General features: G+C 38.1%; 2 protein-coding genes and 1 pseudogene across 2 annotated transcripts; 2 read left to right on the forward strand and 1 right to left on the reverse strand.

The window, feature by feature from the left end:
• Positions 1–29,046: 29,046 nt before the first annotated feature.
• On the reverse strand, positions 29,047–30,658 carry LOC130724962 (uncharacterized). The gene is made up of 2 exons (XM_057576228.1): positions 29,513–30,658; positions 29,047–29,121 (listed from the first exon to the last, which is right to left on the reverse strand). The coding sequence occupies exons 1-2, from the start codon at positions 30,656–30,658 to the stop codon at positions 29,047–29,049; spliced, it is 1,221 nt and encodes a 406-aa protein (XP_057432211.1).
• A 12,839-nt stretch (positions 30,659–43,497) lies between these two features.
• On the forward strand, positions 43,498–45,253 carry LOC130726144 (alcohol acyltransferase 9). The gene has a single exon (XM_057577374.1). The coding sequence runs from the start codon at positions 43,767–43,769 to the stop codon at positions 45,075–45,077; it is 1,311 nt and encodes a 436-aa protein (XP_057433357.1). The 5' UTR covers positions 43,498–43,766; the 3' UTR covers positions 45,078–45,253.
• A 5,449-nt stretch (positions 45,254–50,702) lies between these two features.
• Positions 50,703–53,537, forward strand: LOC130724963 (60S ribosomal protein L9-like; annotated as a pseudogene).
• The last annotated feature ends 18,552 nt before the right edge of the window (positions 53,538–72,089 follow it).

The following is a 72,089-nucleotide window of genomic DNA, read 5'->3' on the forward strand; positions in this document are numbered from 1 at the left end:
AGAAGGTAAGGGTTTGAATTTACCTTGTATAATTGTAGAATAACAGAGGTTGAGTTTAACATGAAGGAACCCCCATCTTCTTTGAAAATTCAGAATTGAGAGACTGTGTTGAGTGTTAAAATGTGGTGAGCAAAATTGATTTTTGAGCGAAATTGAGGTTCCGGGGAAAATTGAGTTCTGTTCTGTCACTACAACAAAAAGGCTTTTTACTGGCAATAAATATATCCTTTAGCGGCAATAAAAATGGCCGCAATTGCTTTTACCGGCAAAAGCGACTTCGTCGGTGCATCGGGGGTCGGCAAAGGCTTTGCCGGCGCTTTTATCGTGCGCCGGTAAAGACGTAAAAATGGCCGGGAAAAGCAGTCATCATTTAGCGGCCATAATTTCCGGCATTAACTATTGCCGCCAAATGTGATTGTTTGCATTGGCTTTTTAATACCAATTTTGGCGATTTTAAACCGCCAGAAATTAGTTTCTTAGCTGCCAAAAAATAGAGCTTACAAATCAAATCTACTTGCATAAAACTTACACTAGCGCTAAAGCTCTTACCACTGAATTCATTACCTTGTATAATATAGTTTCAGAACTAAAGTAGCAGAAAACCATGGAAGTATGAACACTAATGACTAAACTACTCTACAAATCAGATTTTAAACCAATTCATCATTTACCAACACCAAACAAGTTAGGAAACATTAATGTCAAACAGCGGCAAAGCATCACAGTTTTACAATTTAAGACACCTTATCATTTTAATTCCACCTCAAATTGCGGAAGGTTTAACTCTTAAATAGGTAGTGTGCATCATGATCATCTAAAAGTCAATCCATGAAGATGTCATACTCACAATTAATATACATCATGATCATGTCATTATAACATATGGAAACTGAATTAACAGCAATCATTTTATGATAACTATGATACCGAAAACATACCTTTACGTCCCTAAGAAGTGAAAAACAACAAGATTATCTAAAAATAAATTTATGACAAACAGGTAAAGGAAAACCCAGGTGAAAACAGCTTCAAAATCTGCTTATAGTTTAAATTTTGAGTTACCTTCAAAAGCTTATAAATTTAAATCTCCAGCACTTTATGTCAAGCACTCAAGCTTTACTTTTGTGAAGATGCTACACAGATACTGCCAAAAAAAAAAAAGAGCAAAAGTCATAAAACCATAACATAAGCTAGCATGAGCACACACTTATAAGTCTCATGTATAAGAATACAATGTGTGAGCATATATTATCCATCATTCAAATTACTTCAACCAAATTGCACGGGTAGATGACACGATATTTATTAACTACAAATTACTTCAACCAAATTGCACGGGTAGATGACACGAATTCAGTGGTAAGAGCTTTAGCGCTAGTGTAAGTTTTATGCAAGTAGATTTGATTTGTAAGCTCTATTTTTTGGCAGCTAAGAAACTAATTTCTGGCGGTTTAAAACCGCCAAAATTGGTATTAAAAAGCCAATGCAAACAATCACATTTGGCGGCAATAGTTAATGCCGGAAATTATGGCCGCTAAATGATGACTGCTTTTCCCGGCCATTTTTACGTCTTTACCAGCGCACGATAAAAGCGCCGGCAAAGCCTTTGCCGATCCCCGATGCACCGGCGAAGTCGCTTTTGCCGGTAAAAGCAATTGCGGCCATTTTTATTGCCGCTAAAGGATATATTTATTGCCAGTAAAAAGCCTTTTTGTTGTAGTGTAAACACAATAATGTTATACTTTATGATATATCTTACACAATCCTGATTTGTGCTGCTATCACATTAATTTTTTTTAAGATTAATATGTTGATAATTCCTTATATCTATGATTTGTGTTATCGTCTTCATATTTACGAAGAATGTGAAACGAGTTCCTCTTGGTCTCAATCGGGCTTAGAAGAGAAGTCTTTATGTCCACTTTACTCATCAATTCTGACTTTTCTATTTCATTCGTTGTTTAATATATTTTTAATAATCAAAGTATTAATTAATGTATCAAATACAATAGACATATTTCCCGTGCAACGCACGGGTAAAAAACACTAGTGTATTTTTATTTTAAAAGAAAACAATGAAGATTTTCTAAGAAAAATAACATCGGGCTAAAATAAAAGAGGAGCCAAAGATTAAACCGTTTATAGTGGTTTCTACAATTCACACACACACACACATATATATGGGAATGCTAACTTACTCCCACTTGATTTTGTGAAGGAGTAAGTTAGCCCCCAACACCTTTTCTTTTGGACAAAATGCGCCCCTCACTTTTTTCTTTTTTAAATAGTTGAGTAATGGTTTTTGTGTAACTTTGTACCCAAACTTTATTTAATGCTTATACTTTTTCTCTCTCCTTATTAACTCCTTCCCTTTCTCTGAGATCTTTTCTTTCTCTAATGGCTTCTCTGATGGCTTCCATGTTCCACTGGAATCACAACGATGAAGTTGCCAGAAGCGTGGCCGAGGCGGTGGTGGGCGACAGGGACGGTACCGATGGCGGGATGGTGAACTGAAGGTGGGTGTATCATGAATTGGGGAAAACGACAGAGAGAAAAATAAGAATTTTGAAACCGAAATTCTAGAAACCAAATTTGTATTTGCAGAAACAAAAATGAGCAGAGGAAGGGGGTACTGTTACTTGTTGCTAATAAATAAAAATGGGTTTGGTTCTTGGAGGTAGAAATTTGAAAACAGGCAATGAGTTGTTGGAGAGAAGTGGCAGCAAAAGTTGAAGATAGAGAAAGGTTGAAGAAGGTGATAAATGAAGAGAGAGAAAAATTGTGTTTAAAATGAAATAAGTTTGATAAGAAAAATTACGTAAATAACCCCACTTTAATTGTTCCTAAGAAAAGAGAGTTGGAGTTTTTTGTCCAAAAGAAAAGGTGTTGGGTGCTAACTTACTCCTTCACAAAATCAAGTGGGAGTAAGTTAGCATTCCCCATATATATGTGTGTGTGTAAACAAATTAAATAAATAAAAATTGAAAAGCTTGGGAAGGGTATGGAAAAGTTGTGGTTGTACGACTTTTTAACATCAGTAGTGTATTTTTCAAATTTATTTACCAATCTAGTGCAAGTTTTGAATTATTTACAGATTTAGTATAAATCGTCATTGACATTGGCGATTTCTTTAAATTTTTTTTATCCCTTATGAAATCGCCATTAACATTGGAGATACCTTTTTTATTTAATGAAATCGCCACTGCAAGTGGCGACACCATTTTTTGTGTGACTCTACTCATTAGTGACAGAAATACGTCTGTCACAAAATCCTAGTATATATAATATGAAAGGTATTAGTGACGGAAAGTGAAGAGAGAAGATATCCGTCGTAAAATATTTAGCGAAGAAATTTATTTTGCGACGAAGTTATTCGTCACAAAATCCTAGTGAATAATAAAAATCAAAATTAGCGACAGATAGTAGAGTAGAAATTATTCCGTCGCAAAAGTATTAGCGACGGAATATTGTTTGTGACTTCTTTACATATTATATACAAGGATTTTGTGACGGACGTTTTTCCGTCACTAACGAACAAAGTCAAAAAAAAAAAATTATGGTATCGCCACAGCAAGTGGCGATTTCATTAAAAAAAGAAAGGAGGTATCTCCAATGTCAATGACGATTTCATAAGAACAAAAAAAAAATATATTAATGAAATCGTTAATGCTAGTAACGATTTATACTAAATCCGTAAATAATTTAAAACTTACACTAAATTGGTAAATAAGTTTGAAAATTACATTAATGATGTAAAAAAGTCAAAGTTGTGACCCCTTCCCTCCACCACTGTTTCTAACCTACCTTTTCTCTCCCCGTTAAATTGAATAGCATGGTTGAAGCAGGTCGATCAAGGCATACAGACAAGTCCCCATGACCCCATATGATCATGCACGAATCACCATGCCAAGACCTTGACCCCCGAAAACTATACTTACATTTTACAAAATTCATGCTATTGTAAAAAAAAATTCATATTATAATTATGCACTGTATTGATTTATTTAATTTTAGTCACGGGAGATATTAAAGTGCATATTTGTAGATCTGGAATCAAGAACGATTATTGGGGATAGTGAAGGTTGCTCTATGTGTATATTTTAACTTTAATAGGATTAGCATTATTAGCCATTAAGACACATCCCCGGCAACCTACTCCAAAATTTTGAGGAGTAGACTAGGATACCTGCTGCTTTAATTATGCCACAAATCCGGGGGACAATATTCCTCACGAACCGAGGACATCATCACCCTATAATTGAAACTACATTTATGCTGTTAGGGTGTGAATAGACTATGAAAAAGATTCGTGTATAGCTTCAGAGTGATTAAATTTGGCTCGGTGATCTACTCAATTAGGACACTCAATCAATGAGTCATTGGTTTGATCACTGAATCACTAGTTCAAATGTTTGACTCGATGTATATTAAAAATTACTCCTTCTATTTTAAAATAACTGTCAACTTTTAAGGTGGCAACGCATCTTAAGAAATGTAATTATTATGGTTAACTTTTTTAAACATTTTGTTTGTTTTCCTATTTTAACCTTTAAAAAGTATTTTTATCTCTCTTCATTAATTCTTCTAATAGGAGAGGAAAACATCATTCATTACTCTCTTGAAATTGCAAGTTGACACTTATTTTGTAACAAAAACTTTTTCTTAAAGTTGACAGTTATTTTGATACGGAGGGAGTATAAAATAGTCTAATATAGCATGATGTTGTAGTGGTTAACATTTCTTCATATTTCCTCAAGGTCTTGTGTTGAAACCCTCTTACAACATATTTTAGATAAATATCACATTTTTATACTACTCTACAAAAATAATTTGAAAGACCCAAATATATTAAATATTAACGGCACAACTCCAAAATGGGCTCCCATGTACGACCTATTATCAGCATATCAATAAAAAAAAAATCAACAAACACAAAATAGGTGACTTGTCGGTTCAACTAAAAACTGGTAGAGTCACAGGTTTTTCATCTAAGCCGTTCCGGTTTGAAAGCATGGTCGATCTGAATTTAACAACATTGCCTTTATATTTCTAACATCTGAGACATCTGCGATTTGTGGCCACGAACTACAGAGTTTTTTTACTCTGCAATTTGTGACGTTAAAAATTACTATAAACTATTTATGTCATGAAAATAACGGTGTACACAAATCAACGCTCAATAAACTATACTCTGTAGATATTTTGTAAATTAATTTGATTTACTACTGAGTAATTTTAAGGTTTATGTCTCACCAGTTATTTATCATAGAAGTTTTTTTTAGATATGATGTGCTTTTTGCCAAAGTGTGTTATTGTATTATTTGGTTGCATAAATGTATCTTACAATAGACAATTATGAGACTAACCATCTCAAAAATCTGAAATTATATTAAGTGGGTAAACCTCTTTAAACAAATCATTCTTCATACACAACACACCGTACACGATCAGAACCTCGTCTAAATGCTTAAAGAGCTTAACTATCTATATACTATTGTACTGATATGGGTGTGCACATAAGTAGGGCGTACCAATTACGTAAGTGTCACATGCTAAGAAATGTATACTAAACAAGTGGGTCGGGCGACCCATGACCCAAATAGGTCCAAACCCAAGTATAAATTAAAGACACTTGCCCACGCGGCAGGGGGATCATATTTTTTTTTTATTAATTTGGCATTCTCTCTCGTGTCTCTCTCTCTCTCTCTGAAGCTTTGAGCCTTAGTTCTATAGCGGAACATTGGCGCCCACCGTGGGGTCTCGGAAAAATTATTCCAAGGCTTCCAGTTTTCACAATGGTTACTCGATCTGGGGCGAATGGCGAGAGAAGTAATGTTATTCCAGACAATACATCTCCCGATGTTTTGCCACGGATCATGGCGGATCTAAATGATCTCTGCACTCAAAATCAGCAGTTACAGACTCAGATTGCTGAACTCAACCAGGTTCGAGATCAGCGAGAGGGCGAACGAAGAATGACAGAGATGGTGGTGGATTTCCAACCATTCACCGAGGAAATTGCGAACACGACTGTTCCAGATAACTTCAAGACTTTAGTTATGGAGTCATACTATGGAGATACTGATCCTAAAGATCATTGGTATACTTCAACACCAAAGTTGTTATCATAGGTGCGTCTGATGCTTTGAAGTGAAAAATGTTACCATCTACTTTCAAGAAATCAGTCATGACTTGGTTTACAACTCAACCACCACGTTCATTTGTCAATTTACTGAGTTACCAACCAGGCTTCTTTCTTAGTTTTCTACAAGTCGGGAACAAAAGGTCACGCCTGCAGCGTTCAATGTGCAGCAAAGAACGAACGAGACTCTGCAAGCGTATATGACACTTTAACCAATTGGTGGTGCATTTGGAGGATAACATGCCAGAAATTTGCATTGCAGCTTTTGAACATGGATTGAGGGCGAGTCATTTGAATAGTGATTTGAGCTGACAACCAAGGTGGAGTTGCGGAGTAGGGTTCAAGAGTTTATCCAGGAAGAATAAAGCGATTTGATCAAGAAAAACCGCCCAAACAAGGCGTTTCCGGGACAGTCTCAACAATTGGATTCAAAGAAGTGACCAGTAACTAACACGCAATCACGTGGAGCATCATCGCATAGTGGGATAAATTTCAGGCAATCATATAACAGTACCTATTATAGAAACCGCCCGCCACCGTACGAGAATCGTGGGCATGGGCACTCGAATACGTGGAACCGAAACCAACAAGACCGCCCACTCCCGTTGACGAGTAATTTAACTGAAGCTTTGCACACGTGCCTCGAGGCAAACATAATTAGTTTCCAAACGGCTCCAAAACGCCCACCAAGCAACGTAGACAAATTGAAATGGTGTGATATCATCGAATTGCGGGCATAATGCTGATGATTGTTTCACTCTGAGGAAAGAAGTTGAGGCTTTAATAAAGGCAGGGTGTATGAAATAGTTGGCTGGGCGAAGAGAATAAGATGAAGCTGAGAAATTAGCCAGGCGAAATGACAAGGGCAAGGAAGTTGATGAAGCAGAGCAAAGGAAAGCCATGAGTACAGAAACAAAGGGGCGAATTCATTCAATATTTGGAGGATTTAGGGGTGGTGGATTAACAAGTTCATCGTGGAAATGATATATTAATTCCATCAACTCTGTGTATGCAAATGATTGGGGAGAATGGGGAAATCATCCTGACATAACCTTTACGCCACGGGACATTGAAATAATTCAACCTCATGAAGACGATCCCATTGTAGTGATGTTAAGGATAGCATATTATGAGATAGAAAAGGTGTTGTTGGATCAAGGAAGTTCAGCTGATTTAATATATGGGGATGCGTTTGAGAAATTAGGGATAACAGAGGCGGATTTTTTGCCTTACGATGGAGCGTTGGTTGGGTTTTCGGGCGAGAGATTCTATGTTCGGGGGTATGTGGAATTAAACACTGTATTTGGTGAGGGTAACTCTGTTGAGTCTTTCGCAATCAAGTTTTTGGTGGTGAAGTGTACATCCCCCTACAATGTGCTTATAGGGCGCCCCTCTTTGAATAAGTAGGGTGCAATTATTTCCACGAGGCATCTGACAGTCAAGTAGCCACTATCTAGATGGGGCGTAGGAACTTTAAAGGTAGGTCAAGTAGTAGCTATGGACGTGTCTAAAGTTTGCTTAGATCCTCGAGATGGTTTCTTTGAAAATAAAATGACGCCCAAGGAAGAGACTTGGAAGGTTACGATAGGGGATCGAAGTTTAAAGGTCGGGATGAATCTGACTTCAAGCCAAGAAAGCAGGTTAGTTCAATTTCTTACAGAGAACATGGATGTATTTGCGTGGAGCGCATAGGATCTTCCAGGAATCGATACGGATTTCATATTTCACAAGTTAGCTTTGAACCCGGGGGCGAAGCCAATTGCCCAATTCAAAAGAAAGATGGGGGAGGATTTATAAGAGAAGTTAAGTATCTTTCATGGAGTGTAAAAGTGGAAACTAACAAATTGATGGAGGTAGGATTTATAAGAGAAGTTAAGTATCTTTCATGGCTTTCTAATGTTGTGATGGTCAAGAAGAGTAACGGAAAGTGGTGAATGTGTACTGATTATACTGATTTATACAAGCACTGTCCCAAGGATTTTTATCCTCTTCCCAACATTGTCAAGCTGGTGGATAGGGTGTCCGGATTTGGTATGTTAAGCCTGATGGATGCTTATTTAGGGTATCGTCAAATCAGAATGTATGCGCACGACGAGGAGAAAACAGAGTGCATGACAAATTAGGCGAATTATTGTTATCAAACTATGTCATTTGATCTAAAAAATGTCGGGGCGACCTACCAAAGACTGATGGACAGGTTTTTGAGAGCCAAGTTGGGCTAATCATGGAGATTTATGTGGATGATATGGTGGTGAAATCCAAGGAGATGATAGCTCATTGTTAAGATCTGGAGGAAGCTTTCGAGGAAATCAGAAAACACAGAGCATTTGAATCCTGAAAAATGTTCATTTGGTATTCAAAGTTGCAAGTTCTTGGGCTTTATGATTACAAGATGAGGAATTGAAGTCAACCCAAACAAGTTAAAGCAATTCTGGAAATGGAAAGCCCAACTTCAGTTAAAGAGGTGCAAAAGTTGACGGGAAGAATTGCAGCGTTGTCGAGGTTTTTACCGTTTTCTGGAAGCAAGGCGACACCATTTTTCCAATGCCTCAGAAAGAATAAAGCTTTCAAATAGACTGAAGACTGTGAAGAAGATTTCCAACGATTATAGGAGCATCTGTCTAAGCCTCCTATATTGTCTAAACCGATACCAGTTGTAACACCCCGATTTCGGTGGCGTCACTTTAGTAACCAAAGATAAAATAAAGCGGAAAAGCATGTATTTTTTTTTTCGTTTTCTTTTTAGATAAAAAGACTTGTCGAATTTAAAGACTCAACCCAATCGCGATTAACAGCGACTAACATACAATAAAAGCACAACCCTCGCTGCAACCAAAATCATCGTCACGAGTGTCCTCGAGTGACGGAAAGTAACACCTAGTAACTAAAAGTATTGCCCAACGGCAAACAAGTGCGACCCATAGATAGAGTCATAAGTTTTATGAATACAGTCCTCCAAAAAGTAAGTTAGCCCATAACGGCTCCTAAAAGACCTCCTACGTCCGACAAACTCCCTGCGATCCTCATGGAAGAGAACCACAGAAAAAGCTAATAGTCGGGGACCTACCCTGCCCCAATATAAGAAATGAAAATCAGAGCTATGACATCGAAAACAGATATACTACACCCCTAACATCGACCCTCATCCGATCCTGCATGAAGTCCGGGTCCACGTTGAAGGCTCAGTAGTAGTCATTTCGCTCCGGGTCATCCCCGAACGACGAAGCATCACGGAACGATCCGTCAACGACATCTGACAAAAAGGGCATACATAGCCCCCCAAACACAGGTAGGACGCGCAAGGGTCAACTTACGGAATATAGTATAGAGAATACAAGACAATAGGTAAAATATAAGGGGTATATATATATATGTTGTATATATATACATATAAGTTCTGCATTGTCTACCCTAAGGTATATACATGGCATGTTATCTAATCTCTAGTAGCAACACAATATTCAATATCTCAACAATTCAACAAATAACATAACGATGTTCACCAATATCAAATCATCAAAAACTCATAACGATGTTTATCAACATCAAATCATCAAGATCTCACCAAATATAGTTAGAGTGCATGTTATGTCAATGCAACGTCAATTCAAAAGGTTCCGGAAGAAGTAGGCTGGGCACGATCGAGTCGGTCCTAACACTGGCATTGTGTCGACTATAACCCTCGAGTGTCACTTACAACCTTGACATAGCCAGATCAGTCCTAACCCTGTGGGTCGACTTTTCCCTCCGCTATACCTGACAATCAACAGGTCGATCCTAACCATACGGTCGATCATATCCCCCATCGAATGCCCGAGTTACCCGAAGGCATGAACTGTACCCGAAGGTATAAACTGTACCCGAAGGTATACTGTACCCGAAGGTATATACTGTACCCGAAGGTATAAACTGTATACTGTACCCGAAGGCATATACTGTACCCGAAGGCATATACTGTACCCGAAGGTATATAAGGTCGTCATTGACCAAAAACTTGCTTAATCAGCAAAAGTGTTAGAGTTTATTGGCTCTACTGTACCCTAAGGTAAATGTCGATTCGGCGACAAAAGACAATTAATTATGAAAGGAGTGCAATCACTTTTGATGACTTAAGGGTCATCTGACTCATCAAATTTCAATGGTCAAAAACTGCTCAGCGAGCGAAAGAGTAACAATGTACTTGAAAACTTATAGTCCCCTGTCCTATCCTTTAGATAGTCAAATAAATAAACTGCTCATCGAGCGAAAGAGTATAAGCATACTCAGAAACTTTTGAGCTTCCCTAAAACTTCGATTCGGCGACACTTCTCATTTTCCAAAACTAATATCCAAATCCTAGAAGTTCATCTGAGATCCTTAACATTTAATTTAAAGAGTTTGAATGTTGTTTAAAGCATTATGGAATTTCTCATGAAAATATTTTCTTTCCAAAACTATAAGTTCAAAAGATCCCGATATCCCCAAAATCCCATGAGAAGGTCTTGAAACCACAAAAGAAGACAAGAGCATGAACCTCAGTTCGTCCTGTCGAAATAAACCTTTAGGAGTTCGCCACCAACGGGGCATAACTAACTGTTATTCCTCACATTTGGTTAGTCCACGAATAACCGATATAAGTTGCACAATATGGTCATCATTTTCCAATAATAATTGCATGTTCCATTATAAGATTAACCATTTAATCACTTAGCAAGTATGGCATGTGAATCAAGTAATTGTGGTAAAACATAACCCTGTCCTATCCACTAGGAAGCAGTAAGACAGAAACCAGTAAACGGCCGAAGCCTCTCAGAAAAAGGAGACACACGCCTCATATTAGTTTCACACGGCCAAAGCCTCAAAACATTTTCTCCAGTCAAAGCGATAAAGAAACATAAATAAACAAGTCGAAGTTACCGACGCCTAAAGCATTAGCTAGCAGTGTAAGTTGCCCTTACCTCTAGTTCTTCCAGAATCACAGTGTAAGTCACACTCCCAAGCTTGCTCAGTCGAGTCTAAGGTTTCCACAAACGAACCTTAGAGCAAACAAAGCAAAATCAATCAAAATAAGTCGATACACTCAAAACAATACTAACTAACGTTAGACAAAGCTCAAGGAGCTTCAGAGTACAACATTTAGGCACGTATGAAAGGGCTTTCCCCGAATGGATGAGTTTTGACTCGATTCAAGTTTTGTACAAAAACACTTTTTTCGCTAAAACGTGCATAACTCGAGCTACAGAACTCGGAATGACACGAAACCGGCGCCAAAATTTCAACAATTGGAAGAGCTACGCAATGGCTCAGGTCATAGAGACCCAAAAATTATTTTTGGACACGGTACCCAAGCAAATAGGTTTCGGCCACTATGGAAAATAGGGTTTTCGAACTTTTTCTTCGATCTAAATCAATTCCTAGGTATTCTTAGGCGATATCTAGGCCAGGGAAACTCTCAGAAAAATTATCGGGTCGAAAACTGTCGCAGGGGTATTTTGGTCAATATTTTTAGCTCGGAAACTCAAAATCAGAATGTCGAAAAACAAATTAGATGGGGTCGATCCTAACGACATTTATAACAACTAATCCTACTAAAGCTAAGCTCAGTCGAGAGTTTTTGATCCAAAAAGCGGAACCTCAGCATAAAAATGGGTTTTTGAGCAGAATTGAAACTCAGCGGCAATTCGGCAAGATTCAACAGAAAACAACCGGATATTCATGCTCTAGAGCACGTAGGCAATAAGTTTAGACACTGAAATCAAGTTATTTGGACAGTTTTACAAAAAGCTCAAAACTTGGAGCACAGAAAGACATAGCAAAAAGCGACGAAATTGACGATCAGAAGTAAGGAATAGCATCAGTACCTCGATGTCTACGCGTAGCAACGAACGGAACGACGATCGGTCAAGAATTTGCAAAATCACTTTTCTCCTCCTCCTCCTTTTGAAGCCTCGGCCGTGTGTGTGTTTTGTGTTTTTTTTTTGTTTTTTTTTTCAAACTATATATAGGAAATGGAAAATGCGGAAAAATGAAAATTTCGCGATTCCGATTTTTCCTACTGATTCCAACGTATTTTAGACACGATATTCTTCCCGCTGAATCTTCTAATTCTTCAAAGAAATATCAGTATGATTTTTGGTTTTCGAGGCTTATTTTTAATGTTTACCGGCTTAAAATGCACTTTATGCACTTTATGGTTTTGACCTCGGATGCAGAAACTTCCTTCTGAAGAAAGATTTGGAACGTCGATTAGAGTGGGCGTACGCGGATAAAATCTTTATTTGAAGTTCCGAATAGAAAAAGTCTTCATCGTCCGTTGATTTTAGGGTTTCTGAACTATCAGGGTTTCGGTTTCGGCGAACTTCCGAGTATTGGAATTTGTCGTTCGTACATTCCAGAGTTTCGTATCGAAACGCTCGTTTTGGAAAGGAATAAGAGAAAGTCTTATATTCCCCTAGAAGATTTTTGGAATTTATTCCTATAGTGTTCCAAGGGTGGAACTTAGTTTTCTTTCCTAAGGTTCTTGTCCTAGGTTTAATGTCAATATTAGTCGTGCTATAACTTTTATCGACTTTGATACCATCCTAAGCCTTTTCCTGAACTTTCTCCTTCAGAAATTTATTCCATTCAATAAACACTTGTTCAGGTTTTCCTTCACGTTACATCAAATTAATCGTGAAAAGGAATTTTATTCGATTTATTCCAAACCTAAAAACTTGGGTCTCACACCAGTTTTGCAAAAACCTGATTTAGCAGGGTGCATGGTCTCTTGGGCCGTGGAGATATATGAGTTTGGAATCATGTTTGAAAAGAAGGGGCAAGTTAAGACACAAGTTTTAATTGATTTTGTGAATGAAATGTCGCCTGAGGAGGGGGCAGTCAAAGATTGAATTGGGTTTTAGCTGTGGATGGATCATCAAATGTGAAAGGCAGCAACGCTGGAGTAATTCTAAAAGGACCGAGCGAAGTACTTATTGAGCAATCTTTGAAGTTTGATTTTAAAGCAGGCAATAATCAAGCAGAATATGAGGCTATAATTGCAAGTTTGCGATTGGCTATTGAGATGGGTGTTCAATATCTTCTGATCAAAATTGATTCTCAATTGGTTTCCAATCAGATTCGAGGGGAATATCAGGCAAAGGACGCCCAACTTTCCAAATATTTAGAAAAAGGCGAAGGATTTGATAAAGCAATTGATTAAGGTGTGAGTTGATTATGTGCCAAGAGAAGAACATACCAGGGTGGATATACTCTCAAAATCTGCAAGCACCAAGAAGCCAGGAAACAACAAATCAGCGATTTAGGAAACATTGAAAAGCCCAAGCATTGGAAATGACGTTGTTATGGTTTTGGGCGGAGCATGTCAAAATTGGATTGACCGTGTGGGGATTTGTTTGGAAGTAGATGGGGCAGATTTAGCAACATTTACCAAGGATCAATTGCGTGAGGCAAGGCACTCTACAATAATGGGAAATCAATTGGTACATAAGGGGTGAAGGGACTCCACTGCTCAAGTGTGTATATATGGAGGAAGCACGAAAAATTATGTTTGAAGTGCATGAAGTAGTTTCTTTGGCGGCAAAAGATATGAGAGTAGGGTTTTATTGGCCAACGCTAAGGAAGGATTGTATGGAGTATGCAGAGAAGTGCTAAATTTATTATGATCTGCATAGGGCGCCTCCGGAAGTGCTAAGCTCGATGAGTTCATCATTGCCTTTCGCAATGTGGGGCATGGATATTGTGGGACCATTCACACCAGCGGGCTCGCAGATAAGATTTGTATTGATGGCGATGGATTATTTCACGAAGTGGATTGAGGCAGAGTCCATGGAAAGGATAAAAACTGAGAAGGTCAAGAAGTTTTATTGGAGGAAATTGATATGCAGGTTTCGTGTTCCAGCTACCATTGTCTCGGATAATGGCAACCAATTTACAAGCAGGGCAGTGAAAGATTTTTGTGCAAATATAGGAATAGAAATGAGATTCGGCTCTGTTGAGCATCCTCAGTCATATGGTCAGGTGGAAGTTGCTAGCAAGGTCATTTTGAATGCCATTCGAAGGCGTTTAGGCGAGGCCAAAGGACTTTGGGCTGATGAATTAGTAACTATATTGTGGGCTTATAATACAACTCCTCAATCAACTACATGTGAAACCCCATTTAAGCTTACTTATGGTGTTGATGCAATGATTCTAGTGTAAATACAAGACATGACATTCAGGGTAGCCATGTAGGATGAAAGTCAAAATGATGAGAACAGAAAGGTGGACTTGAATTTATCTCGAGAGGTGCAAGCAGAAGTTCGTTTGAGGTAAGATGTGGTGAAGAAAAGATCAGAAAGGCCATACAATTCAAGGGACCTGATGATTCTAAACTTTCACCAAACTAGGAAGGCCCGTTCAGGATTCTTCGTGATTTGGGATAAGGGGTGTATCATCTGGAAGAACTGTCAGGTTGAAGAATTCTAAGAGCTTAGAACGCCCAATACCTGCATTACTTTTACATTTGATCTGCTGGATAAGCTCTCAGTGTTTTATCAGTTTGTTTGCAATATTGTTGAAGACTATGTGTGTTTTATTTCACGTTTAAAGACTATGTTTTCTGTTGTAAGACTTAGCATAATGCACTATTTTCTCCACCCGGGTGGGGGAGTTTTTAACGATGCATTGTGCACTACTTAATGAATAAACATGTATTCACTCCTTTCTCTAACCCAGGCGGAAGAGTTTTAACGAGTGATAAACTTTAAAAATATTGCTTAAGCAAGCATGTTTTTACTTAATTTTCCAACTTAGGTCTATCAATTGGGCGATGATAGACGATTAAGATAAAAGTAAGTCTCTTAAAGCTAGAGCATTTGACCACGAATTCATAAGCTCAAACTTGATTGGATTAAGCTTATCCAAATCAAGAACAAACCACCCAGCGAGCGAAGTCTTTTATACCAAGAAATTAACTTCTGGTTCAATTTTGATTGAGTTCAAATTTTAAAGCCTTATGAATTCAAAGAATAGTTGATAGAAAATGAAAAGTTCTTTGCAAAGGAATTAGTATGCTATGTGTGGATTAATTTACAAGCGCAAAGGTTGAAGTAAGTATGTTAATATTATTCATTTTCTTTGAAATTCCTAATTCCTTAATACCGATTAGGTTTTATAACTTTAAGTAGTTATATTCAGTTTAATCGTAGACTACAACCTTATGTGATTTCAATGTTAAGACATAAAAAATAGAGACTTAGACAATTCCGATGTTAAGGCATGGAAAATAGAGACAATATAAGGACATACACATAACTTCATATTAAGTTCGGAAATGTTGAGAAATGACATGTAGGGCGGAAGAAATACATAAAAAGGGTGGGAAAAAATGAAAACTTAGGAAATTATCTAGGAAACATTCGCAATAGCTAGCCTAGTGGTTTTCCCTTTTCACCTTCTTCTTCTTCTTCTTCTTCTTCTTCTTCTTCTTCTTCTTCTTCTTCATTGTCTTGGTCAGGGTCTACAAGTTGTCCATCAATGAACCTCATGTAGGGTCCACTTCCTTCCAATTTTATCTTCAAGCTTGGGTTAAGGAAGGCGATTTGTTCTTTGGCTTTTTCAAAGCCAGCTTCCAGCTGGGCAAGGATAGACATTTTCAACTTAGAATTCTCAGAGGCGAGTGAAGAGTTTCTTGTTTGCAAATTTGTAATCTCAGAGGCTAAGTTACCAGCCTCTTCCTTCAACTTGAGCAGTTGCTCAGCTTTTTCCTTCAAACTTTGTTCACCTTCTTCAGTTTTCTTCTTCAAATTTTCAACTTCAGAGGCTAGATCAGCGACCTTCTTTTCGTTCTCCTTGTTGGACTTCTTCACCAGCTTCATGGTGGCCTTCAATTTAGCATTCTCCTTTTCTTTATCTTCAAGAAGTTTTGAGGCGGAAATGCCATCAAAACCATTCATCTCCAGTTCAATCATCTTGGAGATTGCCGAAATTTCTAGACCTTTGGTCAGTAGGGCTTGACATGCTTCTGGCAGACCTATCTTCTTGATATTTTCTCGATACGCCCCAAAGACAAGGTTGGTTTCCACTAGGGCGTTGAAGTTGATCCTAGAGTCCCAAAGAGAAGTTAGTTCTTCGGAAGTCAGCTCCTGGAATTCCTTCAGAGTATTCTTCCAAGTGGTTGGGGGAGCGCTTGAGGAAACTTGCTTGTTTCCCATGTCAGAGGAAGTCTTCACCATGAATTTTTCCATAGAATATTGGGTTGAACCTTTGGGGGTTTCAACAACTTTGTTCTTTCTATTCCTCTTTGCGGGTGGATCAGTCTCAGTGCCAGAATGATCCGCCTCAGGCTCTTGCAAAGTTTTTGCTGGAGTCATCTTCTTCATCATAGCCTTTTGCTCTTGGCGGAAGCATGCCATATCATCATCCAAAAGGCGAGACATTTGAGCTACATTAAAACAAACAAGTTAGAAAATAATAATGATAAGCCCAACAATATGAAAGTATAGCTTTTACCTATATAAGCACCCAATTTTCTCTCTGCATAGGCTATAAAAAACTTAGCACGATCCAAGTCAGGAATAGTAGACATAAATTTTCACTCTACAGCCTTTAAGTCAGTTAAGGCATCATCAGGTATTTTAAAGATGCACTCAGGCTTGTTAGTCTAGTAAAAGAGGAACTTCGGGCTTCCATCTTCGAAGTAGAAAACATCCTTGCATTTTTCAGTCTCCTTGAATTTGAAAATTTTTCCTTTCCAGTGTTTATAGTTTGTTCAGTAGAGGGTAAATAAGCCACGCCCATGAGTCGTGGCCAGGGAAATGTAATCGCCCTTTACCCATTTCCCAGTGCTAGTCTCGAAAAAGTAGAAAAATTTGTTACACGTGGGAACTATCCCTAGGCTTACACATATAAGTTCGAACGCTTTAAAGTATGCCTAACTGTTAGCTTGAAGTTAGGTTGGGGCGACATTTAAAAGACGAAGAAAAGAGTAGGTAAAATCAGAAAAGGGAAGTTTGTACTCTAGATCAGCAAACAAGGTTTCGAAAAAATAGGCAAAGTTTTTCCCTTTTTCATCAGCCCTACCAAAAAAACATGGTTCATCCTTGGCGCATGGAATGATGTTTAAATAGACATCATTTCCATCGTAGCGGAAGTTGTTACAAGTAAAGGCAGTGATTTCCTAACTGGCTTATAGGTTAAAAAAACGTTATAAGAAGATTTGAGATCTTTCTTAGTTTATTGTAATACATTGTCTTAACATACATAGCGGTGAGTACAAATCCAAAGGGTGTGTGTAGAAGACTTACTCTATTTTTTGCATGTTCAAAATTCTGGGTTTATATCGTCAAGATCTATGAAGTGTCCATCTATGCCAGATCCTATCCACATGTTGCTAAGAAGATGAAGCATAGTGTACAGAAGAAATATAAAATAGGAAAGAACACTTACAGGATAGGAAAGAATGCAAGCTCTGAAAAACTAGGGAAGATGATCCAAAATGCGCTCAAACTTCAGAAGAATGTGTGAAAGGAAAATGGTAAAGAGAAACTGACAATGGGAGCGCATATATATAGGAAGAGAGTGAAAAGGTGTGATGTTTGAAAACGAAAAGGGTTTAAGACGCGTGTGTACACGCGTGCATTCTCAGCCATACAATGTTTCTGGAGGGAAACTCTTCATTTCACAGAAACGTTTCATTTCAAACGGTGAGTTGAAACGAAACGTTTGGGGGAAAATGTGCGTTGATTGGGTTTTGAATTCTTAACTATGTTTGGTGCATTGATTGGGTTTTAATTCCATTGGTTTTAATTCCGTTGCTTTTCATTCAATAGTCGGGATTCTTTTGTATTTATTAGTTCAAGTTTCAAAAAACGTTATGCATCATTACTTTTGGATATTACAAGAGCAGGTTATTCTAAGCATGTTTTTCTTTTCGGGAATGAGAAATCAATCATGATGATGAGTTAACGCTGGGATTGATGGAAAGAGATGATCTAATTTGATCCGCACACGCTACCCAAGGATTTAGAAAGCAGTCACAGAAGTCAAAACGAAAGAGACAACCCATTCAACCTTTTTATTACTATTTAGTGTGTTTCTTTTGTATTTGATTTTTGGAGCCTGCGCACCCGTTATTATTTTAATAAAGTGTCGGGTGAGTCTATCACTTGTGGGCTTAAAGCTTTTAAGACTTGGTGTCTTGTGGCTTGTGTACTGATATCGGCGTGCGCATAAGTAGGGCGTAACAATTACGTAAGTGTAACATGCTAAGCAAGGTATACTAAACAAGTGGGTCGGGCGACCCGTTACCCAAACAGGTTAAAACTCAAGTTTAAATAAAAGACACTTGCCCACGCGGCAGGGGGATCACATTTTTTTTTACCAATCTGGCATTCTCTCTCTCGTTTCTCTCTCTCTCTGAAGCTTTGAGCTTTAGTTCTATACTAGAACCAGTGTTAAGAAAACCGGACCGGCCGGTCGGATCAGTTCAACCGGGAATCAGACTGTTGACTGGTTCGGTCAGGGTAATTGATATATGTAATGTATTATTTATATTATAACGGTCGGATCCCGGTTCGACCTTCGAACCATGAACCTGTGCCTCGACCGGTTTGATGGCCGGTCTGATTTTCTAAACATTGACAAGAACAACTATACTGAACCTTGTTTGTAAAACATATCATAAAATGGTAGCTTATTTAATTGCCTGTTTCATAATAAGACTTTAACATATAATAAAAAATATATTTGTAAAGATGCTAGAAGACTTATTCACTAATAAGTTAAATTATACTAAAATAAATAACAATAAATAGACTTTTTTTTAACTATAAACAGACTAGTAACATTTTAATCGGACATTTGGTGATGAAAATCAACTAATTGTTTTATATACTAAGACAGGAAGACCTATTAAAAATCATACTTTATATTAAGGTATTTAAATATGTTAAAAATCTTTTATTTGAAACTTATATCCTAAAATCACTATATTTTTTTTAATGACACATGGAAAGTGAAAAAAAAATTACACTACTCCAACACAACAACACTGATTAGAAGTATGAAGAGGGCTAAGCTCTACAACAGGTAGGGACTAGATCTGGTGGGCAAACTGCAAGCACAAGCCCAACAAAACAAGTTTTTCAGCACATATGTTAGACTCTTGTAGAATATGGTGGAAAAAAACACGCCACAGACGAGTAGAAATATCAACAATCTCAATCAATAAAACTATCAAATGAGACGTCAACGGAGGAGCATCCAATGTCCTAATTTCATCTAGCGAGTCACTCTCGCAAATAACATGTCGAAAACCCAACTCCCATACTAAGAAAAGGTCGTGTTTGATGGCCAAAATCTCCGCCGAAAGAGCGCATGATCCTGCAGAGAAACCTGAGAAACCACCTTACCAGTTTATAGAAGCGTTACAGATTAGGCCAACATAGTCAATCTACTGCATGTGGAAAATAAAGCTTCCATAAGCGCTACCTGAGTAGAAATCGGACAAACCCCAAAAAAAGGTTTTTGGAACAAAATGATGGTGTGACAGAAGACAAGGTCAAAAAATCATCACAAACCTCCACCATAAGCGCTACCTGTTGCAACACATACTCCACCAACTACATCTTGTCACCAAAAGCAACATTGTTACACCAACGCAAAAACCACCATAGAATGATTCCAAACATATGATGGTTCCTATGATGAATGAGAAAACTAGCTCAAGCTCGCGGGTTGGAGTCGAAGAACACAACATCTAAAGGCACCTTGACCTCGTACAAGTTTTCCGCGCGTGGATATAGTCACGCAAATAGTACGTAAATGATTCAGCTTGGTTCGAGAAAGGATGGAAACTATCTAAGGGTGTTATATCCATATTATGCCTTATATCATTTGTATAGAGGAAATCATTGAGAAGATACCAGAGAGGAAGCTTCATTTTCTCTAGGATTTTAAGATGTCACAAAGGCATAAAGGTATGGTTGGTGGTGAATCTACCCCTCTCAGGGAGAATCCAACCATAAGGAGAATGAAAAGCATACACATCAGTCGTGTTTCCCCTCCAAAGCCACTCATCCTCTCGTCAGTATCCAAAGGATCAGGAAGAAGGAGGAGTTGTTGTAACATTATATCAAGAAGAGGAGACACAAGATTATCCAAAAATCAATTTCCAAGATCCCTAATATCTATGACATGCAAATCAGAATTAGGAGCATGAACATAATCAACCTAGGTTCCAAGAGGTTCAAATCTTGACCAATTAGTGAACCAAAAGAAGAAGGTTGGTATGGTGATGCAACAATCTCAACATTAAAAATAGTGTAGAAGAGTAAAAATATTAGAAACAAACCTTAATGAAGGACTTCCTATGAAATTGAGTATATGTTTTCCTCATTTTCTTGCTAGGATTGGAAATTCTGTTTTATCCGACATTAATTTGGAACCACGCGCATCCAAAGCACCTTTTACTAGATATAAGAATAGGGTTCACAAATCTATGGAATGAAAAAGTTCAATTTTCTTAATGAAAAAATAAAGGTTTAAATATGCTGGAGGTCCCTAAAATTGTATGGCGTATGAAAATAAGTCCCTGAATTTTTTTTTCCGATTTGGGATCCCTAAAAAAAGTTTTATTCTAAATAAGTCCCTACCCATGTTATGTGCTTATTTGGCTGGAATTTTGCACAATCATCGATTTCACGTGGCTTTTTTATTTTTCTTTTATTACACATGTATTAATCAATTATAATTAACAAATTAATCTTAAAATTATTCCCCAAATCTATTAATCCCTAATCTACAACTCAACAACAAAATCAGAATGAAACATAACCAAAACATGAATTACAACAAAAAAAATCGAACATTCATTCATCATATCTGAATAACAATGGTTTTATCATAATCCTTATACTTGTTCTTGGATTTTCTAAACTTACGGATTCGGAAATTGAAGTCGTACCCAATTCCTTAACCGTAGCCAAATCCAACACCCAACTCACAACCCATTCCAACACCAAAAACGAAGTTCAGGTGGTTGAAGGGCTACCCTCCGAACCCGAAACCACTGCCACCGACCAAACCAAAGCCTAGTCCCGCACTGCACCCAATTCCAACTCCGAAGCCAGGACGAGAAAGAGCTGAGGTTTGAGGTTTTGGGGATTAAGGATTAATAGATCCCAGATCTGAAGTTTCTCTTTAAGCTGCTTATGAATCTCACTCTGAGAAGGAAAAAGACCGAGAAAGAGAGACTAGGAACGAGGAACGAGGATGGTGACAAAAGGGAGATCGATCGGGTCTGGTGGTTGGGTTTTGGTTGTGGCTGGGTTTTGGAAGAGAAAATAGAAGAGTTGGAGGTGGTTTGCATGGAGGGAGTGGCAGAGAGCACGGCTTGGCCATGGCTGGTGTTGGTGCTGATGATGGTGGTTGTGGGTTTTGGCTTGAGGGTGCTGGTGGTGGCTTGAGTGTTTAGATTCCAGAAAATTTTAATGGTTTTTTCCTGCAAGAAGATGAGGAATGAAGAAGATGAGGGATTGTAAATTAATGTTGGTTAGGTTAGTGTTAAGTTAGATTAATTTGAATAAGAAAGAGGCACCTATGCATTAAAAGTAAGAAAGAAATTTACGTGGAAATGATGATTGTGTAAAATGAGCCACATAAGCACATAAGACGGGTAGGGACTTATTTAGATTAATTTTTTTTTCCATGGATCCCAAATCGGAAAAAAAAATTCAGGGACTTATTTTCACACTCCATACAATTTTAGGGACCGCCAGAGTATTTAAGCAAAAAATAAATGTAGATTGAACACTTAAACAACTGTGTTCTTTTCACAAGAAGTGATTGATAAATCCATGACAAGTTTACCTAAATTAATTTCACCTATTTAATCACTAAAAAGATGAGGAAACAAAGGTTTAGGTGAAAAAGAGAGATGTTATTCCAATGATTAAATTGAAATAAAAAAATGTTCTTCAAGTTCCAATTCATGCTAGGGCTTCCTCTTCTTCAATCTCCAGAGAAAAAAGGCTTCAAAAATCCAAACGCTTTAGATTGATAAAAAAAAAGCTTTCTCTCTTTATAAAACGTGACTAGCACGATCGTGCCGTTTTCTAGTGTAAAGCACGATCGCACCATTTCCTGAAAGATTATTTTTTCTCCCTTTTAATTTTTTTTCTTTTCTGAAATTAAAATAAAAATTCACATAAAAACAACCTAAAATTCTAACTAAATTTAGAATTAAAAAATTATCTATTAAAGTTATAGAAAAAACTACTAACATCTAGCAAACCAAATAAAAACTAATAAAATCCTAAAAATTAAAATTAAATAAAAACACTCCAAAAACTAATTAAAACTCAGAAAATAAATAAAAAATGAACTAACCAACCAACAAAAATACCCTTATATATGTAAGACCCAGATTTCGGAACTGGATTAAATAATTATTTTTCCGACTCACGCGTAGGATCGGTGTAAACGTGACAGGAGTTTGCTGTTTGGGAAAGTTTAATGAAGAAGAAAGTTCAGGAATTGCTTGAGGATAGTACCATAGTCGTTTTAGGAGTTAGTGCGAGTCGTCTGCACACCCGCCTTATGGCGAGAGTGTTCAGAATAGGTTAATTCCGATCTTAAAGCACTGTTTAAGCGAAATTATAAATCCTTGGAAAAATAAGAAGTTCTCTTTATTTTTCCCTCAACCAGCGTTTCATTTCGGAACTCTGGACTGTACGCACGATAGGTTTCACTTCTCGGAAGTCCGACGACGCTAAATTCTATTCTCTAAAAACTCCAAATTCAAACGCTGAATGGAGACTTTTTCTATTTGGATCTTCTAACGAAGTTTCCATCCGCGCTGCCAGTTTTCTTTCGACGTTTCCAATCTTTCTTCAGAACGAAGTTTTGTCATTTGACTTTCACTGCAAAAAGTAGTTTTTCGGGGCATTTTAGCTCACATCGCTTTTGGATCATTTTCTTCAAATTCCAGAGACTTGTTTTGAGTTCTGGAATTCTGTCGCCAGAATCTCGCTTAGAATTCACAGATGAACGTACTGCAAAAATCGGAATCGCGAAATATTCATTTTCCCGCGATTTCACTCTCCTATAAATAGAAGAAAAAAACACAAAAAAAACCCACCATTCCCCATTGAGGCCGCGAGCAAGGAGGAGAAGAAGGAGAGGGAGAACTTCGCCGTTTCTTGACCGATCTTCGTGCTGTTCATTGCTACTTCACGACATCGAGGTACTCTTTCATATTCTTACCTCTGATCATCTTTTATATCGCGTTTCTTTATCTCTTTCTAAGCTTCTAGTTTCGAGCTTTTCGTAAAATTGTTCGATTTTCCCGATTTTTATTTTGAACTACCTTCTATAATTGCCCAACAAGCTAAATCACTCGCCGATGCGCGCCGATTTCGATCGAGTCGCCAAAGATCTGAAAAACTGTATAAAACCCATTTTACGCACATATTGAAACTTTATCTTCGAAAAGCCACAATCCGACTTAGTGCCCTTAGGATTAGTTGCTATAAATTTCGTTGTGAACGACCCCATCAAATTTGTTTTTCAAAGTTTCGACTTTGAGTTTTTGAACCTTAATTTTGGACCAAAGTGTCCCTAACTAGTCGTAATTCGAACCGTTTGTTCTAAATTTTTTCCGACAATTTCTTTGCCCTAGTTTTACCCTAAAAATACCTAGGAATTAAATTAGATCGAAGAAAAAGCGCCGAAACCCCTTTTTCCAAGGAGTGGCCGAGAGCATGATTAGGGGGGGGGGATTTTCGTTTTCGCGATAATTCGTCCTCTCGTGCTCGATTGTTGTACTCCGAAGTTTCAAACGCTTTGTCTACCGTTAGTTAACTTTGTTATGATCGAATTATTCGAGTTTGGATTGATTTTTGCTTTGTTTACTTCAAGGTTCAGTTGAGGGAACTTGGGGTGGTACCGAGCTAGATTGTGAGGAAAACCTACACCGCGAGGCTGGAACAACTCGAGGTTAGGGCGACTTACTTACTAGCTATTTTTATTGTAGGCGTCGATAACTTCGACTTGAATATTGTCTATCGCATTGAATTGGAAAATGTTTTCTGGAGGCTTCGGCTGAGTAAACTTATATGAGACGTGTGTCTCCGTTTTCTAAGAGGCTTCGGCCGTTTACTGGTTTCCGTCTTATGGTTTCCGCACTGAATTATTGTTATATTGATATTGTTATTGAACTGTGTGCTTTGTCGCGACTCGGAGTGTGGAATCATGGAACGTCCTACTTGTATTATTTCGGGTTGAATGAACAACCCTAGGCGAGTCCAAACCCGAGGTTTGAGATTAAGCCTATTGGAACACTTAGACTTTCCCCGGGGGGGTTACATTTGGGGGGATTTTGGCAAACTTGAAATGATTAGAATTTGGAACTAAAGACCTTAGGGAACTTAGTTTTCAAGAATTAAACTCATAACTTGACTAATCCAACTTGAAATATTTTTATTAATGAATAAAACCATAGGGAACTTAAGTTGGGAAATGATTGCGAAAGACGGGGAAATGTCGACAAGTCTTGGAGCTGCCGGAATTTGATGGTCGCCACGAGGATGAACCATAGTGACCAGAGATATGTCACTGAGTACGATGCGTACTCCGGCTACTTACAGCCTAGTCGTAGAGTCGACTTTGACCTTCGGGTATTATTGAATTAAGAGTCGTAGCTAAACACTACATGGTGATGACGATACCATGTTTGGCTAACCATATTGCGTCATGCATACATTTGGGGCTTGAGACGATCGGAGGATCGAGCTTCGGTGAAGTTGAGACGGCTTCGGTCGGCTTCACGAAGGTTGAGATAGTCGAACGATTGGCCTTCATCGAAGAACACCAAGAGTGTATCTTCGGCATAGCGGGAAAAAATGGTTCAACCTAGAGGGGTTAGAATTGATCCGACTATGCATGGGTTTGTAAGTGACACCCGAGCGGAAATGGTTACACACTAGGCCAGTGGTGACTGACTTGATGGTGCCCATCCCAAACAAACTATCCGGATCATTTTGAATTGCATTTCACGCATACATGCACCCTAATTGGAATCGCGTGCTGTTTGCATTATTGAATTATTGTTAGAGCCGATAACATGCTAGGAATATATATATATATATATATATATATATCTATACCCCCATCACATGTTGTTTGTATATTTACTCTATTCCGTGAGTTGACCTTAGCGCTTTGGCTTTGGTTGTATGTTTGTGTTTGGGCGGTCGGCCTGCTGCTAGGCGTCCGACAGCCAGTTCGAGATGATTCATCTCTCGGGGAGGACCAGGAGCGTAACGACTACTACTAAACCATTCAGCGAGGACCTGGACGGAATGCATAATCAGATGAGGGTCGATGGTAGGAGTGTAGGGTATGGGTGTATAGAGTCTTTCAAGGTTATGTGTTATTGTTATAGCTCTAACTAGTCGAGTCTATATTTAGGGCAGGGTAGGTCCCCGATGAAGGTGCGAAAAACACTAGAAAGGGGGGTTTGAATAGAGTTTTTGAATAAAGGATATACTTTTGAACTTTTTCCAAACTCAAAGATAAGAACTAGGTGCTGAGGGATAAGAAGTGAAGCACGCAAGTATTTTATCCTGGTTCACTTGAGATAAAAGCTCAAGCTAATCCAGTCCACCCGTGAAGGTGATTTCTTCCTTCTTCTGATGAAGGCAATTCACTAAAATCAATGAGTGTTACAACTGCACTTTGCTACCTGCTAAGTGACTAACAATACACTGATTTTCTCACTAGTATCCTCTTAAGAAGCTGATCTACCGATCCTCTTAAGACTAGCTAAACACTGAATCAACCTTGATTCAGTCCTCTCAAGATCCGACCAACCTTGGTCTCTTAAGGAACTTTACAATGTAATGTAAAAGGTTTCGGGTTTACAAGAAATGCTTCTAAAAAGCTAATAGTAAACTCAGATGTTTAAGAACAGTGAAGAAATAATGCTAAGAGATTGGTTCGAATAAGTTGAATGATTTTAGCAAAGTTTCTTAGCTTCTTTCTTCTTTCTTCAGCCTTTAAATACTCCAAGGCATATGATGTAGCCGTTGCTAGGGTTTTGTCCGTTGGAGTGGCAATCTTGTAATATCAGACTGCTAGGCTACACGAGGTAGGTGGCGGACAGACTGAGGCTTGTACGATTTGTATTATGACAGCGACCTGTCCTTTCACCAGCTGACTTGAGATCTGGAGTGCTTCAGATGAACGTTGGTGAAGCTTCTGATCATAGTCAGACGGAAGCTTGGATCCTCTAACCTTGCAATTTCTGCTTCTGAACAAGTTCCTCAGAACTTCTGAACGTCAGAGCTAGAAAAGCTTTGGTCTTCAGATGCCAACTTCTTTCAGGTCTTCAGAACTTGAGTCTTCTACTTTTGGACTGTTCCGCTGGAACATCTGGTCTTCAGAACTTTTGACTCCGGTTCTTCAGTACCTCTTGAGAGCTTCCATCTTCAGAATTTCCGAAGGATTTGCCACTGTTCTGAACGAACATGGTAAGCTTTAGAGCTCTCTTTTTAGTATCCCTTGGTTCTTCTTCTTCTGAATGAATAGGCTTGGGTCAGATTCAGAACCTGTTTGTCACAACTAAAAGAGACAAACGTTAGGGTACCACAATTGTTCGTCATCACAAACCTTAATTGTAATTATCAAAATATAGAGATGCAACCACTGATCAAACCTTGATCTTACAATCTCACCCTTTTTGATGATGACAAAACAAGTATTTTGATGAACAATTCTTAAACAATAAACTGAATACACAAGAGAGAAGAGATCAGAGATTAAACTTATCCTTGTGTAACGGTTTGTATTGCTCTTTCTGAATCTGGGATAACACCTGATTCTGAGCTAGGGTCTCCCCCTAACTCCCCCTGAATCTATGACTTGATGAAATGATGAAGAGTCTAGATTCGGAGTCTAGTTATGTGATCAGAATATACATTTAGAGGGATGTGTACTCATCAGAAATTGATGGTTTAAAACTTGCGTTGATCACATAAGAACATAGAGTATTGTCCAGGTATAATTGGAATAAGGCGTCAGAAGCAAATAAGTTCAGAATATGAACAAAATGTATTCCTTATTTAGGACGCTTGGCAATATCTCTGTGCTATAAGTATTTGATACATATTCTCCTCTACTGGTTTTATATAATATAAGAAAAAGTTTATCAAAACCATTTTATGTACTCCCCCTTTTTTGTCATAAGCAAAAAGAGTGAAAAACAAAGCCAATAACAATAACAATCAAGTAAATGATGCAAATAAGACGCTGTTATTATTACTTAACGAAGAAAGAGTACAGAGGATAGAAGGGGATGAAGAAAACTAGTCCTAGATACATAGGAAAGCACGGGAGTTCTTCATGGAGAGAAGCTGAAGATGCAGGGGACTCACGTCCTGATCAATGGAGGCTAACTGGGTAGACAGTTCTTCCTTCAGAGCTTCATTCTCCTGGACAGCATCCTGATCGGCTTCGTCTTGATCTTCTTCATGTTCAAGAAGCATACAAATGCAAGAACTGAGCTTCAAGGTCCTTCCGGCGAGAGGCCAGACGAAGGAGGTCGTTCAGAATTTCTTGAAGATTCTGAAGACAGTGAGTCTGATGGGATGTCAGCCAACAGTTCAGAAGATTCTCAATCTTCACAAGAGCTTGAGAAATCTGAGAGGTAGATAAATTAACGCTCCAAGGAAAGACTTGGTCAAATACCACAGTCTTGAGTTCATAGATCAATTCGACAGTAGTCATTTTGATTTAGAAGAGAAGAGAATTGAGAAGAATGGAGTTGAGTTGGATTGAGTGGTGATGAAGAAGAATGAACGCAGTAGATTATAAAGAAGAAAAGCAACAGAAAATCATGCATAAAACTCATCAAATCATAAAAGCATGTGAGTTACTAAGTGGACGGTGCATTGAATAAGTAAATTAGAATTTAACACAGTCAAACATGAAATAAATTCACAGACAATTAAAACAAATGCATGCAAGATAGATGAGAGGGGTTTAAGGCTTTGATGAAGAGGGTAGATTCTCGATCAGATACTTCATCATAGCTTCCATTTTGCTTGAGGATTCCTGAATCTGCCTGCTTTGTTCACTCTGAACAAGTCCTTGTTGCTCAACCATCTGAAATAATCTCTGCTGATCATCTTGAATTCTGTCAATCCTGGCAGCAAGAGTAGCAACTTCTGGATGAGGAGAAGGTTCTAGAGCTTGAACAGGGGTAGGGACTTCTGCCTCTGATGGAATTTCAGCATCAACTTGAATTGGCACTTGCTTCTCAACTTCATTAACATCTGCATCTTCCAGAATAACTATTCCTTCAGAGCTGTCTTCTGCAACCTCTGTTGAAATCATCTCAGCATCTTCTGAGGTACATTCAGAGACAACATAGTTTCTTTCAGCCATAGCTCTTCTCAAAGGTTCACAAACCCTGTGCAACACTCTCTGCCTTTTCTCATAAGCTCTCTCAGACGCATCATGAACTCTCAGACGTTTCTCACTGCTAAGCTGCTTATGAAATTCATAAGCTCTGCTTTCTGACCATCTTCCGAAGGCAGACCACAGACCATCAACAAATGAAGCATCAAACTGATTATCAGTTACCTGATATAACCATTGCAATCTTCTGGTTGCCTCTTCAGAGAACTCCTGAATGATTTGAATGAGATTTTGAGGTCGGAAGGAGGTTGCCAAGGTCAGGACAGGCTGAGGAGTTCTGGTTGCATTTGAGCTTGAAGCATTAGAACTATTAGTTCTGGGTTGTCCTGAAGGAGTAGAATCAATCTCATGGTTCTTCTCTATTCCTGAATGGTCAGATTCATCCATATGCTCAGCTTCAGAGATCGTCACTTGCCTTTGCCTGGAGGTAGCAGTCTTCTCAGGTGAGGTAAAACTCAGATCTCGTGAGATTACTGCAGAATAGTTGGACAAGGATACATAGGAAGTTTCAGCAGCATCTTGGAGTTGATCTTCAAAGTTGGAAGCTACTTGTTGAATAGGCTTCACATTGAAAGGAGGTTCAAGGATCTGAACATCATCAACCTCTTTTTCTTCCTCAGCAGGGATCTCACCAGTTTGAGTTAACAGGAGGGTTTTTGAAGTAGATGGAGGCTTGGGAGTGAAATGTTGAACCAAATTTCTCAGGGTAGCCTCACTTTGAACGATACCTTGAATGAAAGAATTGAAGGAAGGTACAGGTTCAGTTGTGGTGGATGTGGAAGAGGTTTGAATTTGGATGGATGGAATGGCAGTGGTAGCTGTTTGGATGTTTGATTGGGGGGCTTGTGTTTCAGCTTGAGAGAAAGCTTGTGTTTGAGGTTCTGTTTGAGTGGGAGCTATTTGGGTTGATGTTGGCAGAGATGTAGATATAGGCACATGTTGTTCAGGAATAACTACTAAAGCAGAATCTATATTAATGCTTTTAGTAAGTTCCTTACTTGATTCTCTGAGAAAGGTGGATCTGGTGGGTCTAGCAGTCCTTGCAGGATCTGAAGCTGTCTTTGATCTCCTTTCTCTTTGTACTTCTGAGATCTTTTCAGATGCTTGCTTTGGTCGTGACTCCTTCTTCTGAAGTGGACCCTTCAGAGGCAGTTTCAGCCTCTTGCCTATGGGCTCGACATCTGAATCAGTGGATTCTTCAGTTTCTGCTGATTTCCTTATGACTTGGAACACATTTTCAATGATCTCACAGTCATCCGGCTCAACTTCTTCTTCAACTTGAGTTGTTTGAATTCTTTGCCTTTTTACCAGAGGAACATCATCTTCGGTTTCCTCATCAGATGATTCTTCAATAATTGCTTTCCTCTTGACATTCTTTCTAGGTGGAACTTCTTCTTCTTGGGTTCCAGAGGAAGAATCCATAGAGCTCTCAGAATCATCAGATTGAGATTCCTCATATGACTCTTCTGGAGTTCTTTCAGGAGAGGATTCTGGAACTGGTTCCCTGATGACTACAGACTTTGATGCTGCTTTTATTTTCTTGGTCTTCCCTATCAGAATCCCTTTGCCTTTGGGATCTGAAGGCTTGTTGATTGTTCTCTTGGCTCTCCTTGTTGGCATTTCAGGAGGACTGTCAGGAAGAGTCCTGACAAATTCTTCAAGAGTGATTTTATCTCCATTGCTTCTGAGCTTTCTTACATATTCCAGAATGCTTGCTGGATTGTCCTTCTTGGACCAGAGAGGATAATCATCAATAGGGTAGTTCTTCTGACGAACTTCTTCATATGTGTCTTCTGTGGGCTCAACTTGGACTTTCTCCATGATTTGCATTCTTTTCAACTTGGTCCCATTGAGAGCATCGCTAATGGACATGGCCATATCTTCATGAAGTCCATGCTCTGACAAGGTCTTGACTAGTTTATTCTGGATGAAGATGTCTGAAAGCAACCTTCCATAAGGAATGTAAGAAATTGACCTCTTGTTCTCAGTAGCTGTGGTCCTTGACTTCTCAACGCATTCCTTCAAATAGTTGAAAAGCAGAAACGGCAGACATATAGGCTCACCTTTAGAAATATAGTACATGATTACCTTTTGAGTTGCATTAAGGTAATCAGTTCCACCGGTTCTGGGGTGAATGCAGGATATGAAAATCTTCTGCCAAATCTTCATGTTTGGCTTCAAATCCTTTATGTTATACTTGGTCCTCTCCAGAGACCAATTGTCATAAATCTCCTTATTGACTAAGTTCCTCATCCCAGGAACATTAGCATCAACGTTCTTGATCCTTTTTCCTTGCTGGAACTCCATACCCAGCAGCTTTGCAATGGACTCTTCTGAAATCACAATCTTCTTGTCCAGCACATGAGAGACGACATAGTAGTCGTTGCAAACTGCGTTTTTCCAGAATTCTACAACCAGTTTGTAGTAAATCGGACCACAGAGCATATCAAAGTAGTCAGGCCACCCTTGCAAGTTGACTTGATCCCTGATATCAAACCCATGATCAGCCAGGTTGTCGAAGTCCACTCTTGCTTCGTTGCACACAACCAGTTCTTCAGCTTTCTTGACGCAGGTAACCACATTGGGTGTGTTCAGAATTTGTTGTGCTTCTTCAAATCTCTGAGTTTCTTGGTCTTTGGCAGTTGGTTTGGAAGAAGTAGTAACACTTGCTCTTGATATCCTTGATTTGCCCATGATTCTCAGGTAGTGAGGTTTAGGGTTCAGAGAGAGGGGAATATTGGAGAGAGGAGTATGAATGAATGCAATGCACACAAAGAGTTTGAAAACCGTTTGTGTAAGTGTGTGGAAGATCGTGTGTGAAAAGTGCGTATAGTGGGTTTAATGGTAACCGTTGATATTTTAAGACACAAAAAAATAAAGGCAAGATCAACGGTTGTAAAATAGATAGTCTGAAAATAGCATAGTGGAGGAGAGTAGGCATCATCATTATAGCAGATACACCACGCGACTCACGGAACTATGTCACAAATGAAGTGACACGTGTATTGTTGCCTACCACAGAAGTTTAACCAGTGGGTTAAGTGCTTTTGATCGAGTACCTTCTGAAAAGGGTAACATCTGATGACTTCAGAGGTACCAAGGTCAGAAGTTCTGAAGAAAACCTTACTCTGGACAAAAGTCCATGTTCAGGTTTTCAAGAATAAATAAAAACCTATCTTCTGCTAAGGGCTTAGTGAAAATATCTGCCCACTGATGGTCAGTATCAACATACTCTAATGATAGAGTGCCCTTCTGAACATGATCACGAATATAATGATACTTTACTTCTATATGCTTTGCTCTTGAGTGTAGAATGAGATTCTTGCTGAGTGAGATAGCAGCTGTGTTGTCACAGTAAATATGAACCTTCTTCAGAGACAAACCATAGTCCTCTAGATGATTCTTCATCCATATGGTTTGTGTACAGCAAGTGGCAGCTGAGACATACTCTGCTTCTGCAGTTGATAGAGCAATTGTGTTCTGTCTCTTGCTTGACCAAGTGACAAGATTTGCTCCAAGGAAATGGCAGCTTCCAGAGGTGCTTTTCCTTTCCACTCTGTCTCCAGCAAAGTCAGCATCACAAAAACCTGAAAGTGTATACTTTGATGTTTTTCTATACATCAAGCCAAGGTTAGTGGTTCCTTTCAGATATTTGAGGATCCTCTTAACAGCAGTTAAGTGAGTCTCTCTAGGATCTGATTAGAATCTAGCACATAGATGCACACTAAACAATATATCAGGTTTGGAGGCAGTTAAGTAAAGAAGAGAGTCTATCATTCCACGATAGAGCTTCTGACAAACCTTAGAGGAAACTTCCTCTTTCTCAAGAATGCATGTTGGATGCATTGGAGTCTTAGAGATGTTGCAGTCACTCATGTTGAACTTCTTCAGAAGTTCCAAGGTGTACTTCTTCTGATGGATATAGGTGACTCCTGGTCGTTGATCTATTTGAATTCCCAGAAAGTATTTGAGTTCTCCCATCATGCTCATTTCGAATTCAGCCTGCATCAACTTAGAAAATTCCTTGCACAGAGAGGGATTAGCAGAACCAAAAATGATGTCATCAACATAAATCTGAACTATAAGAATATCATTCTTATAGGTTCTGCAGAAAAGAGTATTGTCACCTTTACCCCTTACAAACTCATTCTGTAGAAGAAAGGAGCTGAGTCTTTCGTACCACGCTCTGGGAGCTTGTTTCAGTCCATAGAGTGACTTCTTGAGCTTGTAGACATGCTCTGGATGTTTGTCATCTTCAAAGCCAGGAGGTTGCTTGACATACACTTCTTCATAAATGTAGCCATTGAGGAAGGCACTCTTGACATCCATCTGATGGAGAATGATGTTGTGATTCACTGAGAAGGAGATCAGTAGCCTTATAGCTTCAAGCCTTGCTACAGGAGCAAAAGTCTTAGTGTAATCAATCCCCTCTTGTTGATTGTAGCCTTGAGCCACCAGTCTTGCCTTGTTTCTTGTTACTTCTCCTTTTTCATTCAGCTTGTTTTTGAATACCCACTTGGTTCCTATGACATGGAAACCTTTGGGTTTAGGCATTAAGGTCCATACACCATTCTTGGTGAACTAATCTAGCTCTTCTTGCATTGCCAGAATCCAGCCTTTGTCTTCAAGAGCTTCATCAACTGATTTGGGCTCAATGAGAGATACAAGTCCCTTCAGACTCAGAAGAGTCTCTTCTGAAGGTTTGAGCATATGCCTGGTTCTGACGGGAGCATCTTTGTTGCCAATAATCAGTTCTTCTGGATGAGAGGCAGCTATTCTTTTCTTCTTCTGAAGTTGATCAGAAGTTGTTGGAGCATCTTCAGATGCTTCTGCCTCTAGAGCAACATCCTCTGGGCTGTTCTTTGGTTGATTTGCTTCCGAATAATCAATGCTTAAATCTAGAAATCTTTCAAACAACTTTGAATTTTTCTGAGCCAAGCTTATCATCAAATCTAATTTGGATAGATTCCTCAACAGTTTGATGAATAATATTATAAATTCTAAAACCTTTAGATCTTTCAGAATAACCAAGAAAATAGCATTTTAAAGCTTTAGAATCGAATTTACCCAATTGCTCCTTAGTGTTGAGCATGTAGCAAGTACTTCCAAACGGATGGAAGTAAGAGATATCAGGTTGTCTTCCTTTGCATAGCTCATAAGGAGTCTTCTCCAGAATTGTTCTGACGGAGATTCTGTTCTGGATATAGCATGCAGTGTTGATTGCTTCTGCCCAGAAGTGCTTGGCCATACTTGATTCTTGCATCATGGTGCGAGCCATCTCCTGAAGAGTTCTGTTCTTTCTTTCAACAACTCCATTTTGTTGAGGAGTGTGAGGACAGGAGAAGTTGTGAGAGATTCCTTGGGAGTTGAACAATTCTTCAAAAGCTTTGTTCTCAAATTCTCCACCATGATCACTTCTGACAGTAATCACTGAAGTTTGGAACTCCTTCTGAACTTGGGTAATGAAGTTGGTAAACATAGTGTGTGTTTCATCTTTGTGCCTTAGGAACTTTACCCATGTCCACCTGCTGTAGTCATCTACAATGACTAACCCATACTTCTTTCCTCCAATGGATTCAGTTTTCACTGGTCCAAAGAGATCAATAAGAAGTAGCTCAAGGGGTCTTGTTGTAGATACCACATTCTTTGCTTTAAAGGGCTTCTTGGTGAATTTTCCCTTCTGACAAGCTTCACACAGAGCCTCTGATGAATACTTCAGACGAGGCAATCCCCTGACGAGGTTTAGCTTGCTCAGTTGAGAGATCTTCCTGAGGCTGGCATGCCCTAGGCGTCTGTGCCAGATCCATTGCTCATCATTAACTGACATGAGACACTTGACCTTCTGAGAAAGCAGTTCAGAGGATTTGATTTTGTAAATATCATTTCTTCTCTTCCCAGAAAACAGAACAGATCCATCTGTTTGACTGACAGCTTTGCAGCAGGTTTGATTGAAGATCACATCATAACCTTTGTCAGCAATTTGGCTTATGGAGAGCAAGTTATGCAATAATCCTTCCACCAGAAGTACATCATTAATAACTGGAATTTTTCCATCTCCTATGGAACCTTTTCCAATGATTTTTCCCTTCTGGTTTCCTCCAAAGCCAACGTCTCCTCCTGACTTAAGCGGTACCAGCTTTTGGAATATAGACTTTATGCCCGTCATGTGTCGCGAGCATCCACTGTCCAGGTACCATGACAGGTGTCTTAACTGAGCTGCATAAGATGTCTGCAACAGGAATAATTTTTGTCTTAGGTACCCATATCTTGGGTCCTTTCTTGTTAGTTTTCCCAGAAGTTCTTGGAACTTTGGGTGCAACAGGAGGATAATACATAGGAACCTGATTATAATATTTAGACATGTCAAGTTTAAATTTTCCCTTTGGTTTTACCACCTTTGGTGTAACCTTTTCTGGAATGACAGTGCCGGCGGGAACGAAATGCTTATGCAATGGTTCGCGCTTGGGCTCAGATGACTCATCTCTCATGGATTGAGAGTAGCCAAGGCCACTGTTCTCATTTCTGCTTATGCCATAGATCATTGAAGCCATAAGACTTCTGTCTATGCCCTTGGCTAGGAACCTTTGAAACGCTTTCTCATATAATGTCTCATGCTTAACATCAGATGATGCAAGTTGATCTTCTAGCATGACATTTTTAGCACGAAGAACAGAGTTGTCATTTTTAAGAGAATAGTTCTCTTCTATGAGTTCAGAGACTGACTTCTCATGAACTTCTGATGAACTGGTTTTAACAGCATATTTTCTTTTAAGCTCTTTATGTTTATTTAACAGAACATCATGTTTCTCCATTATTTCAGATAATGCAGTTCTTAGCTCAGATGGAGAAAAATTAGAGAGTACCTCATCGTCATTCTCAGAGTCTGAGTCATCTTCTGAAGCTTCAGCACCTCTACCGGTGGTAGCCATCAGAGCCTCCACAGCTTCATCTTCTTCTGACTCAGCTTCATCAGAGTCAGTCGCATCGAAGGTCACGAGAGCTTTCTTCTTGAAGACTTTTCTTGGTCTCTTGTCCTTCTTTAGCTTGGGACAGTCACTCTTGTAGTGCCCAGATTCCTTGCACTCGAAGCAAGTGACTTCCTTTCCAGATGACTTCTTCTGACCAGATGAAGATTCAAATCTTCCTGAACTTTTCTTTGGTCCTTTGCCTTTGCTATGTCTGTTCTTCCAGAGTTTGCTTAATCTCTTTGTGAAAAGAGAAAGCTCTTCATCACAGACGCATCTGATAGCTCTTCAGAGGAATCTTCCTCTTCTGCCTGATAAGCTTTCGCTTTGTCAGATTTTGACTTAAGAGCAATAGATTTGTCTTTCTTTTGAGGCTTGTGCTCTTTGAGTTCAATCTCATGGCTTCTGAGATGACTCACGAGCTCTTCTAACTTCAACGAGTTCAGGTTCCTGGAGAGTTTCAGTGCAGTGACAAAAGTCATCCACTCTTTAGGAAAACTTCTGATGATCTTTTTGACATGATCACCAGTAGAGTAGCCCTTGTTTAGCACTCTGATTCCAGCAATCAGAGTTTGAAACCTTGAGTACATCTCTTCAATGGTTTCACCAGATTCCATCTTAAACTGCTCATATTGTTGTATGAGAGCAAGAGCCTTGGTCTCCTTGACCTCTTCATTTCCTTCATGCGTCATGACCAAGGAGTCATAGATGGATTTTGCTGTTTCTTTGTCAGAGATCTTCTCATATTCAATATATGATATTGAGCTGAATAGCATAGACTTCGCCTTGTGATGATCCTTGAAACGCTTCTTCTGAGCGTCAGTCATTTCAGAACGGGGGATCTTCACTCCTGAAGCATCTACTGGATCAGTATAGCCTTCCATGACCATATCACAGAGATCTGGGTCAGTGCCAAGGAAATAACTCTCTATTCTATCTTTTCAGTACTCAAACTTTTCACCATCAAAGATTGGTGCTCTGAGTTGGTTGTTGTTGTCAGCGGAAGTATTGGCTTGGGCCATCGTTGTTTTTCACACTAGGTTTTGGATCACTAAACACTGTTAGGTGTTTAAATCAGAACCGGAGCTCTGATGCCAATTGAAGGTGCGAAAAACACTAGAAAGGGGGGGGGGTTTGAATAGAGTTTTTGAATAAAGGATATACTTTTGAACTTTTTCCAAACTCAAAGATAAGAACTAGGTGCTGAGGGATAAGAAGTGAAGCACGCAAGTATTTTATCCTGGTTCACTTGAGATAAAAGCTCAAGCTAATCCAGTCCACCCGTGAAGGTGATTTCTTCCTTCTTCTGATGAAGGCAATTCACTAAAATCAATGAGTGTTACAACTGCACTTTGCTACCTGCTAAGTGACTAACAATACACTGATTTTCTCACTAGTATCCTCTTAAGAAACTGATCTACCGATCCTCTTAAGACTAGCTAAACACTAAATCAACCTTGATTCAGTCCTCTCAAGATCCGACCAACCTTGGTCTCTTAAGGAACTTTACAAAGTAATGTAAAAGGTTTCGGGTTTACAAGAAATGCTTCTAAAAAGCTAATAGTAAACTCAGATGTTTAAGAACAGTGAAGAAATAATGCTAAGAGATTGGTTCGAATAAGTTGAATGATTTCAGCAAAGTTTCTTAGCTTCTTTCTTCTTTCTTCAGCCTTTAAATACTCCAAGGCATATGATGTAGCCGTTGCTAGGGTTTTGTCCGTTGGAGTGGCAATCTTGTAATATCAGACTGCTAGGCTACACGAGGTAGGTGGCGGACAGACTGAGGCTTGTACGATTTGTATTATGACAGCGACCTGTCCTTTCACCAGCTGACTTGAGATCTGGAGTGCTTCAGATGAACGTAGGTGAAGCTTCTGATCATAGTCAAACGGGAGCTTGGATCCTCTAACCTTGCAACTTCTGCTTCTAAACAAGTTCCTCAGACAGTTTGAGGCACTCTTGGAGCCTGCAAGGAGAGGATTTCTCAGAGCCTTGAAGGACTCTTCTTGGTTTGTTACCTTTGATTTTGACTATGGAAGCCATGTTTGGCTTAACTTTCTCCTTATACTGGGGTAGATGTAGTTGACTATATTTACTATACTTTTATACATTCTTTTTTATATATGTGTTTATTTTTTTATCCATAAATTGCTTATCCAAATTATTTTTTGAATCTATATGTATGTTGATATGTTACTTTTCTATGCAATTGAGAAATTAGTAAAAATTAATGATTTGAGAAGTGATTAATGGAGAATTTTAATACCTTAGGCATATGGTTGTTGCTTAATTGTGTTCGCTTTATGCTATAATTGAATGTGATTAGGGGTTGAGGAATTAGCTCTAACGATTTAATTAAAAGTTTTACTTAACTGATTAAAGAATTAATAAGTAAATAATTATACAAAAGCATCATAGATGATTAGAAGTGAATTTAAATACACAGTGTTATCAGACTCAGACCGAGGATTGGATCGGCCATGCGATTGGCTCGTGGTGAACCGGTTCGGCTCGGTCGGTTTAACGTTGAAACCGGTGACTCGGCTGGTTTTTGGTTGAACCAGCGAGTCACCAGATTTTTTATTCCAACACTTTTTTTTTATAGCAATCGAATTATACATAAACTCACCGTGAAATTGTTGTTAACTGTTCTGCATGAATGCACTGCTTACCACCAAACTTTCATTGTAGGTACCAAGAGCTATTCAGGTCACAAATCAGATCTCCCTTGGATTCTATATATACGTTTGAAATAAGCGCCAAAACTTTTATTTTTTTATTTTTGCAAAACCAGAATAAAATTAGGTTTATATAAATTGAGTTCAATTTTAAATAAACTTGAATGTAAAAATAATTAATGTAATCATATTTGCGTAGAATCTAATCTAATAAAACAACTTAGTTTCAAAAAAACTCTAATAAACAACTTGATTTTTTATTTTTTCAATCTTGTTTTATTAGTTTACACTATATTTAATTCATTCACAAATTAAATGGATTTAATTCATTCACAAATTAAATGGATTAAAAAAATCCATTCACGAATTCCCCATGGAGTAGGGCTAGTAATAATACTTTGTTTTTAACCCTCCCATTAATTGATTGAAATTCATGTAGAATATCATATTTTTTGTTAGGGTGGAAATAGGCTAGGCTAAGCTTTGCTTAAATAGGCCTAACCTATTGAAAAAATTCAAGGCGTGAGTCTGACCTATTACCTGTCATAGGTTTTATTTTTTCCAGCCTAGGCCTTGACCTGTTGAAAGCCTAGCCTAGCTTGATCGTCTATTTGAAGATCTGTTTTATCATATGATGACATTCAAGTATACCAACAACACTATTTGTAAACATGCCAACAAACATATAGCAAACGAGAGAAATATAACAATATCATTATATCGTCTAAGTCAAGATATAAATATGTTATCAGTCTCTATCTAAATAAGTTTATAAGGTTAAATTATCATGTAATCTAACATATTAAAACATATAAATAAGTCAATAAGTATCTGATTAAAAGATAAAAATAAGCCAATAAGTATATAATTTTTAGATATTATGATAGGAATTCAATGTAAAAATAATAAAATAAATTTATATTTATTTAAATAGACAGACATGTTAGACTTACAAGAATTTCAGAGTGGTATAAGCCTGACCTTTTTAATTAAAAGGCTTTTCAAAAAATCTTGATCTTGTCTATTTATTAATTTGGCTTGGCCTGACCTGGACCTGATGTAAGTTAGGTCGACATAGGCCCTTATCGAAGCCTGACTTACTTCCATCTCTATTTTTAACGAATCTTACTTGAATTCTAACTGTAAGAATGTAAGATAATTGGTGAATATTATTGATGAATGTTACAATATTTATACAATGCATGGTTGACTAATACATAAATGCTAGACCTAATTACAGAGTAATTACAAGTAATCAAATATGGAATAATTAACATATTCCAATTCTATCACACCCCCGCAGTCGAAGCGGGAGGTTCACTGACGCTGAGACTGGAGCGAAAATCATCAAATAGAACTCGAGGAAGGCCTTTACTGAAGATGTATGCAATCTGGTGACGAGAAGGAACATAAAGAATGCATGCCAGACCACCGGCGACCTTCTCGCGAACAAAGTGAATGTCCATCTCAATGTGTTTAGTGCGATGATGCTGAACAGGATTATCAGATAGGTAGATGGCACTAACATTATCACAATAGACCAAAGAAGCCTGAGAAAGGGGAAAGTGAAACTCCAAAAGCAGGCTGCGTAGCCAACATGATTCGAAAACCACATTAGCGACGCCTCAGTACTCAGCCTCAGCACTGGACCGAGAAAGTGTAGTTTGTCTCTTGGACGACCAGGAAATGAGGTTGTCGTCGAGAAACACACAGTAACCAGAAGTAGACTGACGAGTATCCGGACATCCACCCCAATCGGCATCGGTGTATGAAATAAGCTTCTCGATAGGAGAAGGATAGAGATGCAATCTAAACTGTAAGGTGCCCTGAATATAACGCAGGATGCACTTCAGTGCAAGCATATGCTCTGTGCGAGGGGCATGCATGTGAAGACACACCTGCTGAACAACATAAGAGATGTCAGGAGGGTGAATGTGAGATACTGCAAAGCCCCAGTAAGACTCCGATATAAAGTAGGATCATCACGGAGTACCAGCAGAAGTATTGAGTTTCTGTTTGGTGTCAACTGGGGTGGCAGACGGATGGCACGATGCCATACCGGCTCGAGTAATAATGTCACGAGCATATGTACTCTGACTGATAAAAAGTCCACCTGCATGTCTGGTGACAGTAATGCCCAAGAAATAGCTCAACAGTCCCAGATCCTTCATAGCAAACTCAGAGGCAAGAAGAGCAATGATAGATGTGCGAAGGTCATGAGAGGAGCTGATGAGAATGATGTCATCAACATAAAGCAGGAATGTTGAAGAGCTTTCTGGGTTTGTAGATACCACGCATGCTGCGAGTGACCATGGTACAGATAGGAGGTACAGGTTGGGTCGGCGACGGAGGTGAAGGAGAAGGTGAAAGGGAGTCAGAAGAGGATAAAGAGGCTGTAGGGGGTTGTGGTGTGGTCAGAGCGGGAGGGACCGCAGGAGTAGGGGTAGGTGTAGGTAAGGTGGATGGATGAGTCCACTGGTGAATAATAGAGGGATGTATAGTATGTGAGAAGCAGTCATATGTGGAGGGAGGAGGGGTAGTCATGGTGGCAAAGGGAAACTGAGTCTCATCAAAGATGACATGTCGGGAGATAAAGATTTTTCTGTCTGAAAAATCAAAACACTTATAACCTCTGTGAGGAAGTGGGTACCCTAGGAAGACACACGGGGAAGAACGGGGTTGTAATTTGTTAATGGTAGTGGAGGGAACCAAAGGGTAACAAAGACAACCAAGAACACGCAAATGTGTGTAAGACGGGTCACGACGATACAGAAGTTGAGTGGGAGAGAGAATAGACAGAGCTTTCCGAGGAATGATATTAGGCAGGTAGGTAGCCATTTGAAGGGCATGATGCCAAAAGGACGGAGGAACATACGCATGAGTGAGAAGAGTACGAATCATGTTGTTAATGGTGCGTATTTTGCGCTCCGCCTTACCATTTTGAGATGATGTATGTGGGCAGGAGAAGCGAAAAATAATACCATTAGGAGCACAATAATCATGAAAAGATTTATTATCAAATTCTCGCCCATTATCACATTGAAGACATTTTACAGATTGAGAAAAATGCGTGCAGATTTGATTCGACAGAGAGGTGAACATTTCAAAAACTTGAGATTTATTACTTAAAGGGAACGTCCACAGAAAATTTGTAAAATCATCCAAGAATAATACATAATACCGATGACAGGCGGAAGATAAAACAGGCGAAGTCCATAAATCACTGTGTAAAATGTCAAAAGGCATCACAGTAGCATTATTAGAAGAAACAAATGACAACCTAACATGTTTTCCAAACACACAAGACTCACAAACTGTGCTAGAATTTAAATGCTCAAAACTAATGAACTTATTACTACGAAGAGACTGCAAGGCAGAAGAACTTGGATGACCAAGACGACTGTGCCAGAGACTCTGAGCTAGACCAGCAAATGGAAACGACGGAGTGACTGGGTAGAGATCGCCTGGACTATTACATCTCATGAGTGGAATCCCCGTATGAAAATCATGAACCGAGAAGCCATATGGGTCAAAACAAACAGAAACATTGTTATCAGTGGTGAGTTGTCGCACATAAATCAAGTTTTTAACAATATTTGGTGTGTGCAAGACATGGGAAAGGGTCAAGGGCTTGTGTTTATGGGAGGTGGGGAGGGTTGTGTGTCCAGAACCCTGAATTGGAATACCCTGTCCGCTACCAACATACAGTTTCTGTTTAAGATGACCCAAATTAGAATAAGACGTGAGATTTCCTTGTGATGCTGCCACATGAGATGATGCTCTAGTGTCCATGTACCAGGTGTTGTCCGGAGGAGTAAGTGTCATGGTGTGCATGGCAGTGGCAATGTCAGTCGGCACGGGTGAGGCTGAAGCATCATAAGCCTGAGGTCACTGGCCCAGAATGCTAGGCTGCTGAGGAGAGCAGACGGACGAGTCCACTGAGAGGTAGGGTATGGGAACGAAGGCTTGGCCCATGGAGGTGGGGCCCATCCCTAATGCTGGTACGGAAAGTATTGCGGCCTCGGTGGCATCGGAGGAGAGGAGCCCTGAGAGGTGTCACTACGGGATCCACCACCGTTGCCACGATTCCCACCACGACCCTTAGATTTGTGGGATCGAGAATGGTTGAAGGACCAACGATCGGAACTCTGAGAAGAGGCATCGGAAGGACGCGGCTGAGTAGCAACATAGGCAGCAGGAGGGGAGCGGGTTGCTCTGATGAATCAAAGTAGCAACACCCTTATAAGCATCAGTGAGACCGGAGATCAGCTGCAAAACTAGACGGTGATTGTTCACAGAAGCACCGACATCACAGAGCTGGTTAGAAAGCGTCTTCAGACGCTGACAGTAGGTAGCGACAGTCGGAAATGCCTCCATGCGAACATTAGAGAACTCCTGCTCTAGGGTGATAGCACGAGCGTTCTAATTATTGTAACACCTCGACTTCGGTGGCGTCACTTTAGTAACCAAAAAAAAAATAAAGCGGACCAAAAAAAAAATAAAGCGGAAAAGAAGGTATTTTTTTTTCGTTTTCTTTTTAAATAAAATGACTTGTCGAAATAAGGACTCAACCCATTCGCGATTAACAACGACTAATATACAATAAAAGCACAGCCCTCGCTGCAACCAAATCATCGTCATGAGTGTCCTCAAGTGACGGAAAGTAACAATATGTGAAAAAAAAATCCCCTCTCTTTACAAAAGCATCTCTAACAAATATAGTGTTAGGATGTAAATAGAGTTTTATTGATAAAAAGATGAAGAAAAATTTCAACATGAAACGACAAGTTCTAGTATTCTCCTATGTACACGTAACAGTAATATTAAGGTAATGCTTTTCAATCACTGTTTTGTATTTTTCATGATTCTTCACAGTAATTCCACTATGCAATAGGGACACGAGAGCTAGCTAGACAGACACCGATCAGAAATGAAGGAATTAACCACACACGTAGATCAGGTTGTCACAAAAAACAGAAAAAGGAGACAACGAGGAAAAAGATTCCCAGAGGAATTTGCGTACGCGGAGATTGATTTTTATGAATTATGATGATCAGGTCCTGCAAAGAGAGTGATGACTGGCCATCAATTTCCCCAACAGACAGAAAGCAAACCCAGCACAGCTTTTACTATTTTTGTTACAATATATTTAGAGTGAGAGAATAGTGTCCCAGTCTCACGCCGAGAAAATTATCGGACTCATCTAATAAACTTACACTTACTCTATCGCAGGGATTAGCGGGCTCAACCTACAGTCTGTTAGGTACAAAACTCTATCATGCTCTATTAAAATTAACAAGTTCTATACTATTTTTGTTTTGATATTCATTTTCTTGCGTAAAACGACGCCCGGAGAATCTTGCCATAAAATCTTTCTCTCCATAAAAAGATACACACAGCGCCACAGGGTCCCCCCTTACAAATACCACACTCACCCCAAAACCTGTTCATTCCTTTTCCTCCATAAAAAGCTCCCTCCATTTTTCCCTCTCATCAAACACCCAACAACAACAACCCAAACAAATTTAACAATCCAAATCAAAAGCTATGGCAAGCTCAGTGCGTGTGAAAGAAGCTGTGGTAGTGACCCCTTCAGAGCCCACCCCAACTGGTGTCCTCTTACTCTCAGCCCTTGATTCCCAACTCTTCCTTCGCTTCACTGTAGAGTATCTCCTCGTGTACAGGCCCGGCCCGGGATTGAACCAGGCTACCACCGCGGCTTGTTTGAAAGCTGCGGTAGCTAAAGCCCTGGTTCCTTACTACCCGCTGGCCGGGCGTGTCAGAGCCCGAGCCGACAGCCCGGGCCTGGAGGTACTCTGTCGAGCCCAAGGAGCTGTCTTCATCGAAGCCCATTCAGACCGTTACACTCTCAACGACTTCGAGAGAGCCCCAAAAACAGTCACCCACTGGAGGAAACTCCTGTCAATAAACGTCCCCGGCGTCCTCAGTGGCTCGCCGCCACTAGTCGTTCAGCTAACATGGCTCGCCGACGGGGCCGCTGCCGTCGGCATCGGGATTAACCACTGCATCTGCGACGGAATCGGCGGTGCTGAGTTTCTCAACCACGTCTCTGACTTAGTTTCTGGTAAACTCGCCGTTCCGAAACCGAGGCCTATTTGGGATCGCCACCTTCTGAACCCGCCACCGGGGAGAACGAATCGGCGGGCGAACACAGCGCTCCACCCCGAGTTCAACCGCGTTCCGGATCTATGCGGGTTTATGAACCGGGTCACGAGCTCTCTCAGGCCAACCTGCATTGTTTTCGACAAGAGACGCATCAACGAGTTGAAATCCGCAGCTAGGTCAACGAGTCGACCCGGCGATTCACCACCCACGTCGTTCGAAGTGCTCGCTGCACACGTGTGGAGGAGTTGGGCGAGGGCGATGGGGTTTCCACCAAGCCAAACGCTGAAACTCCTCTTCAGCATCAACGTGAGGAACCGGGTCAAACCGGGTCTACCCGACGGGTATTACGGCAACGCGTTCGTTCTGGGTTGCGCGCAGAGCAGCGCGAGGGAACTGGGTGAGAAAGGTGTCGGGTTCGGGTCGGGTCTGGTGAAAACGGCGAAGGAAAAGGTGGATGGTGAGCACGTGCGGAGGGTGACCGAGTTGGTATCCGAGTCAAGAGCGAGTCCTGACTCGGTTGGGGTGCTGATTCTGTCACAGTGGTCGAGGTTGGGTCTTGAGAACGTTGAGATTGGAATGGGGAAACCTTTGCATGTGGGGCCCATTTGCTGTGATCGGTACTGTTTGTTTTTGCCGGTGAAGGGTGAAAGGGACAGTGTTAAGGTCACGGTGGCGGTTCCCGCCGCTGCCGTTGACAGTTACCACCGTTTTCTCAGGGAATCGCTTTCATGAACCAATCTCTGATTATCTTTTTTCGTCCCACGTTGACTTGTCTGCATATCTTTCACTTGTTTATTTGAGAAGAGATGGAACTAGAATTTTGTAATTTTTCATCCACGTTACATGTCTCTATACTCTTCTCATGATTAGTCATTTAATTAATAAATTAATGATCAATTTAGAACCAACCATGTGGATAAGCACGTTGATTCATCTAATTTTCTCGATTTAAAAATTTGAAGCTGATCAAATCAATACATGATAAATATTTTCTTTTAGTGAGCAAAAGGACTTATATATATAAATATTCAGAATTGAGACTAAAACTCAAAGAATACATAGGGGAAAAGAAGATTAGAGCGAACAAAAGCTAACCATCACTTAAAATGAAGCAACCCCCAATAGAAACAAAATCTAAAGAGACTTCAAATTAACATCTAGCCAAACCAAAAGAAACTCAACAAAACGATATGCCTAAGAAAAGCTAACATAATCACAAGCCACCCAATCAATTTTATCTCAACCTCCAAGAGCTAATATAATTAGTTGCAAACTTGTAATGCCTTGAAGGGCCACTTCATCACGACAATCATAAGACACTCCAAATTGAACCCTAAGGCAAAGCCACTCTCGCCTGCATCATAATAAATGATAAATATTTTTGAAGGTAGATAAACTTATTTATAAAAGCATTATATCATGAAAACTTACATATTTATAGGTTATAGGTTTATGGAACAATTTTGTAAATAAACTTTTAAGTAAATCATCTAAATAAGAGTATAGTTAGGAATAAATATAAGCATAATTTTTCATTATTATTAGTTTTGTTTGTATAATTTATGAATTAATAAGAGTTTTTTTTTTTACTTTGATAATATATAATGCATTAAGAAGAGAAGAAATGTTAGGTGTAGAGGTTAATACATCATCTGGACCAAGAATATAAGCTATGGTAGAGCTTTCTCAATCCAAACAAAGTCATCCGGCGAAAAAGAAAATTTAGTCAAACCATTCACCATATAATTACAAGTTCTACGAACAAAAGATAAATCAACAAAATCAAAAGATAAAATTAAATCATGACATTTGCAAATTATGGCAGATAAATAGGAATGACCTCCAAAAGGTCTCTTTGAAGCCTCAATTAAACATGAGTAAGCAATACGTCCCAAAACAGACCCGACGAAAATAAAGATAAGAAGACAGAGAAAAAGCCTCACAAAATCACATTGACTTAACTAGCACGGGAGATAAAAATGCAAAAGAAGCTAGTCTCTGCGACAATGACCTCACCGAAGATGCAACAGGTTGGTGGCATAACAAATCCTCCCAAATAGAGTAAAACAAGAAGATGAGAGTGTCTGCACTACCAAGATCAGCCAAGGTGAAAAATACACATAAACCCCTGCATAAAGTTCATTAATATAGTCACTCTAATACCCAGACATCAAGCAAACCACAAGGGTTGTACACACATGACAAATTAAAAGGCATGATGTGTAGTTTCAGAAGCGAAAAAGACACCACTGGCACAAAGTCTATCTCCATCCCTTTGTCAATTAGGTTAGATCGCACCAAAAGAAGATTCATACATGTCGACTTATTAGACTTACAAGGCACTCTAAGTGGCCTAAGTATGATTTTTTTTTAACTAAATAGAATTTTAAAAACAACTTTAGTCTTATTTATTTTTTAACTTTGCCTGGCTTGGCTTGACTATAAAGTCTGGAAAATCTTTTGTTGAAGGAACTACCACGATTAAGAAGGAACTACCACGGTTACTTTACTAAATTTAAACTTAAAAATTGATATATAATCTAACCGCTATGAATAATTGAATTTGGCTTAGATTATATCTAAATTTAGAAATAGACCACTTGAGTAATTATGGTAAAAGAAATTAAAGTAAAAATATTTGATCACTTTCCTTGAAAGATATCCTATTCAATCTGTAAGCACCACTAGTCACAAGTTTTTCAAAAGATCACCTTATTTAGAAGATTATGTGATCTCTAATAAAAGCTATGGCTTTGTCTACTTTTATCCCTATTAAATATGAATAATATAATAATGATTAAGGAATAATCGGGACTGAAAACGAAATAGGTTCGTGATCTATCAATCAGATTTTGATACTAATTACTGTTTTCTGGGCCAAGGCTATTGTGGGATTAATTTATGGAGATGATCCCCAAATAAAATTAGTATTATGCCAATGCCATTCCCACTTACTCATACCCTTTTCACAAACTGATCCCCCAGATTTTCCTATCCTGGTATGAAGTCATGAAGCTACGAATCTTGCTCCCTTATAAATATATTTGAACAATCCTCGACACTGTGTATAAAACAAAATAGAGAATGGAGAAAAGGATTGATGTTTATCTACGTTTCTTTAAATAGAAAGGGAATTCTCCTAATTCATAAACTAATATTGTAAATTGAAATTAGAGAAAATCATAATTTACTCCTTCAACTTTCCTCATAATTCACACTCCACCGAATTCCTTTTTTTTATGGGAAATGCAACTTCATTAGATGATAACTGAAAATACATCTGCTTTAACTTTTGAAAAGGAATAGGAAAATTCATCATAAAATCATCAACACTAATTTAAATTCGTCTATTTTATTTTATTGACTGGTTATATTTTCCATCTCAAGAGTTCATCATATACAAATTTTAACAAACATTTTAGATTTAGTGGCAGATTTTAATAAAATCAGACGCTAATATCAATTTTTTAAGATGAAGTTGTTAATTTGAAAATTAGTGACAAAATTTGAGACGGAAATTGAGATGGAAAAAATCCTCTATAAAATATGTCACTAGTTTTGTACTTTCAACTTCAACCTTACAAATTTGAGAAAGATGAATTTGAAATTTGTTTACAAAAGAGATGACAAAAAGAAGGAAACAAAGAAGGTCAAGCCAGCATCAAAACAATCTACAGATGTCTCTGCGTCTATTATCTAAGAAGAAGGAGAAGGATTTGCAATCACCAAAAGAAAAGTTTCCACGAAGCCCAAAGTGGACAATAAAAAGAAGGGAAAAGAAGGAAAAAGAACTCCAGCCAAAGAAAACTCAAGCAGAGGAGAAAAACCTCGGAGATGATGATGAATATGACCAATCTTTCAATTGATTTGAACACTACCAGAATTCGCTCTTTAGCGACGAAATTAGCGACCGACATATTTCAGTCTCAAAGAGCGACTGGTTTTGCAACAGAATACATGATATTTTAGTCATACTCCAAGTTTGACTTATTGGCGACCGAGTTAGCGACGAAAATATTAGAGACCGAAATTTCAATCGCTAAAATGTAGAATACAAATAATAAAGTAAGGTAGCGATTGTATTAGTGACATATTATTTAGCGACAAACATATCCGTCACTATTAGCGACCGGTTTGGCGACAGAAATATTAGTTACCGAAATATTCGTCGCTAAAAGGTAGAATACAAATAATAAAGTAAGGTAGCAACTATATTACTGAAGGATTGATATTTTGTGGTTTTATACATAATGCTGCATTGGTTTCCAGTGGTTTTACGGTAAGCTCATTGCTTGATATTTTGTTTTGGATTGAAAAAATATGAAAATGAGAAAAGATGGAAAAGAAGTCAATTAAGGAACACATTATTGGAGGAGACTCAAAGAATGGTACTATAAATTATGGAAAAGATGCAACAACCATCAATGCCAACCACAAATCAAGAGGAGTCAGAGATTAAGGAGTTAGAGACTGAGGAGGATCTTGGTGGTTCTTGATAAATTATTAAAACTTTGTCAAACTTTGTTTCTATATTTAATGTAATAGACTATGTTTAATATAATAGACTATATTGTAACTACTAGACTAGTTTAAGTAGGGCATGATATACTTTTTGTGATTTGGTGATGAATTTAGGTGGATATGTTAAAATTGAGTGTTTTGTTGTTTTCAAACATTTTGATGATTATGGTTATTACATGTTTGATGCTAAATTCATATTTCTATCACTTAAAAAAATATGTGACAAAACAAATCAGTTATTATATCAAACTCCGTCACTAAACTCATCACTAACTTTCTAAATTTGTCGGTATATAATGGCTGAAACCGTTGCTAAATCGGTCTCTAAATTTATCGCTAAATTTCATTGCTAAATCAATTGTTAAATTCGTCGCTAAATCGGTCTCTAAATTTGTCGCTAAATCGTTCACTAAATCGATCGCTACAAATGGGTAGCTAAATCGGTCGCTAACAGTTTTAGGACCGATTTAGCCCATTTAGCGACCGATTTGATCGGTCGTTACTAGATTTTTTTCTGGTAGTGGAAGTTCTAAAAGGAAGGTTGCTCCTACCAACTTTGTTTAAACACCATTTGTGTTGAAGAAATCTCACCTTTAGATATAATCTGCAAGTTAAACTTCCAAAGTCATTGTGTGACAACCTGGGCTGGGCCGAAGAGGGCGAGGAGTGATCGTCGTTGGAATGAGGCATGGACAAGGGGAGAATCTTTGAAAGGCTCCTAGGCAAAGGGATACATTAATGAATCGATCCTACACCCGACAAGAGGTATTTCGAGACTGTATAGGTATGAGACTATACATTCGAGGAACAATAAAAGATTGATGAGTAATACTCATGACGACAAGATGCATCTTCTCTTTGGGAGCCCAACTTATAAAAAAATCCAAGGAAAAGTGTGTTTACCTTGGAGGATGGGTGATCTGCTGGAAGTTTTCTCAGAAACCACGTGAATGAGAACAAAGCTGAAAATATTTGTGTTGTACTGTGAGGTCATTCATCAAGTCGGGATGTTACAAGTTCTATCAGGGCCGACCTCTCCCAATATCACCGGTTCAGGGATGAACCAAGCGAAAGATGGTGGACATGTGATAATTAGGGCCGACGAGGGCGGGGAATGATCGTCGGTGCAATGAGGACCGTACAAGGAGCGACTCCTGTAAAGACTTCTAGACGAAGGGGGACTAGAATAACTGGTCTCACACCCAAATAAGAGGTATTTCAAGACTGTCTGAGACTATACAATTGAGGAAGGCATAAAATATTTGATTATTAATACTCATGACAACAAGATGCATCTTAATTTTTGAAGCAGAAATTATAAAAACTCCAAGGTTAAGTGTGTTTACATTGGAGGGTGGGTGACCTCCTACGAAGTTTTCTCAAGAAGCAAGTAATTGAGGACAAAGCATGCTTAAAATATTCGTGTTGTTAACGTGAGGTTAGTCGATTTCGTGATGTTAGACACTGAACTTGTTTCACCAACTTAGGAAAAACCCTCTCTGATCAATGTTCATGGGCTTACCAAGTAAAGGAATGAAACTTCAAAGGCAAAGTTTCGAGTCTTAAAGGTTTTGGATGAACAGGAAGAATGAGTAGATGCAAATGTTTCACAAGCTAAAGTAGTAAAACCTTCAATTCTTTCTTACGAGCAGTTTGAAAATTAAAAAAATGGATCAGGACACTCCCGGACACCCAAACTCATAGCTACATTATGTTGTGGCATTTCCCCAGCCAACACGATAAACTCTAACTCAGAGACACTAAACCAACCAACAAAGGATTTAGTTGAAACAATTGCTAAGTCTTAAGGTCTTTCAAAATACAGTTTGAAAATTATTAAGCGATTTTCACCATTTAATAATAAATATCTCATTTGTGAAAAAAAATTTTAGTGCCCTAAAAACTACCTTGCCCTTCTAAATCTGTCTTTACTTGGATCAATTAATCTTCCTCTTTTTTCTTTTCTTCTTTCTATCACTACTAGAAAAAAGACTTTTCACATCAGGGTTTTCACAACGGTAGGTGAAATACCTGATGTGAAAAATAACGCGGTGGCAATATTGAAATTATAGTGAACTTTTATGATAGTTTTCACATCAGTTGGGAATATGTCTGATGTGAAAAATAATTAGTAAAGACTTTTTTACAACGGTGGATACAATAACCGATGTAAAAGCTAAACACGGTGACATTTTTGAAATTTTGATGAAATATATTTAACATCAGTGGTATTATAACCGTTGGGAAAAGTCTTTCAAGATATCACAAATATACAAACAAACACTGAATCCCTAATTTGCATTCACGACCTAAACACCAATTCTCTTAAGCTCTCCTTCCTTCCTTCCACGGCCTCACTTTCAGACCACCGATTCTCTAAAGCTCTCCATCGGTGGAGCTAGGGAAGGTGAGGGCGACGCCCTCGCCCTCCCTAGCTCCACCGATTTTCTGAATCCTCCTCTAATCCTCGCCTAATCCGCCCGAGTGGCCCGCGATAGTTGGCCACACCAGCAACGATGACGCGAACAAGTTCTGATTCAGAGGGTTGCTGCCCTAATCCAAAACCCTCTTCTTCCTCCTCTCCGCCGTCGACCGCCTCTCCCTCGCTCAACAATTTCAGAGGTTTGTCAAATCTGACCATGGACATCCCCGACGGCGTGAAGGCCCTCGCGGCGATTTCTAACTCATCACAGACGAGAACGGCAAGAAGAAGCTCAAGATCGAGGCCTGGTTCGGTACCCACAAGATGAGGCTCGTCTATGCCCATTTTCCCATCAATGCTAGCATCACTAATCACAACAAGGGCATCAAGATCCATAGCTTTCTACTTTTCGTTCACCCTAAACCCTATGTTTATCTTAGTTTCTCATTTGCTTGTTTGTTTAACTGGTTAAGTGCTGATAATTTTTTATTTTTTATTAACTTTGAACTATGCATTTGTGTCAATAATGTGCTTTTTTTCAAGTAATTTAATTTTGCATTCGTTTGTTCGTTTAGTTGGGTAATTCAAGTCTGATTTTTCTTGTTGATTAATTGAACTAGAGGAAAGTGGATATGCTTGATGCAGTTTCCCTTGTGCGATCTGAGAAGGTGAAGGATGAGTTGGTTTTCGATGGAAATGACATTGAGCTTGTTTCTAGGTCATGTGCCCTTATCAATCAGGTACAATTTTTTTTCATTCTATGGATACATGCTAATGCCTGACTTTGTTGTGGTCTAATTTTTGTCTTGCTTGGATTTTAATTTTGGTTATTTTGTTGTTTTTGTTACAGAAATGGCATGTTAAGAACAAGGATATCAGGAAGTTTCTTGATGGAATTTATGTTAGTGAGAAGGGGACCGCATTAATAAAGAAGGTACTTTTCTATCACCCTTTAAGTTCATTGATGATTTCCGTAAAGATTGTAATATATGATAGATAGTAATATTCATTTTCAGTGATCTTAATTTCTAATTTGCTTGTTTATTTAACTGCTCATTTTGAATTCCTTGCTTTTTTCCTAGCTAGTTAACTGACTAAGCTATTCTGGAAATAATTTTTTTGTTTGCTTGGAAAGGTTTTTTAGAGAATGTTTTTTTGAAGAGAGATAAAAGTGGTGGTTATTTGAAGAGAGTTGTGTGTGAGAGTTATTTCTAAAACTGTTAAGAATCATGGCTAGTTTCATTTAGCTGGAAAACATGTGTATGATCTAAACAAATTCTGGATTTGTTGCTGGAAGGGTAGGCTTGTGTAAAGGCACCCCTATGCTTTTCTGAGACATGTATCTGTATATTTGATTCTATATAGTACTTGATACTTGTTGATAAAGTTAAGAAGAGTAATGTGTATGTTGTGCTTGCCTGTTAGGAAGCCTGAAAGATGCTCAAGCGTTTATGTGATATACTCACCCGTTGTCTTAAAAAGAAACCTTTGGAGAACCCATTGATGTGGAGATTATAGGAAGCCTGAGAGATGCTTAAGCTTTTTCTCGTAATCATGCTCACAAAGACACTGGTAATTGAGAGTTGATACATGAATTTTAGCATTCTTTGTGTAGAAATTATGTTATCAGTACTATTGCAGCTGGAAGTGTATCTATTGACACTGGATGACCGTTATAATTTTTTTTTATGATTCAATTTTAAACATCACTCCTACTGTACTGTATATGATAAATGCAGTGAATACGTGATGGTTAGAGAGTAGTACTCATGCCGCAGTTCTTAGTAGGGGTCTTTATCTACTTTCATTTATTTATTTTGTCCATCGGTTCAGTGTTTTAATGTCTCCATTCTGCAGTCAGGGGCATTCAAAATATCTAGGGAGGGTTATGTGTTGCTTCAGTTTGCGCCTGGCATTGCTTCGCACCAATATGATTGGAATCGAAAGCAGGTGAGATATTTGTCTTATGTAATTTCAAGGTAACATCTATGCTAATGCAATGTGTGAAAACTCCAGGTTCTTATGTGCTCTTGAGACTATTATACCATTTTTGATCAAAACATGAGACCCATGACACAACATAATTTAGCCATATATGCCATTTGATTAGAATTATAAATTTAGATCAAATTTGAATTTTTGAAACTTGAGACTATTCCACTTAGTGTAAGTAAGTGTTTTTCTAATGAAACCTGTGATTTTTGGTATGATTCTGTTGGAATTAGGTGTCTGGTCTTGTAGAACTCTGAGGTCATGGTCTAGTTTACTTGAATGCAGGTGTTCTCGTTATCAGCAAGGGTTTATGACTTAGCTGCACTCAATTATTAGGGTCCAACAACTCACATATATATTTCCCTGTAAGGTTTCTGGAACTTGCACAGTTCTCTTGTTTGGAAAATGTCTTACCTATGCTTCCGGTTCAGACTTGTAAGTTGTAACAATACAAAATAGAAGGAACAAAAAGCAGGGAAAATTAAATTATTTAGAAAAGTCAAATGTTTCCTATGTATTTAATTTATGTAGCTTGAACCATAAGACAGTAACTGTGATGTGTTTCTATGGCTATGGAAAAATCCCATAATTACAACTTGTTGTTAATTATGTAAGGAATACATCGTGATTGGTATATTTTTGCTGCAGAATTGCAGATAGAAGCAGCATGTTTCTGGAATTTACTGGATTAAGAGGATTGAGTCTCCAAGGAATCATTAACTGGTCTTTTTTGGAAGCATGAGAAATACGTACGATGTTGTTTCTGCACTTAAAATTTTCCATGTGGTATGATGCTCTGATGCATTACTTTGTGCAGATTGCAGATGCTTCCTTCTATCTTCTTGTTTTTAGATTTTCTTCTAGTCTTAGTTTTAGTTTTATCTTTGGCTACACTGTTTGTATGTTTCCGTTTGTTTAGTTTCTTTCCATCTTCTTGTTGTTCTAGTTGTTTTGTTTCAGATTTCTCTAGTTTTTTTGTTGCTTTCTGTCCCAACTGGGAGGGATTGTTCCCAGTAACCTTTGATTATGATGAAATAAAGATCTCTTTTGTTGTCAAAAAAAAAAACATAGTAACTGTGATTACTCTATGTATCTACTGCTTCTTAAATACTCAGTGCACTTATGAAAATGAGCTTGAAGAGATGAAGCACATGACCAGGAAAGAATTTGTAGCCCATTTAAGAAGGTGCAAAAAAAAAAGAATTCACATCGGTTGGCAAGAGAACCGATGTGAAATGTCTCTATGTCACATCGGTTGGCAAAATAACCGATGTGAAATGTGGACATTTTACATCAGTTGTGCATATAAACCGCTGTAAAATGTTTTTTTTTTCTTTTTTCATTTGCTTTTTAACATCGGTTTCAAAGAAAACCGTTGTAAAATGTCTATTTTTCACAACGGTGTTTATGTCTCACCCGATGTGAAATGTGTATATTTCACATCGGTTATACCAAATAACCGATGTAAAAAAGTACTTACCACATCGGTTGTATATCCGATGTGAAAAGTTGAGGACATACCACATCACCTTTTTTTACATCGGATGCAAACCGATGTGGAAAGTCAGAAATAACCGATGTAAAAAGTATTTTTTCTAGTAGTGTATGAATGGCTTGCACTTTCCTCATTTTTCTACTAGTCCTACACTCTATTTTTCTTTTCTACTTTGGTATCATTGTAAAATCGTATTCCAAGTGACTCTGAAAATTATATATTTTTCTTCGTTATGTGTCTTTGTTCCAATTGGACAATAATGCAACATTGAAGTTAATTTCTTGTGGTTTTGGGTGTTTTTCCATGTCAAAGAATGAGAGCTAATGACACCTGCTAATGTTGCAGTGATTGGTTGCTTTATGTATAACATTTCTCACTTCAGTCACTGTGACCCAAAGGTTTCCTTCATATAGGTTTCCACGGGGAAGCATGGTTTGGGTTGACGGTTCCTCTATGTTTTACGTTGGAAGTGCGATGTTGGGTTTGAAAGAAGAAAGTTGAAGTTCATTTTGTGAAAGAATGGCGGTGATTAGGGTTTGCGCGATTAGGGAAGGATGGGGAGAGGTGAGGGAAAGTGGTGGGGCTAATGTGGTGGCTTGGTGGTAGTAAGGGGGGATTGGTATTGTAGGGAGAGAGAGAGAGAGAATTTTTTTTGACAAGCCGAATTGTATTGAAAAAGAAGTACAAGGGGTACTTCAAGAAAATGAGAATGACTTCATGGATGTGGGGAAATGGGGAAGAGGTGAGGGAAAGTGGTGGGGTTAATGTGGTGGCTTGGTGGTGGTCAACAACGATGGATATAATGGAGAGAGAGACTTCATGGATGTGGGGTAAATGAGAGAATGACGTCTAATTATGATGAAATATGTTTCGGGGACGAAAACAAATATGAATTTTTTACGTGAAAGCCTAAGTGGATCGGTGGTGAGGAAAAAATTTGTCACATAAACTTTATGATGTCATAAGGACTATTTTAAATTAAATAATTTTTTTTGAAAAATAAATTTATCTTTTAGTATGCTATTTCTGTTATTCTATTCTGTTGTGTACTATTACAGTATTACCCACTCAATTTTACTTCAAGTTTTTTATAAATTAAATCAGCTTTCATGCGATGATTTTGACTTTTGAGAACTAATAATTTTAAAATTATCATTTTGATATATTAACAACATTAGATAATTTTACACAGCAGTACTGAATTCTCTTTTGATGCATGCATATATGATTTGTTAAGTAATAGTATATATATATATATATATATATATATATATATATATATATATATTGATTTCTTCTGCTATAGAATATGAAGCTATCATTTTGGAATTGTTGCAACTTCTAATATTAAATTTTCTATTTAATTGAATAATAGTAGACACCTTAGTATCATGATCGTGACTATAAAAAATATCGTTTTTTTTTTAGCCACTACTTATATCATAAGCGTGAAAAGTTGCTACATGTTTACCACAAAAAAAGTGGATTGTGTCTTATTTAGTTTTCAAGAAGATATGCATGACGTATGGTAGGGGAATTTTTGATATTTAGCATATATTTGTAATCTTTTAATATTAAAGAACTTGATGCACCCATGATCAACTTCCTCTTCCATTGAGTTGAGAAGCGTGGTTTGATTAATAGTTTACATATTTCATTAGCGACGACATTTGATTTCACTATTTTATATAAGGTACATATAAGACATTAGACTTTCTACATAATCTTATCTAATCGACTGTGTAACTGCAATGACAATAATATATCATTAGGAAAATAATATAATAGCCTTATGGGGTACGAAAAGTTCATGCATTAGATGTTTCGATAATTATTCTGTCCCGCTCTTTTATTTTTTAATGTTAATATTTTTCTTCAATTCCTTTTGATGTGTGAAAATACAGAATCTCTGAGGACCATTTACTGAACATAAGTGGACAGAAGTGAAGTATAGGGACTTAGTTGTAAACACTGATAGTTAGTGCTCATAGCTGAGCTGGCAAGTAGCTGGCAAGTAATTAGTGTTAGTTAAAACTGATTAGCAGTTAGTTACAAGTTTGTTATTCTGTTTTAGTATAAATAAGCTTTTGTCTTTCTTCTACATTGTAACGAAAATCACATTCAATCAATTAAACTCAGATTTCAACTTGTTCTTCAAGCTTCTTCTACAAGCTTGTTCTCTCTTTTCTTTGATGGTATCAGAGCCCTAACCAGGGTTCTGCCATCACCGATTTCCGCTGCTATGGTGCGACAAGCACAGAACAACAACAACAATGGAGTTCCTCATGTGGTTCTTGATCCGTCGCAGAATCCAGGATCGTCGTACTACATTCACTCGAGTGATAATCCTTCGGCGACCATGGTGAATCCACCTTTGAATGGCAAGAACTACAATGCTTGGGCAAGATCGATGAAACGCGCGCTTGTGGCGAAAAACAAGTTCCGATTCGTCAATGGCGAAATTCCGGTGCCGGTAGCGACAGATATGAACTACGAAGCCTGGGATCGCTGCAATAGTTTGATCTATTCATGGATCCTTAATTCGGTAACTACTTCAATTGCAAATAGCATTGTTTTTCTTGAAAATGCCTATGATGCATGGAGAGATCTGAGAGATCGTTTTTCTCAAGGTGATTTGGTTAGGATTTCAGAATTACATAATGAAATTAGTAATTTGAAACAAAATTCACACACTGTGGATGAATATTACACTGAGTTGAAGATTCTTTTGGAAGAATTGGAGCAGTATCGCCCAATTCCACAATGTCGGTGTGCTGTTCCCTGTAGATGTGATGCAATTGAGAATGTAAAATTGTTCAGGGAGCAAGATAACACAATCAGGTTTCTTTTAGGTCTGAATGATAATTTTGGAGTGATTAAGTCACAGATTTTGATGAGTTTTCCATTGCCATCAATTGCTAAGGTTGTGTCTTTAGCCATACAACATGAAAGGCAGATTGCTACTGAGGATAATGAAGATTCACTAGCAATAGTGAATGCAGCAGATGGAAGGAAGCCATATGGTAGAGGAAAATCTGGTAGTTCTAGTTACAAGACCACTGGAAAATTCTGCACTCATTGCAAGAAACCAGGTCACACGGTGGAGATTTGCTATAGACTACATGGATACCCTACCACTTTCAATTCCAGAAATGGTACAAGTCATGCTAATAACACAGCCAGAAATTATGACTCTACTGATGATCCAGAGGATGACAATTACTCACAAAAGGAGGTTGAAGAGCCTTTCACTGCCGATCAGTACAAAAGAATCATAGCCATGATCCAACAAGTTACTACAACATCAAAGAAAGCTCCAGATAATAGCAATACTTCTGTGAATCATGTGGTGAAGGCTGCAACTTATGCAGGAGATGCTTCAGGACATGGTAATCACATGGCTTTATCTTGTTTTCAACATTATGATAGTAGAGATTGGATCATAGATTCAGGAGCAAGTGATCACATTTGTTTTGACAAATTGTCTTTTAACACACTTGCTGAAGTTAAACCTATTAGTGTTAAGCTTCCTAATGGTGCTATCATCAAAACATGTTATGTTGGGACAGTTAGAATAACACAGTCCATTCTACTAACACATGTTCTCTTTGTGCCTGAGTTTTCTTATAATTTAGTTTCAGTTCATAAGTTAGCAAAAGGACATGATGTTGATGTAGTTTTTGGTAAATTTCACTGTTTTGTTCAGGAGGTGCAAACCATGAGGAGGATTGGTTTGGGTAGTTTGCAAGCTGATGATCTCTATCACTTAGTAGTTAGTAGTCCTTCTAGTACATGTTTTTCTGTTCTGCATAGTTCATCTGAAATAAGTGGCTTAGGTCACACTATCCCACCTAGTGCTTTATGGCATTTTAGGTTAGGGCATTTATCTCATGATAGATTACTTGCTTTACACACTGTAGATAATTCCATTTCTGTTAGTAAGTCTCTTGTATGTGACATTTGTCACCTAGCCAAGCAGAAAAAGAAAATGTTTTCCATTAGTTACAGTAATGCACAAAAGTGTTTTGATTTGGTTCACATGGACATTTGGGGTCCTCTTGCTCAAGCTTCTGTCCATAATCACAAGTACTTCCTCACAGTTCTAGATGACTATAGTAGGTTTGTTTGGATTGTTCTCCTCAAGACCAAAGCAGAAGTACAACAACAAGTGAAGAACTTTGTTACTTTGGTGAAGACACAGTTTGGTCAGTCCATCAAAGCTATTAGAAGTGACAATGGGCCTGAATTCCTTCTACCTGATTACTATTCTGCTCATGGTATTATTCACCAGAGATCTTGTGTTCATACACCACAGCAGAATGGGAGGGTGGAAAGGAAGCATCAACATATTTTGAACGTTGCTAGAGCTTTACTTTTTCAGTCCAATTTGCCAAAGAAAATGTGGAGTTATGCTGTCTTGCATGCAGTCTTTCTTATGAATAGGATACCAAGCAAGGTCTTAAATAACAGGTCACCTTACCAATTGTTGTATCAAAAGAAAGCTGAACTAGATAATTTGAAGGTCTTTGGTTCACTGTGTTTTGCAAATACCATATCTGTAAATAGATCAAAGCTGGAACCAAGAGCCAGGAAGTGTGTTTTCTTGGGATTTAAGCAAGGGGTCAAGGGTTTCATTTTGCTGGATATTTCTACTCATGAGATCCTAGTTTCCAGAGATGTATCTTTTCATGAGCTTATTTTACCTTACAAAAGCTCAGCTTCAGTTTCCTGGGAGTGCATAGACTTGCAAGCATATAACAGTGGATCTAGTAGTTCTGAAGTTACAGGGGCAACACAATCCACACCTGCAGTAGAGTTGCCAATTAATGAAGATAGAGTTGATATCATCCCAGAAGTACTTCCTAGTGATGTTCAGGCAGAAGAATCAATTCCAGAAGTAGCTCATAGTGATCCTCAGGTAGAGAAATCATTTTCTTCTCAGATTGAAAGTCCAAATTCACATCATGCCACTGATCATTCTGTGATTGAAGAAAATTATGACATTCCAAGGACATCTAGTAGACAAGTCAAGAGGCCATCATATCTACAAAATTTTCAATATGGATCTTTACCTACAAGAACTAGTACAGCACACAGTATTACACATTACTACTCCCATAACAAGCTTTCTCCTACACATCAGTCATATGTGCTTAACATTTCTACAGATAAAGAGCCAACTACATTTGCTGAGGCAAACAAATATCCATATTGGCAAGAAGCAATGAAGGCAGAGATATCAGCTTTGGAGAGAAATGGAACCTGGAAATTAATGGATTTACCACAAGGTGTCAAGCCCATAGGTTGCAAATGGGTCTATAGAGTAAAGAGAAATGCAGATGGTACCCTGGCTCGTTACAAAGCAAGATTAGTAGCTAAGGGCTACAATCAAGTAGAGGGACTAGATTATTTTGACACTTTCTCTCCCGTTGCCAAACTTACTACTGTCAGAGTTGTTTTAGCACTTGCTGCTGCAAAGAATTGGCATTTACACCAACTAGATGTAGATAATGCTTTTCTACATGGCTCTCTAAATGAAGATGTGTATATGAGTATACCAGCAGGGGTCCCAACTGAGAAGCCTAATCAAGTGTGCAAACTTCAAAAATCACTTTATGGTTTGAAACAAGCAAGTAGGAAATGGTATGAAAAACTCTCTTCTCATCTCATAGATCTGGGCTACACACAAACAGCTTCAGATTATTCCTTGTTTGTCAAATGTGGTGATGATAAGTTCACAGGGTTATTAGTCTATGTAGATGATGTCATTTTATTTGGAGATAACCTGACTGAATTTCAAAAGGTTAAAGACTCTCTACATTGTGCTTTTGGTATTAAAGATCTGGGAATCTTAAAATACTTTCTTGGTCTTGAGGTGGCACATTCCACTACTGGAATTTCTCTTTGTCAGAGGAAATACTGTTTAGATTTACTTGAAGAAACAGGCAATCTTGGCAGCAAACCTGTCTCAACACCTTTAGATCCAGCAGCTAAATTGAGTCTTGATCAAGGTGAACCTTGTGCAGATGTTTCAGCATACAGAAGATTAGTGGGCAGATTGTTATATTTGACTCATACAAGGCCTGATATTACCTTTGCTACACAACAGTTGAGTCAGTTCATGAGTAATCCTACTGATATGCATTACAAAGCAGCTCTCAGAGTTTTGAAGTTCTTAAAAGCCTCTCCAGGATTAGGCTTATTCTTTCCAAGAAACTCTTCCATTAATATTCAGGGTTACTCAGATGCAGATTGGGCTGGTTGTATGGATACAAGACGATCTATTTCAGGATACTGTTTCTATCTTGGCCATTCACTTATATCCTGGAAAGCTAAGAAGCAAGTCACAGTCTCAAGGTCATCTAGTGAGGCAGAATATCGAGCTTTAGCCTATGCAACTTGTGAGCTGCAGTGGCTTCTTTATTTGTTGCAGGATTTGAAGATTACTTGTTCTAAGACACCTGTTCTGTTTTGTGACAATCAAAGCGCTTTGCACATTGCTGCCAACCCAGTATTTCATGAGCGGACCAAGCACTTAGAGATTGATTGTCATGTAGTCCGAGAGAAGTTACAAGCTGGTGTTCTCAAGCTTTTGCCCATCCCAACAGCTCTTCAGGTTGCAGACATGTTCACTAAAGCTCTCCAGCCAAGATTCTTTCAAGGGTTTGTTTCTAAGCTTGGTCTGGTCAATATCTTTCCACCTCCAGCTTGAGGGAGGGTGTGAAAATACAGAATCTCTGAGGACCATTTACTGAACATAAGTGGACAGAAGTGAAGTATAGGGACTTAGTTGTAAACACTGATAGTTAGTGCTCATAGCTGAGCTGGCAAGTAATTAGTGTTAGTTAAAACTGATTAGCAGTTAGTTACAAGTTTGTTATTCTGTTTTAGTATAAATAAGCTTTTGTCTTTCTTCTACATTGTAACGAAAATCACATTCAATCAATTAAACTCATATTTCAACTTGTTCTTCAAGCTTCTTCTACAAGCTTGTTCTCTCTTTTCTTTGAGTTACACTAGCTAAAATGATTCCTTAGGTGCCATAAGATAAGGTTAGATGGATTCTTTAAATAAAAATACAAACTTTTTTATAATTAATCATCTTGAGAGACTCAGAGAATGTTAGGAAACTCCGTTATTTAACAATTGGGCTGTGAGTTACTGGAAATAAAATTAAAATACAAACTTCATTAATATAAACTTACATGGTACTTTTAATCAATGTTTGCAGAACCGGACCGGTCATTGAACCGGTGAAGGCACCGGTTTAAGGTTTAATGGTCAGACCGTGGTTAAACCGGGGTCCAACCGGTAATAATTAAATTATACTTTTTTATAAAATTATATGATATATTAAAAGAAGAGTTTAATTTTGATGTACCGACGGTGTAAAGTTTTTTTACACCGTCAACTAATCAAATTTCAAGGAGAGTTTAATTTCTATGCACCGACGGTGTAAAGTTTTTTTACACCATCAACCAATCAGATTTCAAGGATGTGAGAAAATCTCTCTTTTTATTTAATTTCATTAATTGACGTGGCACATCCTTGAAATCTGATTGGTTGACGGTGTAACTTGCTAGTGACCAGAAAGCTTGCAGGAAGGTAACAGGAGCTTGCATAGTGGCTGGACTGTGACGTTTTATATTTGGGTTCTTGGTTGATCAGTCTTAATTTCTCGCACGGTGGCTAAAGGTGGTGTTTTACGGTGGCTGCCCTGTGGCATTTCGCGGTGGCTGGATAAGATTTCTTGAATCGGTCAGACCATTGAGCCACCGGTTTTCACCGGTTTCATCGGTTTTTGACCGGTTTCTCCGGGTTTTCACCGGTTTTTACATTGCCCGGTTATTATCAAGGACCGAACCGCTCAGTGGCACGGTTCCCGGTTGAACCGGTTCGACCGGCCGGTCCGGTCCGGTTCTGCAAACAATGCTTTTAATTGAAACCAAATTTTAAAAGATTTTCCCTAATTATCTAAGATTTACCTAGATTACTCCTTACTAAATTTATTTCATCAATCTTGATTTAAATAAGTTATAAATATGTTTAATTATTTTGGGGAATTAAAGCAGTTATTATTTGATGGATACGAGGAAGATTACAATATTTGATTTGATTGGTTTCCAAATGTATAAGAAAAGGAAATGTTTTAATAATTATTCCAGAAATAAGAAATTATTATAGAAAAAAAAGGGGGGAAAACATAGTTTGAAAGAAGGGATGAGGGGAGAGGGGGGGGAGTAGGGATGGCAATGGGTAGGGTTTGGGTAGGGTACTATAATACCCATCCCCATACCCGCGTTTTTAAAAAGTACCCGTACCCGTCCCCATACCCGCGTGGGTAGCAACCCGAATGCCCGTCCCCATACCCTATGGATACCTATATGCCCGTACCCGTACCCGTTACCCACAATTTAGCTAGCGAAAATTTAACTTTCTTCATTAAAAAATCAAAATATAAATTTTATTATTAAATAAAAAGCATAAATTAAAAATACAAACGATCATCTGAATGTTTAAGAAGTAAAATCATTGGAATAGGTATAAATTTTATATAAAAAAATAAGCGAGAGTTGAAGCTTTAAATTTATAAATTTAGATTATTAATAAACTCCTAAGTTTTTACATAATGGGGAAAGAGGAAAAAGATATAGGGAACCGAAAATTTAAAATGTCAGTTGAGAGAAAAGAGAGAGGAACGAAATTGGGGGAGAAAAAGGGACAATTAAGAGAGAAATAATAGGGAAAGAGGAGAGCACATATTGGGAACAACTTAAAAAATAAAACATAGATAACTTAGAATTTAAAAAATAATAACGAAAAACGAACTCGCATAATCACGTTAATGATTAATTGATGTATCAAATACAACAGACATATTTCACTAGTAAGAATAATTTAGTTATTTTCACTTCCCAGTATGTTCTAAAATGATTCTTATACATATTAGTATTTCAAAATTGGATAATTAAAAGCACCACTTAAAGAGCTTTGCAACGAAGTAGATGCTGATATAGTAACACTCCCAATTATAACTAATATCGATCACAATCATGAATTTTGCTAAATCAGTGATATATATCGCATATTGTATGACTAACTATTTTCTGTTATCATCACACTATGCCACAATAAAATTCCCATCCCCTAGATTTGCAGTTTTGCATGGAGTTCAGGCCTTAGTCTATGCTCCCATTTCAATTTCTACGAATAGAGTAAAAGAATATTGCATGCTATATGACTGCCTTTCCATTTCTATTGCTTAAGCTAAAAGTTCTTTGAAAAACAGATAAGATTTGACTGCTTTAGAGACAATATGATGAACATATAATTTTGGAAGAAAAGGTGAATATGATGAACAAGGTGAACATGAAGGTGGATATGATGAACATGATGAATATGATGAACATATACTTTTTTCAGGGTTTTAAATTTCTGGGTTTAATGATTTAAGTTATGAAGGAAGAGGAAGAAGGTGAAAGAGGAAGAAGATGAAGTGGAAGGACAAGGACTAAAATTGATTAAAGTGTTTTTCAAGGGACTAAAATTGATATGAAAAAGTTCATGTGGTCATCCTCAACTGACTAGGCTTGCCACTAGACCGTTGACAGGTCAAAATTGAGGAAAATGATTTAATTTGATTAAAAAATATTTTCTAGGGATCTAATTTGATGCGAAATTTTTTCAGGGATTCAATTTGATTTCCTTTACAATTTCAAGCGTGTTATTAATGTTATTGTTATCCACGTTTGTGCCTATAGAGAAAAATGATGATGCACCGACAGTGTAAAGTTTTTTTACACTGTCAACCAATCAGATTTTAAGGATGTGTCACGTCAATTAATGAAATTAAATAAAATGAAAGATTTTCTCACATCCTTGAAATCTGATTGGTTGACGGTGTAAATAAACTTTACGCCGTCAGTGCATAGAAATTAAACTCGTATTTTGTTCATTTCATGCATATGCTTACTTCGGCCTACCATTTTAATTGGGCCTAGACTCTTGAAATGGACTATGTTTCGTTAGACATTTTTTTTTTTTTTTTTGGTCAATGTTAGACATTTTATTTGAATCCAATAATATTTGTCCAAAAAAAAGAAACAAATAATAGAAGTTACTTCGGCCTACCATTTTAATTGGGCCTAGACTCTTGAAATTTCTGTTCTGTATGCATTCTAAATTTCTGGACCAAAGGGTCACAAGCCTCCTTTTCCAGATTTTAGAAGTTCAAATTCTCAATTAATCTCTCAAGCTATATAACTAGAAATTATCTCGGGATTGTCTTCCTAAAATCGTTCATTGTTATTGCCCAATTCTATGCCCCCAAATGAGATAAAAATGTTTGGAATCAAGCTATGAAACTCCAATTTGTCACCATGCTTTAATAGAGTAGTTATAGAAGTTCTCAGTTCTTAGTATAAATTGGTCTTACGCTCTTTATATGTGAAATTATTAAATAACAGCTACACAACACTAAGAGGAAAATATCTTCAATCACACATGATACATTACACAAGTCAATTCTCAAATCTAAGAGGAAAATATCTTCAATCACAGTTATTAAAAAAAATGGCAATCGATTACAACTAGACACTACCCCTACGCATACGATTACACACATTCCATTACACGAGTTCCTTTGCAAAGGATTACAACTACACACTACCCCTACTGGCATTCCATTACACGAGTTCCTTGAGCAATTCCTACATTTTCTTTCTTCAGCAATTCGTCCACCAATTCCTTGAGTTTCTTGAGGACTTCCTTTACTTTCTTTACTTGGTGCATACTTAATCACATGCAACGATATTATAACTGCAATCATGGTACACCATATATAGAATGCTTATGGACTTATGGTGTTGAAAATTTTGTAATGGATCAACCAAGTGGGAGGTGGAGCCATCATTTCAATGGTCAAGAGACAACTGTAATAACTAGAGCTTATTGCAACAATAATGCATATGCAAATAAAGTATGTGGTAAATAAGTTCCAAAATGCAATTTCAGTTATCATAAAGAAGAATACATATGCGTAGATTAGGAGAGAAATTAAATTGGCCAGAATAAACTTTGGGTACATCAATGGAGCCATAGAGCTCATTATAGATTCTCCAGCACATGTTATATTTTTGGAGAAACAATCCTGTAAATCAGGAATAGTTGTACCTGCATTGGATTGAAAAACACCTCCTAGAGGATTGAGTATCAAGGTGACAATAACAATCCCTATGCCAGATACCATTCTATGAATCCAATTATTTACCTCCTTTAACCGCTCAGGAGTTGGTTCTAACAATGTTAGCAATTGTTCCCATCTTTGATAAATATGAGTACTCATGTTTCTTGAATTTCTTGATGACAATGAGAATGAATGTGAGCAAATTTATAGAAGTTACGAAGTTCAAGATGATTTGGCTTGAATACATATCTATGAAGCACAGACACAGACATGACACGACACGACACGACACTGACACCTGACACATCTAATCTTCAAAAAGTAGGACTTTGGGACACCACGTATATATATAAATGTGTGTGTGCGTGTGCTACGTGCGTATGTGTAGATAGATACATATATTAACATTCTCAAAGTCAAGTTAATTTCTTTATAAAGAAAACATGAAATCAATTTTCTAAACTTTATGTGAGTTTCATAAAAATACTCAGAGGAACCATTTTACAAGGTTCTTTGACTAAAACAAAGAAAAGCTAATATATCTAATTGTTTTCACCTCGCTCTTGATCACTAGTGAAAAGTATAACCTTCAGCTATAGTTCATCAAGTGAAAAATGAAATTTCTTTCAAGAGACCTAAACATGTGTATTTCCAAAAATTGAGAATGTATTTTAAGGAAATTTTTTTGAGGGACCAAAAACTATTTAACACAAATAAAAATAAAGGCACTTTTTTTCTTTCAAATACATCAGGTAAGGTCAAATGCCTCCAATACATGTTGGCTCAGTTGGTAAAGACAAACTACTTCCTCTAAGAATGTGTGTTCGATTTCTATCGTCAATGTTAGGACTGTGTTACAATCCATAAGTATCTCTATAAGTGATATGTGGTCCGAAAAACATGTATGGAGAGGCATTGATTGTTTTTATCTTTCCACACAAACTTTCATCCTATGCCTCCCCAAAACCCTCCCTTTTTAACCTTAACACGTGCATTTTAATGCCCTTTTAAATGCATGTGGGTGGTTGGAGTTCAATTTTTAACAGAGAATGAAAAACGAAGAAGAAGATAAGAGAATTTTCAACTGATTGAAGAAAAATGATTCAGTTAGTTACACAAGGTTTAGCTATCTACTATTTATACTACATAGCTGCTAGTACACTATAACAATCATACAACTCTACACACTATAGCCTTCTCCTCATTCTGTTATAACCGCCTCAACTCCTTGCTTAGCTGGAAGCTGTTGAGCTGTCAATGTGCTGGCTGATAACATGGGTTTAGTCTCCTTACTATCTTCTTCTGATTCATGGTACTTATTTGTTAGCCTCCCACAAGCTGAAGCATGGTAGATATCTAACATGCTAAGCTTGCTTAACAAAAAAGTGAAAGGTCCAACTGACAAAGCCGTTGTGAAGAAATCTGCCACTTGAAACTTTGAAGGAATGAGTAGCAATTTCATCAAACCAGCTTCTGACTTTTCCTTAACAATGTGACAGTCAATCTCTAGGTGCTTAGTTCTTTCATGGAACACATGATTGGCTGCAATGTGAAGGGCACTCTGATTATCACAGTAGATAACTGAAGATTTAGTTGGTTCTACTTTCAAGTCTTTAAGAAAATAAGCAAGCCATTGCAATTCACATGTTGTTGAAGCTAAGGCCCTATACTCTGTCTCTGAGGAAGATTTGGAAACAGTTTGCTGCTTCTTGGATTTCCAACAAATGAGTGATTCTCCAATAAACAAGCAATATCCAGTAACTGATCTCCTTGTATCCACACAACCACCCCAGTCTGCATCACTAAAACCAACTAAATGAACTGTTGAATGCCTTGGAAAATATAATCCTTTGCTTGGATTTCCCTTTTGATACTTAAGAATTCTTTTAGCTGTTGTATAGTGTGCCACTGTTGGTTTAGAGAGAAACTGACTAAGTTGTTGGACTGCATATGTAATATCAGGCCTAGTTGTGGTTAGATATAGCAATCTCCCCACTAATCTTATGTGTGAAGAAACATCATCATATAATGGCCCCTCATCTTGAGACAATCTAAGGGATGGATCAAGAGGAGTAGTAACGGGTTTACTACCTAAAACTCCTGAATCAGCAAGAAGATCAAGGCAATACTTCCTTTGGAACAAGGTAATGCCCTTAGCAGAATGAGCTACTTCAAGTCCCAAAAATAATTTTAGTACTCCTAAATCCTTGATCTTAAAAGCATTATCCAAAACCCTTTTAACATTTTCAAACTCCACTGAGGAATTTCCAACTAGAATTATATCATCCACATAGATAAGAAGCACAGTAAAATGAGCATCTTGAGTCTTGGTAAACAGTGAATGATCTGAGTGAGCTTGCTGATATCCACAAGAGATAAGAAGACTAGTCAATTTGGCATACCACTGCCTACTGGTTTGTTTAAGGCCATATAATGACTTGTGTAGCTTGCACACCTTGCTGGGATCGGAACAAGCTACTCCTTCTAGGATTTGCATGTAAACGTCTTCAAATAAATCACCATGAAGAAAAGCATTGTTAACATCTAACTGATGCAGGAGCCAGCCATTTATAGAAGCAAGAGCTAAGACCATCCTAACTGTGGTAAGCTTAGCCATTGGAGAGAAAGTATCAAAGTAGTCAAGGCCCTCAATTTGATTGTAGCCTTTGGCTACTAATCGAGCTTTATACCTCTCAACTGAGCCATCTGCCTTCCTCTTTATCTTGTATACCCACTTATTGCCAATAGGAACCACATTAGGAGGTAAAAAAACCAAACTCCATGTCTCATTTGCCTCTAAAGCTGAGATTTCTAGATTCATAGCCTCAACCCAGCATTTATGATGTGAAGCCTCAGCATAGGATTTTGGTTCATACTCAAGGGACAAAGACATGGAATATTGATGATGAGAAGATGACAAATGAGAAAAAGACATATAGCTAGAGATAGGATACTTACTCTTGGAAGATGTTGGAATGGCTGCAAAAGAGAAAGAATGACATATGTAGTCTTTGAGATGGGTTGGTTGATGTTTGGTTCTAGTGGAGCTTCTTCTTGTTGCTGCAGGCATTGTAACAATCTTTTCTGCAGGAAGTGATTCTGAGGTCACTGGAGTGATATCTGATGAAGCAAAATCAGCAGCATCTGAGATGACGGTATCTTGGGAGAAAGAGTCAGATGCATCTGAGATAGTGTCCAAGTCAGAATTCTTGGTGAGAGGGATATCCCAAGATGGAGCTCTTGAGTGTTGATAGGGTAAGATGTGATCATAAAACACAACATTCCTAGTAACACTCAAAGATCTGCTCAACATATCTAACACCACATAACCCTTAGTTCCACTCTTAAAACCCATGAATACACACTTCCTTGCTCTTGGGTCTAACTTGTGCCTATTATTCTGCAGTGTAGACACATAACATAGGGAACCAAACACTTTAAGCTCTGTCAAATCTGGTGGTGCATGATATAGAAGCTCATAAGGTGACTTGTTCTGTAACACCACAATAGGTACCCTATTAATCAAATAAACTGCATGTTGCACTGCATAATTCCAATACTGTTTTGACAATTTTGAGTGAAATAACAGGGCTCTTCCTATATTCAAAATGTCCTGATGATTTCTTTCTACTCTGCCATTTTGTTGTGGACATTCTACATAAGAAGTCTCATGCACAATGCCATGAGAATCATAGAAACTTTGTAGGGTGAATTCATACCCATTATAAGGCCTAATAGTCTTTACTGTTGCACCAAACTGTGTTTTGGCATAAGCCACAAAATTCTGAACCTTGCTAGGGACTTATGACTTGTGTTTTAACATGATTATCCACAGATATCTTGTATTATCATATACAACAGTTAGAAAATATTTGTGTCCATGCACTGCTGCAGTAGAAAAAAGGACCCTAGATGTCAAAATGAAGCAAGTCATATGGCATACATCACACACTAAATCATTGGCTACTGCCTTATTTACATGAATATAAGGATGAGTTCTAGGTATTACATGACTAGCTGTGTCAACTGTGCTGATCCTTGCTTCTGCCTTTGCCTTCAGTTTCTGTGCCTGCTCCACTAGACCATCAACCACCATGTAATACAGTCCTTCCTCTTGTTTAACCAGACCAATCATCCTCTGGGAGTTGAGATCCTGTATCAAAGAATGTGTGGAATAAGATAGAACAACACATGATAAATGTTCACATAGCTTGGAAGTGAAAATGATATTGAAGCTAAAATCTGGAACATAAAGGACATTAATCAAAGATAGCAAGGGTGTAAAAATGACAGTTCCAGCCAATTGAGCCTTCACTGTGTTACCATTTGGAAGTTGGACACTCATAGGATTTATTTTGAAGAAAGTATGAAAAAGATCAAGTCTGGAACACACATGTATTGTGGCTCCTGAATCTAATATCCATTCACTGCAAGCTTTTGGTGGAGGAGGTGGATAATAAGATAAAACAATGGCTAAAAAACACTTTTGGCCCCTGATGTTTCAAGTTTGTGCAAATTCTGCCCCTACTCTATTTTTGTCGATGTTTCTACCCCTCATGTTTTCAAACAGTGCACCGTCTACCCCTCCGTCAGTCAGACGTTAAAATACTAACGGAATGAGCTGATTTGGCTAATTCTTTTTATATTTTTTGGACCTACCACGTGGAAATTACAAGTGAAATTGGAAAAATGGGGCATGGAAGATTCAAACTCAAGACCTGTAAGTAGCAAAACATGCATTTAACCAGTTCAGTTACATACAGAATTGATATATACATCAAGCAAATTTAATTTATATCATTTTCTTGATCATCGTCAACTTCATATACTTATCTTCATCTCTCCAATCCACTCAGGAACCTCTCCTGAGAAAGCCTGACTGACGGAGGGGTAGAAGGTGCACTGTTGGAAAACATAAGAGGTAGAAACGTCGACAAAAATGGATTAGGGGCAGAGTTTGCACAAACTTGAAACATCAGGGGCCAAAAATGCTTTTTAGCCTAAAACAATTGATGTACCTTTCCCTTTGGAAGTAGTACCATGCTGTGTATGAATCTTATTGATCTGATGTGGTCCTTCATGAATTCTCAGTTGATTAATGTGAGATGAACTAATAGATTGTGTGTCTGCAGTTCCTTGAATCAAATTAAGAAGTTTCTGATACTGTTATGTTGTAAAAGTTGGTGCTGAAACCGATGTTGTAGATGTTGTATGCGAATTATTTCCATTCATGACATGAGAAGACTGAGAAACAGGAACTTCTGGATGTTGAGTATCTTCATTGCAATACAAATGATCTCCATTGTTACCTTCCTCGGTCTGAAAGTTATTCACAGATCCATTGTTCTGTGACCTAAAAGAGGGTGGAAGACCATAAATCTTGTAGCAGGTATCAATTGTGTGGTCTGTCCTCCCACAGTGTGAACAAATTCTGGTACCTCTACCAGATCTTGAATAATATCCCCTATTATTGTTAGCATTAGCAGCAGATGAGAAATTTCTTCCTCCACTATATTGATTTACTTGAGGATAACCTCTTCCTCTACCATATCCTTGCCTATTATCAACTGCATTCAGCATAGATCTTGAATCTCCTACATTCTGACCAGAATTTCCTAAACTAGCACCAGATTGTCTCTCTTGTTCTATCACCATAGAAAACACTTCATTCAATGTAGGTAAAGGTTTCATAAGGAGAATCTGAGATCTAATAGTAGCAAATTATTCATTAAGACCAGTTATAAACCGAATTATGTAATCATGATCCTTGTAAATATTAGCATTACCCTGACATGGACATCTAGCATTGCAAATGCATGTAGGCAAAGGTCTAAATCCATCAATTTCTTCCCATAAGGTTTTCAATTCAGTGAAAAAATTAGTAATAGATGAAGATCCTTGTTTCAAATTCGAAATTTCACTTTGCAACTCAGAAATTCTAATCAAATCAACTTGCAAAAAACGTTCTTTCAACTCGTTCCAAACATCAATGTAAACCAGGTTTTGTGCAATTGAAGAAGAAACAAAGTTCATAATCCAGGTATGAATTAGGTTATTTCACCTTTCCCACGCGAAATATAGTGGATGATCCGCTTCTGGAACTGGAATGCTTCCGTCAACGAACCGAAA

The sequence above is a fragment of the Lotus japonicus genome, chromosome 6, assembly GCF_012489685.1.
Source record: "Lotus japonicus ecotype B-129 chromosome 6, LjGifu_v1.2".
Classification (NCBI taxonomy): Eukaryota; Viridiplantae; Streptophyta; class Magnoliopsida; order Fabales; family Fabaceae; genus Lotus; species Lotus japonicus.

Excerpts from the sequence above, each read along its gene's own strand:
- LOC130726144 (XM_057577374.1), top strand. The coding sequence starts at position 43,767 with ATGGCAAGCTCAGTGCGTGTGAAAGAAGCTGTGGTAGTGACCCCTTCA.
- LOC130724962 (XM_057576228.1), bottom strand. The coding sequence starts at position 30,658 with ATGTACTATATTTCTAAAGGTGAGCCTATATGTCTGCCGTTTCTGCTT. Across the intron at positions 29,122-29,512 it reads TAGTTATTCCTGAACAACAT|CTTCCAACTTTGAAGATCAA; the intron begins GTGCCTATATCT and ends TTCAACAAGTAG.